Here is a 72,089-nt window from a genome sequence, read left to right as displayed (position 1 = left end):
AGATGAAAAGAGCCAAGCTGTGACAAACATAAACAATAGGAGAGGCAGAAGTTAATGCCTTGATGTACAGGTTGGTTTGACATACCCCTGTTTAACCAAAGTCAACGACCCTCATTCAAGATATACACAGTTCACAACAGTTTAAACAAAATCTTTGAAAAGTTAGGGCAATATTTCAAGGCCTTACACGCCACTGACTTTAAACAGATCATTCTGGTTACCTCCAAATCCGTATAGCTGATTAGAAAAGATCATCTATACGGTGCCATATAGCTCAAGGCTGTTTATGTTGTTGTTTGAGTAACGCGCATACAGCAAAAAACTAGAAAGATTTTCTTTAGCCAAAACAATTACAAATTACTTTAAACCCCCCCCCCCCGTTTAGTCTAGAATTAGTCTGAAACACTCAAATCAAAAACATCTTACAGTAGTGAATGCATATATCATACTGGATATGTACACGAAACAGTCACTCAAAAGCTCCCTAAAATTACCCCAAATAAAATACCCAGATACAATGCCAACTGACCTCCACACTGACTTTTTCATTTGCTGTTTGACATCAGGCCTACCACGTGTTGTCAGCAAACCTGAGAATCAGGTTGGTTTTGTGCAGCCACACAACCTTTCTTTTTATTTGTCAAAGTTTATTAAAACAATATGTCTTGCATTTTCCTTGTGAAACCTGACAATTTAACTTTTTTATTGGATAATGCACCTGGTGATGAAATGACATTCTGATGACAATTTGAGAAGAGGAAACATGGTTTGCACAATCCAAATGATATACAAATATGCATTTAAAGGAGCTCTGTGTAAAATTCTTCCTCTAATACAAGACTGAATTTCAACAATAACACATCTCCTCTTCATCATCCCTTACAGAACAAGACCAGAATAGCTTTACCTTGTCCACAGTGTTTTAGGGTGGGAAGGACAGTGGCGCGAGTGTCCAAAGCGAGTATCAGGACATTTTAATGGGGAATATCTTAGCTAGGGACGTCATTAGAAAATAATTTATGGGGGGGTCTGGGCATACTCCACAAAACATATTTTCATCACATATTGTTAGAGTAACAACGGGTGTAAAATCTATCAAAATAAGGTTATTTTTGGTCAAGGTTGGCTAAAAGTATATCTGTCTCATTGTTTGTGTTAGACACTTATTGAATATATCTTAAATTCTATTCTAAATAAAGAAATGAAAGTCCAGCTCTTTCTTCATCCATCCAACACCAACAAAAGTCACAGAAAATACTTTCGTCAGCAGTAGTTTATAGTAAATTAACATCTAGGCCTACATACTGAATATTCAGTTTCTAAGCGAGATTTCTCTGAATAATTCTGAATAAATTAAAAAACAGATTTAGTCATTATTCCATTCATCTTCTGAATAAAGTCATAAAAATATATAATAATTAAAAAAAGAAACATTTAACAAATGGATCTCCTTTCCTCTGAACAGAACACCAATACTTTAATTTCAAACCCAAACAAACATTACAAACATTGTATTACAAATTTAGTCTTCTCTTCTCTGAAGTGTCTACTAAAAAGTTATCGCTAGCTTTCTTGCCTTCTGGTAAAGAAAAAAAAGACCACTGATCACGGATATTTAATGACGTCTGGTCAGTCACACCAATCGAATTTCACAATCGGCAACTTGTCTAAACAATTTCCATACATGACATTTTTACTATCTCAAAAACATGTTTTAATATATTTCTATAAAAAATTGTGGTGGGCTAGCTGAAAAGGTATATTGATTAGCAAAACGTATTGTTGGTTAAATTGTTTTACTTCTCCGACTACAAGCGTTAGCTATTTACAGCTAGCTTCAGATGAGCAATTTACGTTCAAAGCATCAAACTCAACCGAACATGCTGCCAAACGAACAAGATTCTACAAAATTTCTGTACAATATGTAAGAAGTATAGATGTGATGGAAAGGTTGACAAAAAAGGTATACGAAAATATTCTGACTGATATATAGATTTATTTGGAGGGGGGGCGGCTAATTAATATTTGAGGGGGGCTAAAGCCCTAAAATAGGCCTAGCGACGTCCCTGATCTTAGGCACTCACAGGAAAGTTATGCCGAAAAATTATATTTCTAACATTAACTTAAAACATGAACTGCAGATGCCTACAGGTAATTCTTCCTTGTATGTACGCTAGTGAAACAGTAAAACAATTACACGTGGCCCTTTTAAGTGTATATTGGACTCTTCTTTACCTTAAGGCAACAAAGTAAACTAAGGCAGGTTCATTCTGATTCCAGATCTTTTTTTTTTTTACATTATATACCATACGCAAGTAGAGCATATGAAAGACAATGGTATCTGATTTTTATTTTTATTGGTAATTGTGTTTTTTTCCTCAAGTTCTGTGTGTTTTTATTGTTGCAGTACAAGGCTCAACTGTAAAAGAGACCTTGTTTTCTCTGTACGAATAAAGTAAATAAATAATAAATAAATAGTTAGTGGTTGTTTGATTGTGGAATGGGGGTCGTTTTGGGGTTGTTTGTTGTTATTTTGGGGTGTTTAATAGAAACCATACATCCTCTACTGTGGCATCACCCAAGGGCTTACATATCCCGGATAGGCTATTACAGAGCAAGTGTGTTTCTAAGAGCATATGTATGTTATTTTATCTCTCTCCACATGCAGTCACAATCACCTAACTAGTTGTCTGGGTGCATGGAGCTCCTTTAGCCTCACAATGAATGTCCACCCAGAGTGCAGATGACCAATTACTGTCTGGGGGCCTCTTTAAGGTATGGAGTTCTCCTGAGTGAGCTGTTTAGTTCTCCTACCTCTACTCTGCACATAGAAATACATGCACACGCATATGCACAACTACACATTCGCAAACAAACACATATGCACGCGCCCACACACACAGACACACACACACACGTATAAGTACAAACATACACATGCCCACGCATAAACGCAGTGTCCAGTTGGATCTCTTTTGCTTCCAGAATAGCCTGAATTCTTTTGGTCATGGGTTCTACAGTGCCTGAAACATTCCACAGGGATTGATCCCTGCTGCCATTATAGCATCCCAGCAGATTGGATCATGGTACATCTCAAAAGATTAGTGATGGGAAGTTCGACTCTTTCTACTGACTCGCATTCAGTAAGAATCTTTTGTTCATTTGAGGCAGTAATGCCTACAGACTCCTAGAACTCAGCTGGCAGCCATTCAAATGAACAAAACAATTGTTCAACTGAACAATTAAACTGAAGGAGTCAGTCGCTCATGAGTATTTTGTCCTCTTGCAAAAGCTTGGTGTATGATTTCATGTGTTTTACATTACAATCAAAAATCAAATGCTAAAAACAGAAATAAAAGGGGGAAAAATTTACTTCTACATTAACAGAATTATTTAGGACATAGCTTGTGTCTAATTATCTGTTACAAAAATGTCTTTATAATGCTACTATCTTGATCAGACCTGGGCAAGATAAGACCCCGGGCCGGATCCTGCCCACAGCGTAATTCTATCCAGCCTGCGATATATTCAAAACTTTGAAATTAATACAAAATAGAAATACTTTACGAGGTCTGCAGATTGTTACTTTTTTTACTGCTGCATATTTATTTTTTTTCAAATTAAAAGTCCTGTGGCAATCCAAGTACTTTGTACAGCAGTATCATACTGTCTGTTTAAAATACTTTTAAGTTGAAACAAGCTATTTGCGTTGCTATGATACGTAGGGACCAGCACGCACGGAAGTTATCATTTGTTCATGCTATAAGCCATTAATGGCTAGCGATCTCTGGAAATGTGCCTGTCTAAGAAAAGTTGATAACGAAAGCAGGGTATTTAAAAATGGACAGGGAAATATTTATTTGAAGATGTCGCAGGTAAAACAACTTGCTTAATTGTAAAGCTAACGTCGCTGTTTTTAAAGAGTACAATTTGCAGAGGCACTTCCAGAGCAAGCATGCAGCCAAATACAAAAAACTGTCACCCGATGCTAAAATTCAAGAAGCCCAAGCACAGATCCAGCCTCCCTGACGAACATCTTGCAGCAGTACCGCACACTGCTTCAACAGAAATTACTCCTGACTTCCCCTCACTTGTCAACGCCCATACGACGCTCTCCTGTTCATATTGAGTGAGTGGCCCTAAAAGTGGATTTATTGGGTCTGGGCTGCTGGAATAGCTGTCGTTAAAGTAGTACAAAAGATATACTGTATGAAGTTGGATAATGGCAATCCCTTGAAAAGGGATTTCTTAGGCCTTTGCCTGCCATAATAACAGTTGTAAACAGAGCATAATTCAAAACACATTGTTAAATTAAATTAAGCTAGGTTATGAAAATGGGGTTGCATGGAAAAGAAATATGCATAAACATAATATGCAAGTTCACAGAGTTAACTATGTTTTGAGTCTTTAAGCGTGTTGTTTAAAAAAGTAAACTGGCCTACGATGCTCTCAGGCATTTTTAGTGTGGCCCCCCAGTGAAAAATATTGCCCACCCGTGGTCTTGATCTACTTTTCTATGCCAACGTAAAAATAGGTTGGGTAGAACTCCACTGCAAGTCGTTCAACTAAACAAAACAACTCTTCAATTGAACAATAAAACTGAATGAGTCAGTCATTCACAGGTCTTTTTTACTTAGGCAAAGGCTCAGTGTATGATTTAGTCTGTGTTTGTAATTATAATAAAAACCCAGCTCCACTACTAATATTAATTAGACCCACCATGTGTCCAATTACCTGTTACAAACATGTCTATAATGCTGTCTTTATGGAATTTTCTCTGCGAACGCAAACCTAACAGCGTATTCCGTGGTTGGGTAAAACTCCTCTGCCAGTCATTCAATTGAACGAAACAACTGTTCACTTGAACGATTAAACTGAACTAGTCAGTCGTTCACAAATATTTTTTACTTAGGGCAAGGCTCCGTGTTTGTTTTCATCTGAGTTTCATGACATTAGTTATAAACTAACTACAGTGGGGAGAACAAGTATTTGATACTACACGGCAGGACCTGGTCAATGACCTGAAGAGAGCTGGGACCACAGCCTCAAAGAAAACCATTAGTAACACACTACGCCGTCATGGATTAAAATCCTGCAGCGCACGCAAGGTCCCCCTGCTCAAGCCAGCGCATGTCGAGGCCCGTCTGGTGTTTGCCAATGACCATCTGGAGGATCCAAAGGAGGAATGGGAGAAGGTCATGTGGTCTGATGAGACAAAAATAGAGCTTTTTGGTCTAAACTCTACTCGCCGTTTTTGGAGGAAGAAGAAGGATGAGTACAACCCCAAGAACACCATCCCAACCGTGAAGTATGGAGGTGGAAACATCATTCTTTGGGGATGCTTTTCTGCAAAGGGGACAGGACCACTGCACCGTATTGAGGGGAGGATGGATGGGACCATGTACCGCGAGATCTTGGCCAACAACCTCCTTCCCTCAGTAATAGCATTGAAGATGGCTGGGTCTTCCAGCATGACAACGACCCGAAACACATAGCCAGGTCAACTAAGGAGTGGCTCCGTAAGAAGCATCTCAAGGTCCTGGAGTGGCCTAGCCAATCTCCATACCTGAACCCAATAGAAAATCTTTGGAGGAAGCTGAAAGTCCGTATTGCCCAGCGACAGCTCCAAAACCTGAAGGATCAGGAGAAGGTCTGTATGGAGGAGTGGGCCAAAATCCCTGCTGCAGTGTGTACAAACCTGGTCAAGAACGACAGGAAACGTATGATCGATGCAATAAAATGCAAATTAATTTCTTAAGAGTCATATAATGTGATTTTCTGGATTTCTGTTTTAGATTCCGTCACTCCCAGTTGAAGAGTACCTATGATAAAAATTACAGACTTTTGCATGCTTTGTAAGTGGGAAAACCTGCAAAATTGGCAGTGTATCAAATACTTGTTCTCCCCACTGTATATTATTATAGGCTGCGTTCAATTGTCAGTAATAAACATTTATTTGTCTTTATGTTCCTGCCTTGATTTATTTTTCTCTACGAATGTACATAGACATTGATCTGAGAACTGAGCTGGAGGACCGGGTATGAAGCAAGCGATAATACTGTAGAAATCCTCTGTCAAACATTTGAATGAACGATACAATTGAACAAATCACTAGAAAAAAAGACTTGTGAGTCATGAGTCAAAATAAAATATTCATTCAAAACTAACGAATGATGGCGAATTGTACATCACTACAAAAGTTGCTCTGTTGGGTTTAATATAGGGGACTGTGCAGGCCACACAAGTGAGCTAATCTGACATTGATTGAACCAGACCATTCATTAGAACTTTCATAGGTTGTTGATTCTGTGTCCATTGGAGGCACTGCTACCTATGACAAGGACCAATTTGTTTTGTGTTCCTAGATGTGGTTCTGTATACCCCAGTTGTTATTTGCCTGTGTTTTTCTATCTGTTGGATTGCCCAATCAACAACTGGACTGTCACTGATGTTTCTTGTTTCTTGCACCATTGTGGATAAGCCATAGACTTTGTAAAGCTTTTAAAACCCTGGAGTGCAGCACTTTCCAAGATACAGATATCGGCTTGCCTGGCACACACGATAGTACTATGCTCAAATGTTCATAGGTCTCTCGTTTTGCCCATCCTAACATTCAATCAAACAGTAACTGAATGCATCAATGTCTGCCTCCTGTATATAGGAGTCTGTAGAAGCAAAACATTTCCATGAACGAGGAGTATAGCCCTGAACATAAACATACATGCTGTACACACCCACATTTGTGAAAACACACACACGTGTGAAAAATGTGGGTCTGTTGACCTGGAGTGTTTCGATGGGATAAAGGGGTGTGAGAGGTCTGAGATAAGAGTGGCTCTGCTTTGCTGTGTCAGGAACAGAATAAAGATGATGAAAACATGTGCAAATTAGTTACTGACATTTATGAAGTAAATGTAGCCTGCTTGCAAGCTCGTTATCAAGAATGTATGGTTTTATAATAACAGTTAAAGAGTCCAGGTATGTGGATGTGTTAATGCAACTATACACGTGTTTAGAACTTAATTTTTAAGATATGTGCTATATGTACTTTGCAAAAGCACACCTGCTCGTCAAGTGCTGCTTTTGCCTGAATCAACACCTTGTCTTTTTTAGTGTAGGAATGGTTGCATGCTACAGCTTTGGAAATATGAAGTGTTGTTAACATGAGATCAAACCGTTGGTTGGTGGTGTGGTTATATTACAGAGACAGGCAACCCAGGGGGACAGTTCCATCTCTTTGCCATACAGTCTGCCTCTGAAATGCCCCAGACATAACGCAGAAAGACAGCAGCATGTTGGTCAGCAGAATCCCACATGTTCCCTTGCAGCTTTTCTCTCCTCTGGCTTGCTGCCCTCCCTAATCCATTTTAACAGGAGCCACAACTTATTTTTCTTCTTAAGCTTTTTGCCTTTCCCTCTCTTCTCTCTAATCTTGCACATCCATTTTACGGCCACCAAGAGAAGTTGGTCCAAGAGAAGAAGTGAATCCTTCCAGGTATAGTATACCTCTTTTATCAATTCTACCAGGGATGCATGGATCTCTCTCTCTCTAGTTCTCTCTGTCACCAGAGCCCTGTAGTTTAGAGGGGAAAACCTTCCTCCCCTCTACCCCTCCTCCAAAGAATTTCTCCTCTCAATAACATGTTGCTGGAGGAGACATCAGTCGTTTTAATCTGAATAGATGGGAGCCAGGGATCTATGAGAGAGAGATCAAATGATGCAGATTTCAGTGCGAAGGACAGAGATAAAATGACAATACAGGCTCTTTCCCATCGACCTTGGGCTCTGAAACCAGACGATAAAGTGTGAGGAACAAACGTGTCGTATGGCAAACGATAAGGCTATCTGCTGTTGTAATCCAACCCAGGGATGAGAACATGTCTTCACCTTTCAGAATAGACAGCAGAGATTTGCTTTTGCGGGCAAGTTTAAGGAATTATAAATTTGGACTGGTTGACAGGAAGCTCATGATTTAGATGTTATATTATATAGATATTACTTGAAGCACTGAGCACAGAAATACCACACTGGAGTGTATCTTGTGAGAATCATCAATATTAATATCTCTATTTGTCTGTCTCCCTATGCACAATGTATCCCACCCACACGTAAGCAGAATTTTGACTAACTGCTTTCAAAAATGTTTTTTTAGCTATAGTCTTCCTGGACAAACTGTACGTTGGTACAATAAGTTAGTCTGCATGGTTAAGGGGGGGCTTAGGCTAGAGCTATGTTTGTGAGACAAAGGCTGATTCTGAAGGGACCCGGTATATAAACATGTCTGACTGAATGGTATGAGCTAAAAGATATTAAAAGGAGTAATCCACTCTAAACCACCAAAGATTTAAACATAACATGGGAAAAACATTACATAGATGGGATATTTAAATTTTTTACTGGACATCTAAAATTTCAGGAAATGTTTCTTATTAACTGCAATTAAATCACTTTTTTTTAACAGATGTGCTTAAAAGTTTGCATACCCTTGGAGAATTGGTAATATATCACCACTGACAATCACATGTGACAATATGAAATTTGTTGCCTGGACAACAATCTCTCCCTCAACATCAGCAAGGCTGGAAAAGTAACCCTTTGTGGACTATGCATATAGTAGAGTGTACAGAGCTTTGACTTCCTTGACACCAAAAAGCTAATTATGTCCATGCGCCTACACACACGCTAAGTTGTGAAGAGAGTACATCAGAGATTCTTCCCCCTTAGGAGGCTAATAAGATATGTAATGGGCTTTCAGATCCTCAACCAGTTCTAGAGTTGCACAGTCCTCGTTCACAAGGTGCATCAGAGGTTGGTGTGAGTTCATCACTATGACCAAGCTCCCTGTCATGCAAAAATATATTTAGATTTTCAGAAACGGGAGACTGTTTTGTGATTCTGTGTGTCTGCACATAGACATAAAACATTTTAACAGAAAGAGACACAGGGAACAGACACAGAACAAGTGTTCAGGTCCCTGGAGGGCATTTTATTAGCAAAAAAAGATATAGGAGAAAGTAAGAAAAAACAAGCGTGGCAGGGAGGTGTTGTTGTCTGTGGGGCATTCCTCTGAAGGCAGAACTCAGGCAGCCTTGGCTCCGATCCTCTCCAGGCTGTCTTCCTTACTCATCACTGGAGCAGACCAATATCAATAATTATCTGTCAGCTATTGCTGCTTCTCTGTCTACCCAGGCTGCTTTCCTGGGGCCTTTTTATCTCCCCCTAAACTTTACCTGATTGGGAGCCAATATGCCTCGTTAAAGGGAAGCCTGTCCCGTGTTGCAGCTCTAAGCTGGTTGTTTCCCATGGGGGTGCTGGCCCCACACTTATGCTTGAGAGGGCCCACTAATTCCACACTACATAAAAACATGCAAGTCATAGATTTTTCTGTATAAAATCAATGGAAATAGTTCAACAAACCTAATACTTATAATACAGGATTAAAAGGATTACATACATTTTTCTATCTAGAACCCTTTCATTAACCATAATTGAACAGAGTTGGCTAGAAAAGCACAAGAAGATTGTTAAATGATTATAAATGAGTGTGAATGTCCATTCTGTCAGTAGGAGAGTGAGTAGCCAGTATGTATAGGGGATATCTACACATCCCTGTTAAAATGCCAGGTTTTTGTGATGTAAAAGAATGAGACAAAGATAAATCATGTCAGAACTATTTCCACTCTTAATGTGACCTATAATGTGAACAATTAAATTGAAAAACAAACTGAAATCTTCATGGGGAAAAAATGAAAAATATGGCATTTTAACAGGGGTGTGTAGACTTTATATATCCACTGTATATAAGAATATACACACTTACTAAATGTGAAAGATAATTATCTGTTAATGCGGTTTGATTATGCCATGACTTACAGATGCATACATGAAAGGACATCCATTGGAGAAAAAAATATTGTTATTAGAAATATAACGATGCTATTATTGCTGTAAAAATTATTAGACTTGGAAATAATATGGAGACATCACAGTTGTCTGGGTTTGAATTTTGCATAGCAGTAACTTATCATTTTTACAGACAATAGAATCTCCTCTCTTTCTTTTCATCATGGTTTATTGCAGGATCTGATGGGCATGTGTCTTCAACTGCATAATAACATGCCAAACCTGAATGGATTGAATATACATTATACAGCTCCGGAAACAATAAAGAGACCACTGCACCTTTTTATTTCCTTTCCAAAAAAGTCGAAAAGGAAGGTTTTGAGTGAGGAACAGAAGGGTTAAAATTAAGAGACCACTGCAAATTGAATGGTTCTGTTCCTCACTCAAAAATTTCCATTTGATAATCATTTTTGGAAAGTACAGAAATAGGTGCAGTGGTCTCTTATTTTTTTCCAGAGCTATATGTTCAATCCATGCAGGTTTGTAATCGAGTTCAAACTAGATTACATGTTTCATTTCACTGAACAAAAAACAGAAAAAAGTATTTTCTCTGTATACTCTCAAAATGTTTTGCAACTTAATATGGACTGCTTTTCTGCCACTCTTCAACTATATCCAAGCATTTTTGGGATGAGATGGAACAAGCAGTTGGAAGCATATGTGTAACGCTGTCCAATTGGCATCAACTGTGTGATGCCATCACATAAGTATGGAGTGATATCCTCGTGGAACATTTCTGACAGTTTGTAGAATCCGTGCCCTGAAAACTTCCTGCTGTTCTGAAATCAAAAGCGTCCAACCCAGTAGTAGATGAGTGCACCTTATATATTTTGTCATTTGTAACTAAAATGCTGCCACGACAAAGTGACACAAATGTGTCCCTAGTGTTACATTCTTAAACAGGAGCTACTCTCGAAATCACAGGCAGGAAAGGACAAAAATAAACTGAATTCAGGACTTCTCCCAAGATCCATCTGAAGACGTGCTCAACTTTTAAAAGCATTATTGCTTCCTACTGAAATGGTCTGCTATAAATAAACAAGTTAGAAAGTAACTTTACATAAATGTGGTATGCTGTATTAAACAAAGACAGAGGAGGGAGTCTGCTGTTCTAGCAGCTGGTCAGAATCACACTCATGTCTATGTGAACTGGAGGCAGTGATTTAGACCATTACTCCACCAAAGGCCACCAATATAACATATATTGGTCTAATCACTTTCATGTAGAACTGCTGAAAGAATATGTTCACCTTGTTTATTTGTTAGTTGTTTCTCTCATTGTACTGCAAATGTATTCCATTGTTATTCGTAAGGTTAATGTACATATTCCGAGAGGTCTGCTGTATAAAAAAGTATTTACATCATGACAGCCTCTCTACATCAGGGGTTATCAAACCTCTAATGGGGACCCCAGACTCACGGTTTTGGCTTGTGGAATCTGAGCATTAATACTTACATAGTGAATCTACGTTTCATTGGAAGTGAATGTGCCTAGATAATGTCTGAGCATTAATACTTACATAGTGAATCTACGTTTCATTGGAAGTGAATGTGCCTAGATAATGTCTGAGCATTAATACTTACATAGTGAATCTACGTTTCATTGGATGTGAATGTGCCTAGATAATGTGAAGAACAGAAACCTATCTGTTTAGATTCTCTCTGTAGGTTACACTCTGATAACCACAGGAATGTTTACATTCACCATTTGGCATGGGGGTTACTGTCTTGGAAACCTGATCTTTGCTAGGTAGACACATCCTTCAATGTATATATCAGCTTGTAACCAACATTACAGTGAGAAGAGATTGAGTAAGATGAGATTGAGGTTGTGTAAGGAAGGCCCAGTCCTTAACCTCATGAACAAGACTATCTAATGCTGCAATAAATAATTGAATTACTCTCTCCCTTGTCAACCAGGTATGCAATAATTATTTCAACCACTATACGAAACAGCTGATTTCTAACAGGTTGTATCCCTGAATTAGCCAACCTGATTCAAGTTGTTAAGGGCTAGATAATAAGTTGACAAGTTGATTCAGATGTGCTAGCTCTGGAAAACATGGAATACATTGATAAGCTGGTTTGGGAACCACTGCTCTACCTGGATGCAGGATGGTGCCATGGATCCATAAGAAATATTGAAAAGAACAAGAAACCAGGCAAGCCTAGTTCAGCCGGCCCAGAATAGAAAATGTTCCAAACTCGAGTTTCAAACCCGGTTTGCCCAAATGAAAAGGTGTGTCGTTAATCACTACACCACAGAGCTGTACATTTGCCAGGTGTCAGTATAGCCTCATGTCTAGTGACTTGTTCAATTGTATCGTTCACTCGAACGTTTGACAGCTGCTTACTACAACATGATCACTTGCTTCATATCCGGTCCTCCAGCTCAGTTCTCCAATCAACTTCTATGTGCATTCTCAGAGAAAAATAGATCAAGGCAGGAACATCATGAAGACAAGTTTATAACTGATAATTGAACGTAGACTATAATAATTAATATAGTTAGTTGATTACTGATGCCATGAAAAGAATATGAAAAGATTTGTGAATGACTGACTCGGTCAGTTTTATCGTTCAATTGAACGGTTGTTTCGTTCATTTGAACGCAGAGTTCTACCCAACCACGGCATATGCTGTTAGTTTTACATTCGCAAAGGAAAATAGACCAAGACAATAGCATAATAGAGACATGTTTGTAACAGATATTTGGACACATGTTAGGTCTAAAATAATTAATGTGGTAGTTGATTTTTTATTGTAATGATAAACACAGATAAAATCATACAATCAGCCTTTGCCTAAGTAAAAGACTAATGAACGAGTGACTCGGTCAGTTTTATCGTTCAATTGAACGGTCGCTTCGTTCATTTGAACGACAGGCAGCAGAGTTCTACCCATCCTCGGCATACTCTGTTAGTTTTACATTCGCAAAAAAAATAGACCAAGACAATAGCATAACAAAGACATGTCTGTAACAGATATTTGGACACATGGTAGATCTATATACTATTAGTAGTGGAGCAGGGTTTGGATTTTAAGACAGTGAGCAGGTAATGCATTCTTCTTGTCTTTCTTACCTTATGTAAAATCAACATATTTTGAAAAAGCATGAAGTTGAGATTCATAAACAGATGAAGATGCGGGTAAACTCAAATGCTAAAAAAACGAAGCCCAGGCACACGGACAACCGACAGGTCAGTCAGTCCCACCATTGTGACTAGAGTGTAAGAATTCAACTTAATCATCGCAAGACAACCGCCATACAGTATGTAGGATCACAGCACACGACTCATCTTAATTGGGGAGCTGTAGGCTGAACCGTAGAACAGCGATCAGCACTGCTTTCCTCAAGTCTTTCTTAATCAACCACGACGTCTGGTCTCATCTGAATGCTGAAAAAGGCTTCTGAATACCATCGCTCTGGCTAATCTGCACAGAATTGCACCAGGTCTTGTATCAGGGGCACCCGGCTGTGGCTGAAGCTTTAGGAATCCTATTGTAAATGCCCAGCTGGGTGAGAGGTAGCGTCTGGGAGGGAGTGGGCTGTGGTCTGAAGCCGTGAGCTAGGATCTCATAATGGTTAGGGCTGGTTGGAAAATCCCCCCAGGTATAACCTGTGTGCTTATTAGCTTAGCTTTCCAATATCAAATAATGGTCACTCCTTTTCATATTGTTTCATGGTAGATTGTGGCCCTAGAGAGTAGATCACAGCAATGCAATCTCCACCTTGGGAGCTTGATCTAATTAAATGAAATATGGGATAAAAAAAAAAAAGGTGAATACACCCATGACTCAAGGTTTAGTAGCTCCCTATGTGAAGATATACAGCGTCATGATACAGAAGTACATATACATTTATTACACTTGAAGTCCAATAATAACACCATGACATTTATTCAGTCTCCACAAAAAGATAATAGCTCAAAAAAAAGGTGTTGAGATTTAAATTAACTTTGAAAACTATGATATTACTTCACAGATACATCAGATATTTTTTAAAAGGGGGATGAAATATGGGCTGGGCGTTTTCTTTTACAGGATCTGCATCGTTAATCACAACCCCAGCTGGAACATGTTTGTAAAAGCAGCACAGCAGTGAAATAAAGATTAGTATATTGTATGTATATTTATTTTTATTGTCTAAAAAATGTCTAAACCGCTGGCAACAAAAGTGAGTACACCCCTAAGTGAAAATGTCCAAATTGGGCCCAAAGTGTCAATATTTTGTGTGGCCACCATCATTTTCCAGCACTGGCTTTGGAGTTCACTAGAGCTTCACAGTTTGCCACTGGAGTCCTCTTCCACTCCTCCGTGACGACATCGGAGAGCTGGTGAATGTTTGAGACCTTGCGCAATAGGGCTGTACTCTGCTGGCAATACTAGGCCCTCATTCAGGGTGGTTGCGGTTAGTGGGTGTCCCTTTGGTTGATGCTTGGCAATGTGGGTGGATTGATTTCCTTCCTGTTGGGACCTGTCCGGGGACTCCCCCAGATAGGGCCACAGTGTCGCCGGATCCCCCTGTCTCAGTACCAAGGTCTTACGCTGCTATATTATTGTGTTGGGGGAGTAGGGTCAGTTCTCCTTCTCCACTAAGTTCTCCTTCTCCACTATAAATCCTTGTTGATATGAGGAATGCATTTTCTGAATTTTCCCAGTCTCCTCCCGTTTTTAACTCCTGGTCCACACCTGCGGAGTACCTGGCTTGAAAGACCCGTTTGCTGTCCCTATCCAAAGTCCTCCTGGTTTGCGTTGCAGATCAAGAAGATACCTGACAATTTCTGCTGCAACTGTGCTGACACCTCCCCCTCCCCGTGTTGTCCCTTTCCTTGTCCACATGGTCATGCTTCCGACCTGGACTAAGTTTAAATAGACTGTAGACTCAGCACACATGCATTTATTAATTATTACAATTGTAATCTTAATGTGTTCACCCCGCACAGCCAGAAAAGGACTGGTCACCCCTCTGAGCCTGGGTTCTCTCTAGGTTTCTTCCTAAATTTCGGCCTTCTTAGGGAGTTTTTCCTAGCCACTGAAATTCAACACTACTGTTGTTTGCTCCTTGGTTTTTAAGGCCAGGTGTTTTGTAAAAGCACTTTGTGACAACTGCTGATGTAGAATATAAATACTTTATAAATCCATTTGATTGATTGATTGATCAATGGTTCCCTCAATGAACTGTAGCTCCCTCGTGCTGGCAGCACTCATGCAGCCCCAGACTATGACACTGTAGGCTGTAGGCAAGACACATTTGTCTTTGTATTTCTCACCTGGTTGCCACCAAACACGCTTGACACCATCTGAACAAAATAAGTTAATCTTGGATTCATCAGACCACAGGACATGGTTCCAGTAATCCATGTCCTTAGTATGCTTGTCTTCAGCAAACTGTTTGCAGGCTTTCTTGTGCATCATCTTTAGAAGAGGCTTCATTCTGGGATGACAGCCATGCAGACCAATTTGATGCAGTGTGCGGTGTATGGTCTGAGCACTGACAGGCTGAACCCCCACCCCTTTAACCTCTGCAGCAATGCTGGTAGCACTCAAAAGTCTATTTTCCAAAGACAACCTCTGGATATGACGCTGAGCACGTGCACTCAACTTCTTTGGTCGACCATGGCGAGGCCTGTTCTGAGTGGAACCTGTCTTGTTAAACCGCTGTATGGTCTTGTCCACCGTGCTGCAGCTCAGTTTCAGGGTCTTGGCAATCTTCTCATAGCCTATGCCATCTTTATGTAGAGCAACAATTCTTTTTTTCATATCCTCAGATAGTTCTTTGTCATGAGGTACCATGTTTAACTTCCAGTGACCAGTTTGAGGGAGTGTGAGAGCGATGACACCAAATTTAACACATCTGCTCCCCATTCACACTTGAGACCTTGTAACATTAACGAGTCACATGACACAGAAAATTGTAAATTGGGTCCAATTTAGACATTTTCACTTAGGGGTGTACTCACTTTTGTGGCCAGCGGTTTAGACATTAATGGCTGTGTGTTGAGTTATTTTGAGTCTGTTATACAAGCTGTATTTAGTATGTTATACAAGCTGTACACTCACTACTTTACATTATAGCAAAGCTTCATTTCTTCAGTGTTGTCACATGAAAAGATATACTCAAATATTTACAAAAATGTGAAGGGTGTACTCACTTTTGTGAGATTCTGTTTACACTCACTTAAAGGATTATTAGGAACACCATACTAATACTGTGTTTGACCCCCTTTCGCCTTCAGAACTGCCTTAATTCTATGTGGCATTGATTCAACAAGGTGCTGAAAGCATTCTTTAGAAATGTTGGCCCATATTGATAGGATAGCATCTTGCAGTTGATGGAGATTTGTGGGATGCACATTCCGTTCCACCACATCCCAAATATGCTCTATTGGGTTGAGATCTGGTGACTGTGGGGGCCATTTCAGTACAGTGAACTCATTGTCATGTTCAAGAAACCAATTTGAAATGATTCGAGCTTTGTGACATGGTGCATTATCCTGCTGGAAGTAGCCATCAGAGGATGGGTACATGGTGGTCATAAAGGGATGGACATGGTCAGAAACAATCCTCAGGTAGGCCGTGACATTTAAACAATGCCCAATTGGCACTAAGGGGCCTAAAGTGTGCCAAGAAAACATCCCCCACACCATTACACCACCACCACCAGCCTGCACAGTGGTAACAAGGCATGATGGATCCATGTTCTCGTTCTGTTTACGCCAAATTCTGACTCTACCATCTGCATGTCTCAACAGAAATCGAGACTCATCAGACCAGGCAACATTCTGCCAGTCTTCAACTGTCCAATTTTGGTGAGCACGTGCAAATTGTAGCCTCTTTTTCCTATTTGGTGGGGTCTTCTGCTGTTGTAGCCCATCCGTCTCAAGGTTGTGCGTGTTGTGGCTTCACAAATGCTTTGCTGCATACCTCGGTTGTAACGAGTGGTTATTTCAGGCTAGTTGCTCTTCTATCAGCTTGAATCAGTCGGCCCATTCTCCTCTGACCTCTAGCATCAACAAGGCATTTTCGCCCACAGGACTGCCGCATACTGGATGTTTTTCCCTTTTCACACCATTCTTTGTAAAGCCTAGAAATGGTTGTGCGTGAAAATCCCAGTAACTGAGCAGATTGTGAAATACTCAGACCGGCCCGTCTGGCACCAACAACCATGCCACGCTCAAAATTGCTTAAATCACCTTTTTTTCCAATTCTGACATTCAGTTTGGAGTTCAGGAGATTGTCTTGACCAGGACCACACCCCTAAATGCATTGAAGCAACTGTCATGTGATTGGTTGATTAGATAATTGCATTAATGAGAAATTGAACAGGTGTTCCTAATAATCCTTTAGGTGAGTATATGTGTGTGTGAGTGTGTTTGTATGTATATAAATGTATATACTTTTTATGCTTTACATTTTGTAAATATTTTGATAGTGTATATAATGTAAATGTCATGAGTGTTATAAGGATTATAATGAAAAAAATGCCTTGAGTCAAAGATTGCATTGGTGGGTTGCAAAGAGTTGCCATCTTTAGAGAACAATCCCATCTCAATCTCTATGCTAAAGTTTTTCCATCTCAAAGCAATTTGAAGTTCTGACTTTATGTCTTCAATTAGGAAAAAACTTTGCAGTAACAATTATGGCTGTGTATCTGCCAACTTTTGCCAAGAGAGGTCTACTCAATGAATTGCTGACTTAATATCATCCTTTACGATATTCGAGGTGACATTCGTGGAAGATTGTAATTTGGATCGGAAAATAGGACAGTCCGTATGAAGGATTACTGCCTTGATTATAACTTGACCCAGTTGATTACCAAGCACACTCGGCCAAATTTAAAAGATCAGAGAAAATCAACATTGATTGATTTTATACCAACTAAAATTAGAATCTTAACAGGATTTCTGTACATTCAGGATCAATGCAAATTTCAATATATTATGGGCTTTCGGTTATCTGACCTTCATAACAGCATATGGTGTGATGTGATGAGGTCGGAGGACCAAAACCTCATAACTAATGGGACTAGTTAAGTGAAGTGTATTATTCAATGATTTGTACTTAAAAACTTTGAATATGTGGTTCTATTCAAACTTTACGGAAAAGTGTCTAAATCACCGTATTTTTGTTACTAAAGTTAATTGTAAAACGTACAACTACGTTTCCAAAAAAGTTGGGATTCTTCGTAAAAACGCAAATAAATGCAGAACGCAATGATGTGCAAATCATGTATCCCTACATTTAATTCAAAATAGTACATAGATAGGTGGATAGTCAGGTGATAGTCAGGTGGATGTATCAGTTTTAGTTATTTGTCTTCATCTACTCTATGACATAAAAAGGGGACAAATAGGTTGTATTTTCTTTGTGCGTATAAAATAACAGAAACAACAAAAGTGTAATACATAAGCTATATAATACCTCCTAAGATTGGGTTGCGCTGGAGGCACGACGCTGGCATAATTCGCGGAGGATTTCACTGCCGCCAGCACTCTCAGCATCGCGTAAAACTGCAGTAATCCAGGGGTATTTCCCTACCCAGTCCTCCCGGTATCTGCAGAGGCGTTTTTGCTTTTTAGCTACGTGTTGATCTTGATCGGGTCCCGGGACACCAGCCTGAGCCTCCATTTCAAAAATGAATGAATGAAAATTCGCGCCTATAGCCGCCTATACATACTATTGCAACTTGCAACCAATGAGCAGCCGACGGGAGCTGGCTGCAGGACGCCTCAATGCATGGACAGTTTTTAATGTTCTATCATACTACAACTAATCGAGAGTCAAAAAAATAATTATTACTCGAGAGTCTGCTTTTTTCGGGACGTCTGGTCACCCTATACATAGACAACATAACAAATGTTGAAACTGAGAAATGTTATTGATTTTGGAAAAATGCATGCCCATTTTGAATTTGACGCCTGCAACATGTTTAAAAATAGTTGAGATGGGAATGTTTACGGCTTTGTTTCATCACCACTTCTTTTAACAATACTCTGTAAGCATTTGGGAACTGAGGAAATGAAATGTATTATCTTATTTTCAGGTTAAAAACCCTACTATCCTTAAAATGTGGAATATTTTTCTTAACAAGCTAGATAATACTGCATGTTTTTAGAACATATGCCTTGAATATCCTGTAATTTTTTTGTTACATTACGCAGATAATTTCATATATATCAAGCAAATATCTCCTCAAATATAGTTAAATTGTCTTGTTCCATTGGCAATTTTTTTTGCAGTGCATTCTTGCTTGAAAAAGGATAGCAGCTTCTCAACAGTTCAGGGTCTCATTTGTCATATTCTTCATTTCATAAAGCACCAACTGTTTTCAAAGGGTGGCACTGCCCACTTCAGGTTGGTGGAGAGTCCCTGCCTCAAGTGGAGGAGTTTAAGTATCAAGGGGTCTTGTTCACGAGTGTGGGAAGGATGGAACGGGAGATTGACAGACGGATCGGTGCAGTAATGCAGTCGATGTATCGGTCTGTCGTGGTGAAGAAAGAGCTGAGCCGCAAGGCGACGCTCTCGATTTACCGGTCAATCTACGTTCCTACTCTCACCTATGGTCATGAGCTTTGGGTCATGACCGAAAGGACAAGATCCCGGATACAAGCTAAGGATAAGCGGAAGATGATGGATAGACCAAATGTTTTCAATGGGTGGCCGGCTGGCCTGGACTGCTTGTCGGCAGTAATGCACCCCCATACCATCACAGATGTTGGGTTTTGAACTGTGTGCTGATAACAAGCAAGAATGTCCTTCTCCTCTTTAACGCGGAGGACGCGGCATCCTTGATTCCCAAAAAGAATCTCAAATTTTGATTTGGCAGACCACAGGAGAGTTTTCCACTCGCCTCATTCCATCTTCAATGAGCTCGGGCCCAGAGAAGGGGGTGGCATTTCTGGATCTTGTTTATATATGGTTTTCTTCTTTGCATGGTAGACTTTTAACTTACATTTTGGATGCAATGGCATACTCACAGACAATGGTTTTCAGAAATTTTCCTGAGCCCACACAGTGATGTCCACTACAGAATTGTGTCTGTTTTTAATGCAGTGCCGTCTGAGGGACCGAATATAACAGCCATCCAATATTGGTTTTCAGCCTTGTCCCTTCCGTACAGAGATTTTTCTGGATTCTCTGAATCTTTTAGTTATATTATTTACCATACATGATGAGATCCCCAAACTCTTTGCAATGTTATTCTTAAATTGTTGCACTTTTTGCCTTTGCAGTCTTTCACAGAGTGGTGAACCCCTCCCCATCTTTACTTCTGAAATACTATTTTGACTACTGTACTTTCAAAACACATTCACCAGCCTGAAACATCCCCTAACACGAGAATGACCAGTTTGATTCCCAGATTTGGTGTTAATCGAATGAACTTAAAGGAGCGCTGTGTAGCATTCTGATTCTTAAGTTTAAAATACTTGAATTTAACAATAAAACCACTTGTTTCCTCCTCCTCTTCCCTTATCGAAGTACACCAAAATAGTAATAACAAGTCAAGGGTGGTTTAAGGTGTGAAGGATTGTATTGCGGGTTTCAGTTCAACTCAATGCAAACTGATAGACAGAACGGCATGAAAGTATAAATGGGAAAATCGCATTCGGAAAACAATATGTTTATAATAATAATAATTAGTGCCGTCAAACGATTACAATAATAAATCACAATTAATCATATAAATGTCTGTAGTCAATCGCAATTAACTGCAAATTTAGGACATTGCAAATTATGGACATTGCTTGATTTTAAATGAAATAGGTACAGGAGTTGTCTTTTTCCAATTTGGTCCATTAGAAATGTCTAACCCTCAAATTACCACAATGACTGTCAGAATAAATTGGTATCCCTAGTAAATCTAAATAGAGAACCATCTTCTGCTATTGTGCTCTTGATTAAGGCACCAAGTACAATAACAGTTATGTTAGAATTCTGTTTAAAACACTGAATCACACCTATACTTTTCAAGGTATTGTACCTTGATTCTTAAGCTAAAATGTGGTTGAATGGAGTTCAAGGTCAGGGCCTGCAAACAAGTCGTTTTTTGACAGGCGTTTTAGCCAATAATGTGTGCCTTTATTAAATTATTTACAAATGCCATAAGGTAGATTACTTAAATAGTCAAAGGCATAAGGTAGGCAAGGTAGCCAGAGATCTTTATCCACAAACATTAATCAGAATTAGATATGTAATTTCTTTATGCTCAGCATAGAAGTTGTTCGTTATATGTTTTAGTGGAAATGCGACTGCCATCAAAATGAATGTCTAGTTTAGGCTAGCAACAACATGAAATAACTTACCATGCCAAAAGCAAGGTAAACAGGTGGATTTGTGCACACACAGCATCTAGGGATCAGTTTCTGGAAAGGGTCGGAGAGGCACGACTGTTCTTCTAGATATTCCAATTTCCAACTTTGCAAAATGTTCTAACATATGAGTACTAACGTGCTGTTACCTCCCATTCACACATAAATGGCATGCCGTCGTAATGCTACATGCACACTGTCCACTTGCTCAACTTGTAAATCGCTCAAATCGCGGTTGCTGAGCCAAACCTAGTGTGCACACTGATAGCCCAGACAGGGCATATCTTCCTAATTTATGCCAGCGACAACCAGTCAACCAGTATAGGGGAAACATCCGGCTCTGCAAATATAAGTATTTTTATTGCGTGACTCCACTACTAACCAGAAAAGAAACCACGCAAGCGTAGTTCAGCCAGGCCGCAATTACAAGTGGGAAATGTTACCCACACTGGATTTGAACCCGGGGCTCCCACATGTGTGGATGTGTCTTGAACAGCTACACAAAAGAGCTTTGTGTTTGTAGAGTGTCGGTATGGCACCTCAACATTAGATAATTTTGTCACACGTTAACATCCCGCCAAGTTTAAATATTTTGTTTCTTATTAAGTTTACCTCCACCACAAATAGCATTTATGAAATGTATGGCTTTTGCCACAGGCCATATTAAAGCTTATTAGCCAGTAATAGGCTTACTAGTATCTAACTTACTACTTGAACTTAACACAGCCAAACCTATTTCTTTCATTCGTTAATGACATCGATACAATAACTATCAATATAGGTGACGAATTTCATGCATTTCATTAAGAGCATGTGCCCACTCGTCTGGTGGCCCTTTGCTTCCTTCGTAGCATCTAAGAACACTGCCATGAATAGCCATTAGCTCAAACAAAAAATGTAAACCATTACACTCTTCCACATGTCTATCTCATACACCTATATATGGCTGTTGGATTTTGTTTAAAAAAACATTGGACATTTCAGAAGATACTTTTGATACAGCCTCTCGCAAATGGACAAAATGCTCAAAGTAACAGCTATGAAGGATACACAATAGTTTTGAGCAAGCTTGTCCCCAAATTCCTTGATCGCACCTCAGTAACTTGGTTGTATGTATGGAGCTATAATGACTTTAAATAAAGACTAATTGCTGTTTTGTCTCAATTACATTAGGGCTTGGAAATATGCTGACATTGCTAAGGTGGGTAAATAATGTGTGTGTGTGTGTGTGTGTGTGTGGGGGGGGGGGGGGGGGGTGCGCTCTGGGGTGCTCGCTACCATCACAATTTTAACAACGTGCGTGCCTTGAGAACAAAGCACTTGAAATTGAGTTCAGCTCTGAGAGACACACGGGTGAAAGTGAATTCAGGTGCATTTATGTGTGTGTGTGAGTGTGTGCGTTATGTCGTAGAGCTTCTCTGGGAATCCAGTCGTAGTACCAGGCTCAACAAACACTCCCACCCGTCTTTACTGAGAGCAGAATCACCCAATTAAGCGCTTAGCCTTCCGCGCCATGTGAGTGACGTGAGAATATTTGGTTTTCACTACCTTTATCCAATTACTGATAATGGAAATAAATACATGGATCATATCAATATCCATCAAATTGCTTAGATCCATTTTGAAACTTTTGTTTGAGTACTTGGTATACCCCTATTTCATACAGTCGCTGTTTCAGAGGCCTGGACTCAATAAAGTTGAATCACTTTGTCATTCATTACATCATATAACTTAAGCCTCCCAGTGAATTATTCAGTGATTAAAACTACAGCATCAAACAGCACACTGTTACTTGATGATGGTGCACATCATGATCAACTGCTTTCTTATTTATCATACTTTCTGCAAGGATAAGGGCAGCAGGCAAAATGGGCTCTTCAGCCATAGTGGATTGGCTTTTTTTTTTTACGTTGCTCCAAGTAATTACAAAGCAGATGATGCCTCTAGTGCTTTGGTTGACACTGCTGTGGCTGTCTTTATTTTCTTTTGATTCTTCTTATACTCTGACAGCTTTCTATGGAAAATATCAGCTTCTCTTACCCACACAGGAAAGATGCTTGGTATTGAGACATAAATGGGTTGGTTGCATGATTACTTGAAACCCCTTTGCTAAAGAAACACAAAGGCTGAGGCAGATGTGTAGGTGTTGTGGTAAAACCGAAGACATGGTGTTCATGAAATTGACAGTACATGGACTCGCAAATGAAAATGCATTGCCAGCACTAACCAAGTGAATCTCAACAGTTTTAGCTTCATCAGTAGACAGTCTCATATTTGAGTGTTTTGCACTGTTTCAGAACTGTTGAGTGCTTGAGCCAACAGCTTAAACAAATGTTGTAGTATTTTCTCTCCAGCCAATAGTGCTAGTTTGAGCACTGTATATAGTTGGTTAAATACAGACGGTGCACCTGCCACCAGAAATGGCGCAGCCCTCTATAGGCTTTGCTCTCACGAAAGGGTTAATTTGCTAAGATGTGCCCTCTATTCGTGTTTGTTTACGGAAGTTATGGCATTTTTACACTCTATTAATGAATACAAATTTGAAAGAATTATTGGGCTAAGGAAATAAAGTGCTGGATGAGGAAGTATTTTCTGAAAGCACCTCTTTTAAAGCAATATTATTCCATAGTGCATTTACAGTATGTATGCCTCAAAACTGCATATCACATGTTGTCACTTGTATGGCAAGCATATTTCTGAAGTTAAGGTGTATGGTCACCTGATGTCATAGATAAAGGTGTATGGCCTACAGATGTTATAGATAAAGGTGTATGGCCACCTGATGTCATAGATAAAGGTGTATGGCCTACAGATGTTATAGATAAAGGTGTATGGCCTATAGATGTTATAGATAAAGGTGTATGGCCTATAGTGGTTATAGATAAAGGTGTATGGCCACCTGATGTCATAGATAAAGGTGTATGGCCTACAGATGTTATAGATAAAGGTGTATGGACTACAGATGTTATAGATAAAGGTGTATGGCCTACAGATGTTATAGATAAAGGTGTATGGCCTATAGATGTTATAGATAAAGGTGTATGGCCAATAGATATCAGAGATGAAGGTATATGGCCTACAGGTGTTAGAGACAAAGGTGTACGGCCAAAAGATATCAGAGCAGAAGGTGTATGCCCAATAGATATCTGAGATGGTGTATGGTCAATAGATATCAGAGCTGAGAGTGTATTGCTCATGATGTCAGATGTGAAAATGTATGGCAAACGTTGTCATTGATGAAGATCTACAGCCATGAGATGTCAGAGGTAAAGGTACAATCCAGTTATGCTTGTAGAAATGTTTCTTTGATGCTTTTGCCTTTATAAATTGAATTGTTTTTATATATTTGCCAATGGTCTTGAGTTACAACCCTGAAGCAATGACAAACAGCATCATCTGCAATAGTGGCAGAACATCAGGGACGGAAGCTCCCTATTGGCTAAAAAATACCATTGACATTACTGTGATTGGTCCCCTGATGAGAATATGATGCTGGATAGCCTGTAGCCTCAATTTATTACTTTTAAAATCACCGCTCAATGTTTTCTTTCAAAGACTGTCATAAATCAAGTTTCTTTCTGCTGTTAAAGTTGCACTTCTGGAAAAACAACCGAATGTCAAGCGGTGACAGTTTCTCCTATTATTTTCCTTCTCTGCCCTGATCTGCATATCGACTGATGGGCTGTGCTTGCAGGTTAATTAAATGTGAAAAGCCAGGAACACAGTATTGAGCTGCTCCAGGGTGGACAAACAGTGAGATAGAGAGGGAGAGAGAAAGAAGGAGAGAGAGAGATGTCGCTGTCTAAGATGTTGGCGATGCGCAAGGCGATCAATGGTGCATAGCAAGGGAATATCTGTCAACACGTTGCCCAGTGGACGGATTAAAGAGCGGCACTCGGACATGTAGCAGGTCAATGGAAAATTTTCTCCCTGCATCTCTAATGAGGCTCACAGACTCATGTGTCCAGGTTTGTAGAGAGAGAGAGAAGGTTGAAGAGAGAGAGATGAGGGGGTGATCCTATTTTCTGTTGTTTGGCTCCCAAGCTGTCCTGCCAGGGAGCTTTATATGCTGGGAGACATTAATTAACTCAAGTGTACTTGACCTTAGAGCTGGGGTTGAGAGGAGTTGTGTAGTTGTGTATATTTTTGCAATATAAGAAAACACGTAGCTGGTTAAAAAGTGCCAGACCTCTCATACATACATGTGCATGGATAGTGATCTCGTTCCTGTTAAGCAATCTGCTTGTGCAGGGAAGTTTACTTTGAAAGGGGGATGTTGCGCATATAGTGAACCTGGTTTATAAGGGTAGAAAACATCTCTGCACCAACATAGGCATTCTTATAACTACATAACACTAATCAAGATCTGTTCCCTATGCCTAATAGTCCTGTAGTCTATTATTTTCACTTGCTATTATTAGGCCAATTCCAAATGGAAGATTATCACTAACAAAGGGGCTCATTTAATAACGGTTGGGTATTTGCCCTTGAGAGCCAGGGTGTATGCATATGAGTTTTCCACCAAGCTTAATTTTTCAGCCCTAGACTAGACTTAATCTGTGTCTGCGAAACCAGCCCTGTGTGTTTAGTCACATTCAACTCAAGCTGTTTCTGTGTGTGCTGTGCCCACCCAGCCTGCAATCCTCAAGTAATTAGCCAGCACATTAAATAAATAAGTAATGCAGAGCAGAATGATAGAAGATACACAAGCAGTCATGGAGAAAGGCCATATACACCACAGCCGTCCACATTCACAATAATGCATAATTATAATGCCACCGTGTTCTTCTGCTGTAGCTTCTCATGGACTATCAGAAAAAAGCAACAAGCATAGTCAAATGAAGTTCGCCCCATTCAACGGTACACACTTGGTATTTGTGACAATTCAAGTAGGAAAAAAAACAGTGGGGTGGGATTTATGTACCACTTTGATGGGAAAAGAGGTAAGACATAAATACCCAAAAGCCTAGATGACCCCAAAAAACTCAGTCATTAGCCTGAATGTGACAAGAACGCAGGCTTCCCTTCACTAGTATGTCATCTTGGGGAGGTGGTCATTGTCATGGTGCCATTAAAGGCAGGAATGCTGGTTTGACAAAATTGACCCTTCAGTTATTTTTAGCAGGACACGAGATCGCTAGAACACACGCACGGCATAGCATGAGATAATACAGAACAGGGATGCATGCAGAACACAGCTATCGCATATAGACATCTCATATATAGAAAAAAAGACATCAGGCCATTTCCTTTCTTGTACACAATGGAGCTATCAGAATATTATATGCTTGATTGAATATCAGTACAATCTTCACTTATTTTCCTTTGTACTGTAATATCGACCTGTGACCCAGACCACAATACAATTCAACAACATGTCGATAACTCCTAAGAAAAGACACCAACGCATGTCAAGAATGCACAGCATGAAATACAGTCAATATTTATCCACTCATCTAGTCCATTTTCAATGCCCATCATGAATATGAATAGTAATTCTTCAATCATTAAATGTTCACGTAGTTGGTTAGTCATTTCATAAATATATTGGACTATTCTGACTATTTGTGGAAAAATACACCTTTTTTTTTTTAACACAATGAGTTGCAATTGTTGTGAGGACATCAGTCAAATCAAATAAATGAAACATGTCCTAATCTATGGATTTCAAATTTCTGGATATATACAAACAACTTCCCTTGTAAAGCACAATTGTCAACATGTTGTCATGTAGAAAACACTGCTATTCAATAACAAAACTCAAATCATCTAAATATTAACACTTATCAGGCAGTTCTTGAGGTGTAAACACTAACAACCATTATTTGTCAACAAGCAATCAAGATTATGACAAAAATTGCATCAGTTATCCGGACTTTGAGAAATGAAATAGGTTACTTACGATAGACTTATAGGACTAGCGTGTTGATCAATGTGTTTTCTGTAGACAAATTGGGCCCAAAGGTGGAAGACTTAAAAAAAACGTAGTATCTTATTCAAACAAGATAATAAGTCATTCAAACAAGATACTAAGTCGTTCAAATGAGATAAACTTCTCTGGGCCCAAAAACATCTCTCGGCCCAAAACAATGTTTACTGCCTTGGGCTTCAGGGCTTCCATACTAGATTGACGTGTCTGATGATGTACTACTGAGATGGTACTCATGGTAGAACTATTAAAACAGTAGTCTCCTAACTTTCCTAATGTTACATCTGTTTTGGTAAACAAAAGACAGTTTCTCACAAGGGTCTTCAATAACGGTCCCACTCTAATAATGTAGAAAAGCATTGTTAAAATGTTTGTGATGTGTATACAGTATTCATCAAGCGTGGGGACAGCCATGAGGCCAGATGGATGCTGTCCACACTTGAACTGCTATGTGTTTGCTCCCTTGGGACTGCTAGGGCACCTGTCCACCTGCCTGCATGTAGCAATTCCAAATGGTAGTAGATATGGTATAGTAACTATACTGAGCTGGACATTGGTTTCAGTTATGGTCAAATGCTTCCACCTACTGGTTAGTTATAGTAAAGTGTATTATGCCAGGATCCAGCCCTGATTGCTGAAGTTAACAAAAAAAACAAGAATGCACACGTCTGTCAAATAATCTTCCCTATGAAGTGAAAGTTCTGAGTATTACTTACTCGTACATGTCTTGAAGGCAGATCTGCCTTGAAGGAAGAAGTAAGCTGCTTTGCAAGACTGTAGTGACACATGTGATTTGTTGATTCAATGGAAAGAGTAGAGCATATATTCCAATTCTCAAATAACTCCTTTATTCCTAAAACATTTGGGATAAGGGTTAAGGATGGGTTAAAGTTTTACATTCTGTCCTTTTCATTTACATTGCAACCATGTTAGTTTCTGCTTTCAGAGCAGATCTGCCTGGAAGACATTTTTCAAAAAGTGAAAATAAAATGAGCTATAAAGTGAACTACATGACCAGAGCCAAAGTAGGACACTATATAGGGAATGTAGGGTGCAATTTCAGGTCTTCAGGCTCATCTTATCTGGACTGGGACTTCAAGTTACGCAGCTTTGTAGGTGTAAGCAAATACATGTTCTCTATGTTCTGAATCCCACTTTTCATGAAGCATCAACCGTATGCCTTCTATGTCATATTCATTAGTTTTAGCATCATAGCATTTGTATTTGAAGAGAAGAGAGTGGAGTGTGTTTGTTTGGTTTTTAATCCACAGATGTCTGATGTAAGGTGTTAGTGTGTATGGAGACAAAAAAGCTTAACCCTGATTACAATGTGTGTGGATACAGTAGCACATCTCCTCAGATTAAATGATGCAGTATTTGTTTATTTGTTTATTTGGATGCACATTAGCTTTTGCCAAAGCAGCCAGTGTATTTATGGTGTAAACAAAAACTAAAAACCTTGAATAAAAGCACAAAATATACTTAAAATACAACTATCAAAGTTTTGCAATGACCAACTCGTACCACCACGCTGGCCGCCACAGTTGGAGGCCTCAGTACCGCCCGCACAGTGGGAGGCATCAACTCTTTGCAAAACTAACTGATATTGTCAGGTGAGTGAAAGTGCCATCACACACTTTCACCCATGTGACTTCCATTTCGAAAGAGCACTGTGGCTTGACGAGAACGCCAATGAGGGGAGATTACTACGATCGTCAATTCTCATGAATGGGCCATAGAGGGAAAAAAAGAATGGCAAGAATCCTGTTAAGCCAACAACTGGGACAGATGAAATCATGGGCACAGTGCATATTATAAGCATGATATTGTATAATGCCTGAAGATGGTTAAATAGCAGAGAGTTCATTCATTTTAAGTAATAACTCTGACCAGGATGTAATTCGCAGGGACCACTGATGCTGTTCTATTTCAAATCTGAGAATTGTGGTCTTTTAGTGGAATGTGGTCTACAAATTCCCCTAGCTTGGGAGGAATGGTTTAGGCTGAACAGATAATTATTGTTTCCTGAAAAATGTCCAATTTGATTGAACTGATTAAAATATTGTTCTTGGGGCCTTTTCTGTTTTAATTCGTTTTATTGCCAAGCGGTTTAAGTGATTTCATTTCCACATCAGCAACACTGTTGTGAATAGTAATACTATGAGACACCCGACCCCATAATGTATTTCAACAGGGATTTTTTTTCATTGATTTGGCTTTATACTCTATGTATTTTCCGTTTATTGTTTTCATATGTGTTTTATTGGTAAGAAATTATATACACTGCTCAAAAAACTTAAGGGAACACTTAAATCACACATCGGATCTAAAATGTGGGCATGCTCCTGATGAGACGGTGGAGGGGTGTCCTGGGGGATCTCCTCCCAGACCTGGATCATCAGCGAGCCCCTGGACAGTCTGTTGCGCTACTTAGCGGCTTTGGATGCACTAATACATAACGTCTCAGAGGTTCTCAATTGGATTCAGGTCCGGGGAACATGATGGCCAGTCAATGGCATCAATGCCTTCGTCATCCAGGAACTGCCTACACACTCATGCCACATGAGGCTAGGCATTGTCCTGCACCAGGAGGAACCCAGGGCCCACTGCACCAGCGTAAGGTGATGCATAAGGTCTGACGATGGGTCTGAGGATTTCATCCCGGTACTTAAAAGCAGCAGGGTACCGTTGGCTAGCACGTGGAGGTCTGTGCGACCCTCCAAGGATATTATATACAGTACTAATAACATAACCCCCCCCCCCACACACACACACAAACACAAGTAGTTTGTGGCCGATTTTGGGGACTTCAAATTGCACAGTGGCCACAGTGACCTGCTGCCACTCATGATCAGAGAGTGAAGCCAACTGTGGCTAAGTGAGGGAGGGTTAGTGCTGACGGAGTGTATGTGTCTGAGAGTGCGCATCAGGCAGCTGAGTGAAAGGAGATCAAGAAGTGATAAATACAGCTAAAAAACAGATTACTTCTTCTTGTCAGCCTCATTGGTTAAAAGTATCCCACTGCAGCCACTGTACACAGGAGTGATTACACACCGAATGATTGATAAATGACTCATAATAGCACTCAAAATTAATTAACTATTAATGAGGTTTCTCATAATGTATGCTAAATGAAAGGAACGCTATCACTGCCGCCAGCACAGGAAAGAAGGCACAAATGTCCCTTCAGTTCTGCCAGCATGCCCACAAGTGAGCTGCTTCGCAAGACTGTAGTGACACAGGGAAAATTGATAATGCTTTTTGGTAATAATAGACAGGTCCTTTCAAATGAGAGCATATTTGTTAGTGCACCTGTCTGTGACAGCTTCACACCTGTTTCTGAAGGTATGCCTGATAACAACCTGTCCGTCAATGCAGCCTCCAACATCCCTGCTTTCACCTCCTCCCCATTGCCCTGTGTTGTCATGACAACCCAGGTGGCTTCCTCCATATGCTGGACTGAAGAACACGTGCCACAACCAATCATTTAACTCTTTTCGCAAAATGACCAGCTGATTACTAAGTGAGGTGATGTCTTCCGCAGATAGATGATATGTGCCAAGTTATTCAGGGGTCTGAATTCTTCATCAGGAAACGGACACTAGCAAACTGATTTGCGCCAAATTTGGATTCTGCCCTTAGCCATGGTAAATTGGCCACAAAACCCCAACAATAACCCTGGTATTGGTTATAAACGTATTACCAAAATAATAATAGTAAAAAGTGATTTTTGGCATCCAGTCTGATATATCAAAGCTTTAAGACTATCATCATTCAAACTAGCGGTTTACCTTTAAACAATTAGACATAATAAATGGGCATAAGGAATTGGTGGGCAATATTTTTCACTGGGGGGCCACAGTGAAAATGCCAGAGAGCATCGCGGGCCAGATTACTTTTTTAACCAACATGCCTAAAAGACCCACAACAAAGCTAACTCTGTGAACTTGCATAATATATTTATGCATATTTATTTTCCATGAAACACCATAATCTCTTAATTTACTTTAACAATGTTTTTTGTATGATACTCTGTTAACAACTGTTATTATGGCAGGAAAAGGCCTAGGAAATCCCTTTTCAAGGTTATTACTTGACAGAAATGTTGCAACACATATTTGCCTTAAACCTTGAACTTTCAACTTAACAGAGTAGGTTATAAGGTATATTGTTAACAACAGTTATTAGGGCAGCCATAAGTCTGTGAAATCACTTACGAAGACTTTCACTCAATGCAAATGTTGGTATAATTGCCGTTATCAAACTTCATACAGTAGGCCTATATTTGATGTACAACTGCTTTTAACGACAGCTGTTCCAGCAGCCCAGACCCAAGAAATCAACTTTAAGGGCCACTCACTCAATATGAACAGGAGAGCCTCGTATGGGCGTTGACAAGTGAGGGGAAGTCAGGAGCCATTTCTGTTGAAGCAGTGTGCGGTACTGCTGCAAGATGTTCGTCAGGGAGGCTGGATCTGTGCTTGGGCTTGTTGAATTTTAGCATCGGGTGACAGTTTTGTGTATTTGGCCGCATGCTTGCTCTGGAAATGCCTCTGCAAATTGTACTCTTTTAAAACTACGACGTTAGCTTTACATATTAAGCAAGTTGCTTTACCTGCGACATCTGCAAATAAATATTTTCCTGTCCATTCCCTGCTTTCGTTATCAACCTTTCTTAGACAGGCTCATTTCGAGAGATCGCTAGCCATCAATTGCTTATAGCACAGGTGTCAAACCGGTTCCACAAAGGGCAGAGTGTCTGCAGGTTTTTGGTTTTTCCTATAAATTGGTTCCTAGTTCATACCTACACAACCAGGTGAGGATAGAAACTAACCAATCAGTGACCTAATTAACCAATCAAGTACAAGGAGAGAGCAAAAACCTGCAGACACACGGCCCTCCGTGGAACCGGTTTGACACCTCTGGCTTATAGCATGAATAAATGATAACTTCCGCGTGTGGATAGTGGTGCTGGTCCCTACGTATCATAGCAACGCAAATAGCTTGTTTCAACTTAAAAGTATTTTAGACAGTATGCTACTGCTGTACTTATTGCTGGGAGCGCCACGGGACTTTTAATTTGAAATAAAATAAATATGCAGCAGTAAATAAAGTAACATAATCTGCAGACCTCGTAAAGTATATATTTTTTAATTTAGTCTCTTAAGTTTGTTTTGGCTTAGTGCGGAATCCGAGCGCTTGGCTTTGGTGATCATGTCTCAAGGATAAGTCATAAACCGCATCTCCCAGTGCATTTAAAAACGTTTGAAGGGATGGCGTAGTGACGACGCTTAAAGGAACCGCGTGACGCTTTATGACAATCAACAGGAATTAGTTGACGTTCTGCTGCATAGACATAATAAAGACCGGTCAAACATGGCGGCCGTATTTCTCGCGCCCCAGCAGCCAATGCGGCGTCTACTCTTTATTAAGTCTATGTTCTGCTGGATATTGAACTGTCTCCATTGATTGTTCAACGTGTTTAAATCTCCACTTCAGTTTATCTGGTTTCTCCAAACGTTATGCCATTTTCCCGCGATGTTTGCTGGGCGCTGACAAATCACGTTTTTTTTAGGGTGGCCTATTAGAATGTCTTCCGTTTCGTCAAATCAACTCATAATGTTTTTCTAGAAATTGGGAAAAACCTAGATCAGTTCATGAGCCTCGCGCATTCCCGTGCTTTACAACGTAAAGCAACGTATATATATACACACATGTTGTTCTATGTTTTAAATCATGTTCACATGTTGACATATTGAATCTTGACCTGTTTTACAATCATATACACATAATTGTTAGCCGTTTGGAGATTTATAAAAACACAGGCGTGCTACATTCAAGACTTAAAGAAATGCTGCAAAATCATTCTGGCACTGGCTTTCCGGATTTTCGCATGTAATCTAAACGCTAAAAGCAAGTCATTCACTCACACAAACTTTACACACACGCGCGCACACACACCCACACAAATACTGAGCTGCCTGCCTAGAGGTGTGGCCAATGAACACCACCGCACTTTACTACTGAACGATAGGTTCACTCTTCCCAAACACGCAATTAGCCTACACATTCAAAACAAAGCTCAGTGCAATATTATGTGATGAAACACTCTTGGCTGATGTCTTGTCTTTTTTGTAGGCCTCAATGTAGATTATGCATCTTGTGAACTGAATCGAGCTGGAGAAAACTAAACTTTTAAAGTCACCAAAAATGCAAGCAATTAATTTAGATATCTACAGCCTATCTTTGCTGACTGCGAAAGAGGACGTCCTGAACCCAAGATCATCAATAAATTGGTATGATTATTCATTACCTATCCAAGTGGTGTTACTCAGACTTGATTTGCTTGTTTTCTAATCTGTTTTTAAACTCAATTGAAATGTATGCGTCATAGCATACTGTTCACGTCACCACAGTGCCAGTGGGCTATTCTTGTTCTAGAAAATGTTCAGTGGGTATTCTGTGATCGCAGCTATAAGCAAAACATATTTGTTATGATTACGTGTCTTAAGAAAGGACTCTCACAAACTGTTTTAGTTATTAGTGTAAATTTTATACCTGAATTATCGTACAGGAGGCAAAACCAAGCTAGCAGAGGATGGTTTCGATCCATCGACCTCTGGGTTATGGGCCCAGCACGCTTCCGCTGCGCCACTCTGCTAATGGAATATAATGTGCATGTAAATGATATACACTAGTTTTCTACATTTTAGATACGATTATTTTCTGGTTCTGTATGAGCAGAAAATACACTGAGTGGGGCATCTTGCCGTTTGACAGCGCATGAATGCGTGCTAAAATGAATTCGTCCTCTGGTTTATAAATGTTTATTCTTTGAATTTATAATTCAAACTGGAAAATTATTACCGGAAGACCAACGCAGATAACGTCTAATTGTTCGTAGTTGGAATTGATTCAACACTTTCTCCTCTAAATTCATTATGACATATGTCAGAATAGTTATCTTAAATCTGTCTATATTTTTTCCATTATTTCGAATCCCAACAAGGTTTTTGTGACTTTCGTTGTGTTATTTTTAAACAATCAAACAAAAGTATTTTCATAGACACGAGACTATACATTTTTATATTCCAATTGTGTTTTTCCAGTAGGGTAACATCAGGAAGAAAAATAAGGAAATCTAATTATTTGGATGGGTAATGTAACCTATGTGTCAGGGTTCAGAGGTAGGCCACCGAGGCGCAGAGCTATAGGGAATCCTCCTTATAATTTTAAAAACAGAAAAATACAAAAGTAGAGGTGCAACCCGGAACTGAAGAGGCGCAGCACCACAGACAAACTCAAAACAATGACCAACAAACTAAAAGGCAAACAGAACAACTTAAATAGGGTCCCCAATTAGAGACAACTAGACGCAGCTGTCTTTAATTGGGGAGAACAGAAAACAGTACCACAGAGGTGCCTCTAGGCATCTCTGCGGTCAGGTCCTGACTATGGCCACCAGGAGCATAAAGATTGCTTAGAGGCCCCCAGCCAGGACCTGACAGTACCCCCCACCCCAAGGTGCAAGCTCCCGACCGCAAGACAGGAACAACCAAGCGGGGGAGGGTTGGACACCAGATGCCCCTGGAAAGCAGGTGGCGCCGGGACAGTGCGGGCAGGCTCCGCCCCCGACCAGGAGGGATACCGGAGCAGCAGGTGGCATCAGAACAGCAGGTGGCGTCAGAACAGCAGGTGGAGGCTCCGCCCCTGGACCAGGGAGGGACGCCGGGACTGGTGAAGTCTCCGCCCATGAGGCAGGAAGGGACGCCGGGACTGGTGGAGACTCAGCCCGCGGAGCAGGAAGGGATGCCGGGAGAGGTGAAGGCTCTGCCCCTGAGGCAGGAAAGGACGCCGGGACAGGCGGAGGCTCCGCCCCAGGAGGAGGACACAGCACCAGGACAGGTGGAGGTTCCGCCCCCGGAGCAGGACAGGGTGAAGGGATGGAGGGAGGAAGCTCTGCCCCCGAATCAAGACGGGGCGCCGGAGCAGGAGGACACTCCGCCCCGAATCTATATGGGGCACCAGAGCGAGAGGAAGCTCCGCCCCCATATCCGTATGAGCAGGAGTCCCCCGAAAGATAGTTAAACCTTTAAACTGAGGTACCGATAATGTTTTTAGCTAGTATAGAAGGAAAAAGGTTATTATAGGCGTTTTATTTAGAGTAGAATTTACACTAGCTTTTAGGTTTTGAGTTTGGTGTTATTGGTTAGGTTGTGTAGACATAAATGTTAGGTTAGGGTTAGGTTAGGATAATATAAGAATTAACGTTAGGGAAAAAATAGGGAATCATTTCTCTGGTCCTTACAGGGATAGAAAATAAAAACTGTGTGTGTGTGTGTGTGTGGGTCTGTGTCAGTCAGCAATCTGTAGGGTAAAGTATACTTTCATAGCAACCTATAAATTGTGAATGGACCTGTGTTCATCCTTCCAGAGCTCTTGATGGCTATCAGTTCTCAGTTCATGTAGCTGGTTGAGCATCAAGCTAAAAACCTAGATAATTCAGCCTGGTCCCTTGGTTTGACCTATGATCCCTCTCTCATCCAGGGGCTCTCGTAAAGAATGTATGTGGCTGTTTTCCAAACCAATACACAGAAAAGGCCCCCATTGTATTAGGCTTGATCTGGATTACAGGTGACCCAAGTGATGCCTGTAATTATGGTTTTTCAAATAGAAAAGAAGGGCAGTTATGCATGCTAGTTCCAAGTTGTGCCATTGTGCATGTTGCCAGCTTTGTGATACAATGGATTCACTGTTCTATAATCACTCACATTTCAGGATACTGAATCATTTGTCCCCAATATTTTAAACACTGTGGAGTTGACATCATTACTGTGTCAAATAATGTAATAGATTAAATTTTTTCTCTTCCGTATGTTTTGCAGGGCAATTTTTGCGTATGATGGTATCACAAACAACCTCAAGCTGTTTGATTCTGGAGGTAAACAAACAACTTACAATCCATGACCTACCCTCTGATGACTAATATGAAATCAGCAAAACGACATTGTATTATTCAGATTTGAACTGCCTTTTGCATGTAACTGTGTGTTACCCTCTGAAGACACACGTTCAAATGCTTGAATAACAGCTCCAAACAGCCATGCCATGATGCCCAGTCCATGGAGTGACTGACAAAAAAGACTGCACACATTGCCCTAAAATAACCTAATTCTACTTCTGTACATCTGTAGATAATGCAGTTTGCTATTGATTGTATTTTGGACCATTTAACTAACTGATTACTTTAAAAGCTGCAAAAATTTGTACATAACAACAAAAGTATTTGCATATGTCGTTAAACATGTAATTTCCCAGCAGTCTACACTAGCCAATTAACTCGCATTAATGTTTTTTCGTTTTTTTTCTTCTGTCGAACAGCTCCTGCATGCTGCCAAACTAAACCACACTTTACAGGATAGCTAAACATATCCCTTGGCAAATGTTGAGTGTTGACAGTGTTTTAAAGATGTATAACATTTTTGGGTTCTATATGAGTTCTGTAAGAGTTATGCTGTATGCGTTTGTGCTAAGCCCACCCTGAGAGGTCGGTAAGCCAATACGGCACTGCTGTTATGTGTGTCTTGGTGTGTCACTTCCACTAGTGAGCTAAATGATGCATTACTTTCTATTATGTCATAGAGATACCTATATACATGACATATAATGATGCAAATGATGACATTCTTAATAACATTACCTTGCTCTTGTATTAAATAATGAGTATGTAAAACACATAAATGAGTATGTAAAACCGCATAAATTAAATCGTGTCCAATTTCATGATGTTGACCTTTCGTCACAGGAAAGCTGAAGCATATCTTGCCAAGCTATTCTGGTTCCTATCAAACTGCTTGCTCAACCAGGAAGTATTCTGGAATAACCCATCCAAGCGGAGAATAAAATGTTTTAATGTTATAACCACATTTGAGCTTGCAGTTGTCCAGCCTGTCACAAATAGTCAGAAGAGTGGCAATGCAACCCTGTTCTACATTTCTGCCACGAATTCGGCTGGGCTGAGACAATTTGTATCATCCTTTCCAAGGATATGAATCTGGGTCACAAGCCCATGTGAATGTTTAACTGATGAAATAAGACATGTTGTTTGATGTAAAAGTGTTATGTTGCACTAAGAGACCTTTACACAAAATGGCAGAAAATTCATTAAGGTGAACACATTTGTTTGTTGTGAGGATTGGCACCAATGTACAGAAATGTCACAATTCTTCATCGTAGAGGGTGAGTGGCATGACCTTTCTGAGGGTGTATTTTTAATTGCTCATTATAGCACCACCATGTGACCAGTTGGCTTAGCATTGCAATAGAGAATGTGGCTTTGGCCTTTCTATGTCATTCCTTGTTGAGCAAGCAGTGATAGGAACCAGAATGGTTTTGCGGAATATGCCTCAGCTTTGCTGTGAATAAACAAGGTCACAATCACAAAATCTGACATTTAATTTATGTGGGCATGTTTTGTTAAACGTAATATTCAATTCAGGAGCAAAGTAATGTTCGTAAGAATGTCTCCAATACATCCTCCTAAGTCTTATTATATTGCTTTTGTTTTTTGCCAAATTGTTAGATGTGGTATAATAGTGGATAGAAAAAGTATAATTGGTGGAACCCCTAATAAAATATCTATGGAACCCCTAATAAATCTTTCACGGCCCGCCTTCAGCTGGCGGTCTGTCTGACCTGGTCGGAAGATTCCCCCTCAATTGTCCTCTCTACGGACTCTGCAGGGTGGTCACAGAGGACACAGGACAGTCCTGCATTGTCCTTATCGCCTGGGTGAGCTATTGACTTCAATCCAACCATATCTAGTTCATTATTGAATCAATACATTAGTCACACACACAAAATAAGTACACAGAGCTGGTGTTTTATGAGTAAACCTTGTATACTAAGATAATAATAATATAAGCAACATTTGAACCTGGGTGGTTTGTATCCTGAATGCTTGTTGATGATAGCCGTGGTATGACACCTGTAGCATTTTGGATGTTTGTTTTGTTGCAATTAATGTCTAGATAAGCTAGATAAGCTAAGAACAAAAGTACATCTGGTTAGATTCTGTCTCTTCACGCTCTGCCAACCTCAGGTGTGTGTGATGCTTACATTGACCATTTGGCTTTGGGGTAGAAGTGGGAGAGTGGCTTGTGGGCCATAGAATTGAAATGCATTGTTCTAGGTAGACACGCCTAGAGTCTACTATCTAGAACAATCATGCAATTTTCAATAAATAATTTATCTTCTCTCCCTTGACTCAACCTGGTGCAATATACATTTTTTAACCACTATACGAAAAGGCTAATATCTAGCACACCTTATAAACGGAGTGGTTTAAATCCTGAATGCTGATTGGCTGAGAGCTGTGGTATACAAGACTGTTTACCATGGGTATGACATCACATCACTTTTTACTACTCGCGTTCATAAATGGTTTATAAAGAGCAATAAGGCATCTTGTGGCTTTGTGATATAGGGGTTATTCCACGGCCAAGTGCTATGTCCAGGCACCCTGTAATGCGCCTAGCCTATAAACAGTTCTTAACCATGCTATATTGGCCATAAACCACACCCCCTCATGCCTTATTGCTTAAATATTTCATGATGATAATGCAAATGAATGTGCTTTTGCCTGGTCTTTGTAGGTTGGGGAGGAGGTTGATGATCTTCGACGGGCAGAGTGTACAAGCCACGTTCCTGCCATCAGAGGTTTCTTCAAGGTGAAAAATAGGATATTACAGACCCAAAATACAACTGACACTGGAACATTTTCCAGTGTCAACTGGCAAGTGGTCCATTGGGATTTACTGTAATAAGCTTATCATGGATGATGTAATACATTGCCGAAGCTTTCTCATTATGTAATAGAAAGGGCTCAGTAGCCCAGTTGATATTTTACAGTTGTATTGTATAAAACATCTCAGAGAAAACAAGTCAATTTATTATGCAAACCTTTTGGTACTTTTGTGTATTTGTTATCATATCTGTTTAGTTAGATAACATATTTCTCTTTGTGTATCCTTTTATTATCTTCTATCAACTCCCTTTCTCAGGAGGCTCATGTGTTTCTCAGGGCAGGTTCTACAGAGGAGATAACAGAGGAGAGGGTACTGGACATGTTCAGTAAAGAGAAAGAGGAGACTGTGGTGAGACCGTGGTGTCGGTGCATTACTTAACTCGTCCACTTGAGGGCCATGTTGCCCGTCTAACTTACATTGCTCTTAGGTTCCCAACCTTTTTGTTATTCTACCACAGACAGAATTTTGCACTGCTTGGAATACCCCTGAAGTACCCCCTCATGTTAATTTTACTAGTAAGCCTATGGAGTATTATCAAGTACCCCCTGTGGAGAGGCCAAGTACCCCCGGGGGCCCTACTACCCCTGGTTGGGGGCCACTGTATAAGATACAGTGCACTTGCCTTAAGATCATGTAAGCACCTTAGAATTAATGAAGAAAAACGTAGTTATTTTCTGTCTACTTTAACAGGGCTCAGAGTGCATGAGTATGATAGCTGGTGCCGATATTTGGAAGTTGAACAGGGATTCTTTCTGGGCACATGCAGAAGTAAGTAGGGCCCTGTCTTAAATCAACTTCTAACCAAACCTGCTGCTCATTGCACTTAGGTTAAATATCTAATGGAATAAAGCAATAAGTAATACAAGACTATACATGGTTCAAATGATATCTATATCTATACTATTCTGAGGTAAAGGGGTTGGAAATGTCAATTTTTTTAAGCCAGACTGACTCTTTCACAAACCACCTCTTACGCAGAGAGAGGAGCAGGAGAGGAGAGAGGAGGAGCGCCGGAGGGCAGCAGAGGAGAAGAGGCGCAGGGAGAGAGAGCGGATACAGCAGGAAAGGTGGAATGCAGAAGAAAGGGAGAGGAGGATGAACGAGGAAACGGTACAGAAACAGAGGTCAGTAAAGTCATTCAAATGAGTCCACGCATGAGATCTCAAATTCATAATAATGAAGGTAATAATAATAAAGATTCCTCAAAAGTGGTCTCGCCAATCTCAGGAATCTGCAAGACCAGATTGAAGCAGGGAATTGCAAACAAGAATGGCTAAGATGGGTAAGAGAGGGAGTGGGGAGTGTGGGGGGGGGGGGGGGGGGGGCATACAGTATACAGTATGTCTGCATCTCTTACATGTGGTACACCTCCACCATGTGCAGGAGCAACGGCAGAGGGAGCAAGAGACAAGACATGGTCCGGCTCACACAGACTCTATACAGAGAGTAGCTGTGAGTGCTGCCTCCATATTTTATAACTTAGCACACAGTTCAAATACAGGCCTTGTTCCTACCTCTCATTAGACTCTAGACTAATTATATGAAAGTATCTTTATTATCTCTAGAAATCTTTTTGGATTCAATGTTCGACTTATGGTTGAATTTCGATAATGGTATTACCTGAAGGTTTAATGACAGCCGATAAGCCATTACATTCACTGAAATAGTAGCATGTGTGGTGCAATACACTTTCTATCCTACAGGAGGCAGCAGCACTATTGTCTCAACGCTCTGCAAATCCACGGGAATTTTTCAAGCAATTGACCACTTCGTTTTCCTCTAGCTCTTCATCCCCCACATCGGGATCCCCACACAAAGGTGTGTGCATGTGTGAGTGTGTGTGAGTGATAAGGGTTTTTAATAAGATATTACCACCTTCAGAAAGACCTCTTCCCTCCACATGCTGTTGTGTTATAGACTCTTTCTTTCCATCAATCTATACAAATTGAAAGCAAGTTTTAGAAATATGTGCAACAACTGGAAGAAATGTACATAATCAATCATGAATTAAGTCTGTAACACATCAAAATGTGGAGAAAGTAAATGGGTCTGAAGAGCCACTTTCAAAGCCACTGTGCCTTCATTGATAATCATGTCTTCTACTTAACCTGTCAGTTTTTGTGTTCTCCATTCTTTCCATAGCGAGGCCTAAATTCAGACCACACCAACCGAGCCTGACAGACAGCTGTTTTGGAAGGATAGAACCCTCTACTCCAGCAATGGTCTCTCCCCGCATTAGTTCCAAATCCTCTGATCTCATCTGCCCCCAACAAGTCTCTCTTGAGCATAACGCTCCCCTCTCCATGCCTCCTCAGGTCTCTTCCCTAACCCCCTTCCCCCTTCCATGGACCCCTTTGGTCCCATCCCAGACCCTCTCTCTCCCACAGGTCCGCCATTCATCTCTAAACCCCTCCAGACCACTGTCGGCGCTGCCTCAGATCCCCTGCAAACTGAGAGAGCTGGAGGCAGAGTTTACAGAGGGACAGGGAGAAAGCGTTGGAATTGAAGTGGATATTGAGGAGAGAAAGATGGAAGAGATAAAAGCCACCCCTTCTGCGGGGGATAAAAGAGAGGAGGAAGACAAGGTTCAAGAGGAGGGAATAGAAGAGAGAGGAGGGATGGGCAGAATGAAAGCAATGATATATGAAGATGAGGGGATGGAAGGAATAGAAGAAATTGAGGGAAAAGTGATTGAAAAGGACAAAATGGCTAGGAAGACTGATAAGGAAGAAGCAGAGGAGAGAATAGGAGAAGAGGATACATTAGATGGAAAAGAGGGAACAGATACTATAACCTCACCCATCGAGTTAGACACATCCCTGGAAGGTCCCTGCTATAGCCCTGAAACTCCACCCATCAACCCAGCTACAGAGGAGCAGCACTACTTTACCCAGAACTTCTCAGATCTTCACCCAACCTTCGCTGTGTTTGGTCCAGCCTTAGAAGAGAGTCTCTCTGGTCTGGGACTCTCAGCGTCCACTATGGAGTCCACATCTACCAGTAATAATCCAATGAGTCAATGCACAGCAAATCAGTCAGTTCAACCCATTCCAGTCCCCATTGTAGCACTGGAAGAAAAACAACCTGGGCTTAACATTAACCTGGAAATGGAGTCATTTGATGAGGAAGGACAGGAAGTGCTGGTAGAGGAGGAGGAAGAGGAGCCATCCATTAAGATCACAGATGAGGAAGGGCTTGATCCTGAATTTCATCCATTGAACGGGTTGAGTAGGAGTAAAGTATGTGTGAAGCTGAATGGCTCAGGAACAGGAACCATCACAAACAGTTAAACAAGAAATGTACAGTGGGGAGAACAAGTATTTGATACACTGCCAATTTTGCAGGTTTTCCCACTTACAAAGCATGTAGAAGTCTATAATTTTTATCATAGGTACACTTCAACTGTGAGAGACGGAATCTTGTATGATTTTTAAGTAATTAATTTGCATTTTATTGCATGACATAAGTATTTGATCAGAAAAGCAGAACTTAATATTTGGTACAGAAACCTTTGTTTGCAATTACAGAGATCATAAGTTTCCTTGTAGTTCTTGACCAGGTTTGCACACACTGTAGAAGGGATTTTGGCCCAATCCTCCATACAGACCATCTCCAGATCCTTCAGGTTTCAGGGCTGTCGCTGGGCGATACAGACTTTCAGATCCCTCCAAAGATTTTATAATGGGTTCAGGTCTGGAGACTGGCTAGGCCACTCCAGGACCTTGAGATGCTTCTTACGGAGCCACTCCTTAGTTGCCCTGGCTATGTGTTTCGGGTCGTTGTCATGCTGGAAGACCCAGCCACAGCCCATCTTCAATGCCCTTACTGAGGGAAGGAGGTTGTTGGCCAAGATCTCGCGATACATGGCCCCATCCATCCTGCCCTCAATACGGTGCAGTGGTCCTGTCCCCTTTGCAGAAAAGCATCCCCAAAGAAAGATTTTTCCACCTCCATGCTTCACGGTTGGGATGGTGTTCTTGGGGTTGTACTTATCCTTCTTCTTCCTCCAAACAAGTCGAGTGGAGTTTAGACCAAAAAGCTCTATTTTTGTCTCATCAGACCAAATGACATTCTCCCATTCCTCCTCTGGATCATCCAGATGGTCATTGGCAAACTTCATACATGCCTGGACATGCGCTGGCTTGAGCAGGGGGACCTTGCGTGCACTGCAGGATTTTAATCCATGACGGTGTAATGTGTTACTAATGGTTTTCTTTGAGACTGTGGTCCCAGTTCTCTTCAGGTCATTGACCAGGTCATGCCGTGTAGTTCTGGGCTGATCCCTCACCTTCCTCATGATCATTGATACCCCACGAGGTGCGATCTTGCATGGAGACCCAGACCGAGGGAGATTGACCGTCATCTTGAACTTAGAAAACTTGCATTTTCTAATAATTGCACCAACAGTTTTTGCCTTCTAACCAAGCTGCTTGCCTGTTGTCCTGTAGCCCATCCCAGCCTTGTGCAGGTCTACAATTGTATCCCTGATGTCCTTACACAGCTCTCTGGTCTTGGCCATTGTGGAGAGGTTGGAGTCTGTTTGATTGAGTGTGTGGACAGGTGTCTTTTATACAGGTAACGAGTTCAAACAGGTGCAGTTAATACAGGTAATGAGTGGGGAACAGGATGGCTTCTTAAAGAAAAACTAACAGGTCTGTGAGAGCCGGAATTCTTACTGGTTGGTAGGTGATCAAATACTCATGTCATGCAATAAAATGCTAATTGATTATTTAAAAATCATACAATGTGATTTTCTGGATTTTTGTTTTAGATTCCGTCTCTCACAGTTGAAGTTTACCTATGATAAAAATGACAGACCTCTACATGCTTTGTAAGTAGGAAAACCTGCAAAATCGGCAGTGTATCAAATACTTGTTCTCCCCACTGTATTTTTTAACTAAAAGTATGGTTTAGTATGTTAATGACTAAAATAATTGAATTGACTACTTTAATAAATCCATAAAGTATGTGTGCTATTCTTTTCCTCATCTTCAGTGAAATGAGGGTAGGGTTGAGACACACAGGGCCGGTTTGATAAACGACGCAGAAAAACCTGACACTATCAATGAGTATTTCACAGCATGACAAATATGTCCCGTACTTAAAATGTTCTAAGATAACACCATTGTTTATGCTGTTGTTTCAGAATTCTCACCGCCATATTTCTGTCACCTCAGAGCCACCCTCCTGCCATCTGTCAGTACCGTGTAAGATATACCTTTTGGAACTATGGCCAAAAAGTTCCATCTTGGTTTCATCAGACCATAACACATTTTCAAACGTGCTTATGTAGCACACAGCCAGTACTCACCAGAAATTCCTGCAGTTCCAATAATATTGCTGTAGGCCTCTTAGAAGCCTCCCTGACCAGTTTTCTTCTCGTCTTCAGTTCTTGGTAATATCTCTGTTGTGATATTTTCTCCACTCGATGATGACTGTGTTCCATGGTATATCTAATGCTTTGGAAATGATTTTGTACCCTTCTCCTGACTGATATCTTTCAACAATGAGATCCCTCTAATGCTTTGGAAGCTCTCTGCGGACCATGGCTTTTGCTCTGAGATGCAACCAAGAAAATGTCAGGAAAATCCTACTAGAACAGCTGAACATTATTTGTGATTAATCAGAGTCACTTTAAATGATGGCAGGTGTGTAATGACTTCTATTTAACATAAGTTTGAATGTGATTGGTTAATTCTGAACACAGCCACATCCCCAGTTATAAGAGGGTGTGCACACTTATGCAACCAGGTTATTTTATATAATTTATATATATATATATATATTATATGAGAGAGAGAAAGAACGAGGGATAGTGAGCAAGAAAGACAGAATGGGAGAGAAACTTAATATTTGTTGAAGGGGCATTGTTACCTCCTTGATTTTACTTCCTTTCTAGGCTTTCATTGTTTGGCAATCACCTACGTACTCTCTGCTGTCATCTTTCCAAGTTTTGATTTTTATCTTTATTATTTTGTTGTGATCTTTTTGTTGGTTCCTTGCTATACTGTTTGTAGATCTGCACTGCTGTACTCATTCAATCTTGTATTTGGATGGTTGTAAATTTGGCTGTTAGTACTCCTGTATTGCTTTGCTATTTGCCACTCATCAAGCATGAACATATGAAAATTAAATGAAATCGATACAAAAACAACATTCTCAGCGCATCTAGTCTTATCTATGTTTTCCTTCAGAAGGTGTTAATGAGTAGCAACTGTGTTCAGAATGTGAAACTTCCTGTCTTTCTGGCGTTTATAACAGGATTAAGTTGCATCTGAGCCTTTATTACATTGAGGGTCAACTGAGTCAGGCAGTGGTCTGAGTCACTGTCATACAGTACTGCTGCATCATGGGTGCCATCAGTTTGAGTCCTGATTGCAGCATACCAACAATATCCAGGGGTTCAACATAGGGTGGTCGTGGTGCCAATTAGATGAGCGCTGCCCAAGGTACAGATGTCAAGACAGGGTTGTGGTATGTTAGGTGCCTGTGAGCTCAGTCCTGGCCATTGAGGTTTGTGTTCTATTTAGCACATGTAAACTAGCAAATACATCCCAGCTGAGGGCAAGATATGCTGTGGAGGAAAGACATTGTGATCATCAAATATCCTGCAGCTGCTTTGATTGTTGCAAGTCAAGGCCATAATCATGAATTGGACATCACAACAATTGTTGTAGTGAACAAATGGGTAAAATGATAGGTTGAGAAAATGTAAGTATTGCATTTCAATTCAAGACTTGCAATGTCTAAAAAGTTGAACTTTGAGATTTAATGATTGTTTAGCTTTAGGAAGAAAGACAGACAACAAGTACTATAAATAAAATATAAAATTTATAGCTGCATTTTGACTAAGTATAAACATTATTAAAATAGCCTATAATTTTGTGCAGACTGGACCCTATTAACCCATTTCCTGAAAGCCCATTAAATATGTACTGTAGGTGCATTCAATAAAACATCTGTCAGTTTACGCCATACATCATATTTTAAAACAACATATGATAATGATGAACTTCACTGGGCAAAGGGCAATGTCACATTTAACAGTAAATCTTTTCTCTGAACGATTCCTTCCTTATTTTCAGACTTATTATGTGAAATATTTTGATGCCAAGCCACTGAGGGACAGGTTGGACAGGTCTGACTTCCAACTCCCAGCACAAATAACATACCTGGGTATTCACCTCCGTGAGAGCATTGGACTGTGATGTCATTCAACATGTTTTAGCGTCTGTGTGATAGGGTAAGATGACAATACTGTCTCGGCAGTTGAACACGGGAGTAGACATAACAGGAGCTCAGTCTTTATTGTATAGAGATATATGTACTGATCTATAGAGGCTTTGAATGTGCTTCAGCCTGGTGTGGAGGCCTGAGACCAGTCCGACTCCATTTGTCACTAAAATCACAGGTGAGCACAACCACTAATATTCTTATATTGCTTTCTTACAGTTTGTTTGGTTTATTCCTAATTTCCAAGTCTCTTTAGCCAGGAGCCGGCATTGAGACCAAATGTTGAAACATATACAATTAAATACATTTTTAATATTCTTGGCTGATTTATGGTCAGATTTTCATTAGATATCAATCAACTATTTAATCAAAGTTATAGAGAGAATATGCAATTCCCCCTAAAGGCTATTCCAATCACAAATAGGATATGTGTGCTTATTTTAAGGGTTTAAAAATGTTTGGTGAATTACTGAGATTTTACAGACATTGAATTGCCTGTAGCTTGAAGTCTTGGAAATCTCAGACCTAGGGCAATAACACTTTGTAAAAGAACTATCAGTGTATGCCAGAACATTGTTCACATTGTTGCAGGCTGCCTGTCTGCCTAGGGAGACTAATATTGAAGTAGCTGGTGTTTCAAAACAACTGTAATAGAAATGTGCATTCTGCATTCTATTTTCTGATTACATTAGATTTGTGTCTCAGATCAAATTTGCTACCTCTGGTTCTGGTAGTAAATACGTAATGGGTTGACTATATTTAGCGTGAGACACAGAACTCACAGATTGATGAACTGTTTTGCATCTTTGGCGGTTGAGCTTTATAGCAAAATGCCAATATGTGAATGAAACATTCATAAAATAGTAAATACAACAGTATTTAAACTGCACCTCACTGAGGTGCACCCCCGAGTCCGTCATTGTTCGGCGCAGAAAACAGAACAGTTATGTGAAAGTATTAGAAAACAGTGCCTGCAGTGATCATGATTCTGATCAATGCAGTGATCACAGTCCGCTTGGTGGCATGTTTGCTGATTTATGACCAGCCTGGGTGGTGACATTGGTGCCAGTGTGACACAGACAAACATATGGTTGATTCAGATCATTGAAAACACATAGGCATGTTTTACTTTGATTAGTCGAATATTAGGTTGAGAATTTAATACCGGTTAAAATACAATAAACAGAGAAACATGTTGAAGTTCTTTATTTCTCAAACTCATTGTTTAATCTGCAGCCAATCATATTATGAAAAATTATAATTATGAATGCCAGTGCATGAACAGCATGATTCTGTTGTCTTTTGTATTTGGTGTTAACTCTGTGATAATATTGTGAGTACATTGGGTGTGTTTTTTTGTTCTCAGGCAGACAATGTCTCATGAGGAGAAACAGGACAATAGACCCTCAGAACAGGAGGAAGAGTTGGGAGAGACCTTCCTCAAAGAACTATACACATACATGAAGAAGAGAAATACACCTATAGAGAGAATACCACACCTGGGCTTCAAACAGAGTGAGTACTATATTCACAGAAATATGCACATTCATACCAAATGCACAAGAAAACATACACTGCATTCACAGAATTCTTGATTGTAGCTGAAATGTGTCTGTTGTTCCTATATTTCTAGTCGATCTTTTCATGATGTACAAAACTGTGAAAAGCTTCGGCGGCTACCACCAGGTAAAATAACTTAATTACTTTCCAATATGAATTACGTTTTGTAATGTTTTTTAATTAACAGGAAACAGCCATCATTCCATCACTTAAAAATATCTGAGCAGGAAATGAAGTGTACAGTATGTTTCCTTGGTGAACTGCGGTTTGAAAGATGATCCCAACGGTCTTGTGTCTGTGTCAACAATCTATATACATTTCAGATACATTTCTTTCTCACGGAAGTTACTGCTGATGTACGCAAACAAATCTCAAATTACTGTACTAGAGGGAGATATTCTTACTGGTATTGATAATAATTTGTTAAGTTCTATAACTGGCTTTCATACCAAGGTTTGAATACAACATGGGAATGAAAACATTTAACTGCTCTCAAATCTATAAACATCATAGATTCATGGATATAACAGTTTTATTATAAACTATGATTTTAGGCAATAGTGTTTTTTTTACAAACATTAAATAAAAAGGCTTATATTTTTTGTTCTGATAAGGTTAAAAGTTCACAAGATAGGGTTCCAGATGTCTTTTTTTTTACAGTTATATTCAATGTAGAATATAACTATGTTACGTACCATACATACTGCACAGTGTTGCGACAAATAATTCTGAATCTTTACCAGGTGACAGCCCAGCAGATGTGGAAACAAGTATACAACATCCTGGGAGGAAACCCTAGAAGTACCAGTGCAGCCACTTGCACACGTAGACACTACGAGAAGTATGTCAAAGAAAAGTTATCACACATCTAACACAGTGGCGTCGCCATAGTATTTAAAGCCCTTTGCTTCCTCCACATTTTGATGTGTAACAGGCATATTCTAATTGATTACACTTTACAATTGTTGTCATCAATCTACATAAAATACCTCATTATGACTAAGCGTTTATATTTATTTGTGCAAATTTATTGATAAATAAATAAAACGCTGTAATACCTAATGTACATAGCTACGTAATTATTCAAATGTTTTGTCACGACATTGAGCTGTGTTTTTGGAAAATCTTTTGCTAGGCCTCTAGAAATGTATTGAACCTGTGGCATATTCAAGTCTTCGAACATGATTTAGAAAGTAATTTTGCCTCTGCATAAGCTCTCACACTTTGCGTCTGCATAAGCTCTCACACCTCACAGTGCATATATTGGAGCAAAACCCAAGCCATGAAGTCCACAGAACCCTCTGTAGACCTTAAGATAGAAATGCGTTGAGGCATAAATCTGGAAGAAGTTATACAAATATCCTATAGCATTGCAAGTTGCCTGCTGAAAAGTGGATTACATCATTGTGAAATGGAGGAATTTAGTACCCCCAAACTATGTCACCCGGCCAGAAGGGCCTCAGTCAGGGAAGTAACTAAGAACCCACTGTGTAACAGTAAAAACATATTACCAGGGTTATTTTCTTACCTTTGGTTTTCTTCAGTCTCTATAAACGTATATTATGGTTTCTCAGGCTGCTACTGCCATACGAGTGTCACATAAGAGGAGGAGACTACACGGATGCTCTGCCGCCACGCCAGCAGAAGCGTTTACATTCCAGTGAGGAGGATGAGTGCTCCAGGACAGCCAAGTGTAGCATGACATCCCTACACCAGGTATGATACACAAGAGGAAAACCTAAACATGCAGGCATGTCTACCTACACAGACAATGAAACGAAGATCCACACATATTTTGAAATGAACTGACAGCTCATTATTGGTATTTTCTCCTTTCAGAGCCATCACACCTTCCTGACCGACTCCAGATTGCGGATCATCCCTATTCCCTACCATCACTACTACCACCACCTTGGTCACCCCATGGAGACATCTCAGTCCCAGTACGTCCACCCAGAGCTTACTTCCAGCAGCCAACCTGGCCCCCAGTCCTCCTATCTCACCTCCACTCAAGGGCAGGCACAGAGTGCCAAGCAGCCTCTGGAGCGCCTGCGCTTCCTGGCCGACCGGTACAAGTGCACCTCAGGCTGGACTGAGCCACTCAACCTCAGTCGCAAGAGATCTGGTCTGGAGTCAGGAATTCACCCCGCTTCATCCTTTACCCCTCCTCCCTCCAATAAATCTCCAAAGTTCTTAAACACGCCATCCCCCCTGTACCCTGTCAAGGGGCTGGCTAAAGATGAGGGTTGTGAGCCAGGTGAGGGAGAGTCACCTCCAGGGAGGTCTTATCACTACCCTGTGGCAGTCAGAGATGATTATATCATTGACCTCACTTCCTCCTCTTCTGGGGGTTCCTCCAGCAGCCCAACCCCGGCCTACAGCACACGCATGAAGACAGTGTCCCCAGTCCGAAATCTTCTGCAGAATCGTAGGGCCAGCACTCCCTCCATGGCCAACGTCCCCAAACAGCCAAAGAGAGAGTACCCAGATTGGTCTACAGGGGTGATGAGAGGGGAAAGTCCCAAGAACAGTCTGGAGCCTCTCAATCTCAGCTCCAATCTTCTTTGTCCTCCTACAGAGACAGAGGGAAGGATGGAAATTCAAATCCCACTGGCACTGCTCCAAGACTTGATTAAAGGAGGCCTGCTGTGTGGGCCTTCTGGCTCCCGGCATGGGGCTCTATCCTTGAAGTGTCCAACACTACCAGACCCAACACTGGGTCAGACCACAGGCTTAGAGACCACAGAAAGGGATCTGGCCTGGTCTGACAACTCTCCCGCCATGGCTACCCATGCTGACCAAGTCTCCCACAGCCATCACAGAAACTTGGACAGGGATTCTGGGAAGAGTCTGGAAAAGCACAAGAACTTGCCTAGGCTCCTTTCCAGTCCCTGTCTCCCTATGGAGCCTTACCAGTTCTCCAGCCACAAGCCTCAGCCATCAGACAGCATCCTCTGTAACACAGACAGCCAAGACTTGTGTCCTTGGAAGGAACAGGATGCCTCCAGGAGGCCTTACCGCCCAAAACCCATACACCCCCAAGATCTACAGGACAGGGCCAAGCCAGTCCCCTTGAATAGACACCCCAACAGCCAAACTATGAGGCAAGATGGTGTAGGCTCCACGTCCCTGGGATATGGTCTAGACGTATCTCAGGGAAGGGCAGAAAATCCTGGTATAGCTCTGATGGTGAACCCCACAATTCCCTCTCTAGGACCACTGACAACTGAGGAGTTCATCAAGTTAAAGAGGCTCATCTCAAGCTCCCTGTGAATAGATTGGAAAAGCAAGACAAAATCCTGCTAATTACCGAAATCATGATCCAATCTGGATGAGTTACACTGTTACAAGTTACTCAGTGTAAAACTTGAAAAGCATAGTTGACTGCACATACATGTATAATCTTGTATAGTTAAATGCCCTGACACATAACAGAGACACATCTACAGTACAGTCTCAGTATTATATACAGTTCAGGAGACATTGTAGCATTACTGTTGACTAATTGTAGCATTACTGTTGACTTACTGTTAACATACTTCATTGACTAATGTCTTAAGTAGCTGTGTTTTGTTATTGAAGCAAATACAACGTACTGGAGTTAAAAGGTTATTTGTTATTAATTGTGCTATCATCTCAGGGGTTTGTTTTGAAATGTAATTAACATTGAAATTGCATTTTTGTATGCTTGATACAAAATTAAACAGGTTTACCACCCAGACAGCAATAGGACTTTTTTGAGAATTATTGAGAATGTCCAATCCTATGGCTGTTTTACCAACCATACTATTTTGTGGATTAACAAACAAATGCAAATATTAATGAGACATTTTATTATAAACATGTTGTTTGTAAATACATATTTTATTTTCTATTTGCTTTTTTATTATAATTTTTTATATAAAGTGTTTATTATATTAATCATTTTCATGTTATAAATATTTCACAATAAAGGTCTTAATGATTCCAGAATGTTATTATTAATGGGGAGGCTTGAAAAGCTACTCTTCGTCATACTAATTATTAATGGGGCTTGCAAAGCAAGAGCTCACAATTTCATTTTTTTTCTTTTCTTAATATAATTTACTTTACCTTTTAAAGACACATGGCAACAATCTGGCATTACTGTACCGTTACAGACATTCATTTCAACAAACGTAGACAAGTACAATACTCCAAATTAACAATGCACTTACAAACATCTGAACAACTATTCAACATACAAGTACAACACTCCAAATAATGATGTACCTTACATACAGGTAAAGTAAAACAACAACCGAATACAATTTGTAAAATAGTACAGATCCCCCATACAGATCAGCAAACATTGACAAATGCAAGATTCATAATAGACATACCCTACAAAAATTCGAAATAACAAATTCCACTCACTATAACAATTAACAAAAGCAAATAACAAAAAACTAAACTCTATACAAAAACCAAACATACTTTACAACAAACCCTTATGCCCCAGCTCATGCTCATACCTTACTAGTTTACTTAGTTTTGAAGGGTTTTATTAATATTTCTCATACTAAATTAAATTGTTTTATTTTATTTCTCTTCATTGCAAGATTTTTCTCTATATTTAAATAATACAATGTGAGGCTTTTCCACTCTCTTTGAGATGGTACATCATTTGATTTCCAATACTGTGAAGTCCTCTTCTGGGGGTAGCGAGTGCGTAAAAAGGAGAGTCACTACTCTTTTAATGGCAACATGGAAAAACACACCACAGGGTCTCAAAATGAATGACACAATAAGGTGAGGCGCAGGTGAAGACAAGGAACTCAAACAGACAACATAATGACTAACAAGAAACAGGTGTGTGTGAGGGTCTTCTGACACTCCAGGGACCATCCCAGGATCTTCCGCTTGCTCCAGGCGATGTCAAGGTTGTGTTTCTGGAGCAACGGGAAGACCCAGGATGATAGGGTGTATGGACGACGTCAGCACCATTAATTCCAGTCTCTCTCGATGGTAGCCATTGTTGGTGAGGGTGAGCGGGCAGGTCACGTGGATAATGGAAGCAGACCCCACGGGATGCCCGTCGAGAGCCTGGATGGGCAATGAGAACCTCAGGACATCTAAACCATCCCTGGTATGCGAGAGCAGATACCAGGGACTGGTCAATGAAGCTCCCCGCAGCCCCGGAGTCACTCAGAGCTGTGGATGTATGAGAGGCAAAGCCACCAGACAACACCACCAAGCAACAGAAAGGGCTAGCCTTTGCTGTCTGGCTACTTGACTCTTTCCTGCTCTGCGTCTGGGCCGAGGCACAGCCCTTCCGGAAGTGCCCCTTCTCACCGCAGAACAGGCACAGACCCTGTTGACTCTATTTTTCTCTTTGCGTTGTCCATCCTCCTCTGCCTAGACGTCCAGCGGCATAGAAGCGCTTACGCATGCCAGTTCCATCTGGACGTCAGTCCGCAGTCCCATGCCATCTGTAGTCCCCTGCCATCTGTAGTCACCTGCCATCTGTAGTCCCCTTCCATCTGTAGATACTGACACCGTCCGGAATTACAGTGCATACTCCAAGGCCATGCTCGTTCCCTGCCTAAGGTGCAAAAGCCGCTCGCACCCACCCCCCCCCTCTGTAAGATGGACAAACACAGCTCGGAACTGTGCGATGAAGTGAATAACACTGATAATCTCGTTATCATGGCATCTGTCAGTGGGAGGGATATATAAGGGCAGCATGTGAAAATGCTGTCCTCAAAGTTGATGTGTTAGAAGCAGGTAAAATGGGCAAGCGTAATGACCTGAGCGACTTTGACAAGCCGAATTGTGATAGCTGGACAATTGGGTCATCTCCAAAACTGCAGCCCTTGTGGAGTGTTTCCGGTCTGCAGTAGTAAGTACCTATCAAAAGTGGTCCAAGGAAGGAAAAGCGGTGAATCAGCGGCAGGGTCATGGGTAGACAAAGCTCATTGTTGAAGCTCAAATTGTTGAAAAAGTTAATGCTGGTACTGATCCGGGGCGAAAATTAAGTTTGGAGGAGACCATTACATAACATTTTGTCAAGAGCAATTTTTAAGGGGGACACCAAAAGTAGTGCCGTTATACTGTTTTAGTTTGCATCATCGGTTTGCTTGCTACTGTGGCTTTGCAAATTCAGGGATTGTGTGTAAACCCTATCAACATAAAACAAATTTACTGGATTAGCCTCACATTAGCTATGTGCATTGAGTGCCTTTCAGACGGTAGACATGAACACTGTCACTGCAAACTTCTCTCATAGACTTGAATTCAAACAGCTGCAAAAGCTGGTTGATGTTGATGGTTTGCTTGCTAACAAAAGCTGGTTGATGGTTTGCTTGCTAGCAAACATCGCCTAACCGCTAGGTAACATAACAAGTGACCATATAGCAGGTGATGGTTAGAAATGTTTTTTATTTTATTAAGTGGTAGAAGTAAAGAAATGTCTAACATATCCTTTGTTTGAACTACTTACTACTTACTAGTAGATCAGAATCAGATTCCCACCCATGCACTGTACCTGCACGATGTGCCACTGCTGAGGGCTGGGGGGCAGTGGATCAAACCACTGTGAGGCAAAGGGCGGGTGTTGCAATTTTATAATCAGCACAAGTGCTTTCATTGCGTCTTATTACTATTATTGAAATTACATAGTTATGTTTACATTTATACAATGGGGGGGACAAACAATATTTTACACCAGGATAGGGGGGTAAATATTTTTACCCATCCCCCACAGCATCAGAACCAAGGAGCAAAGAAGGTGGCATGGTCTGATGAATCACCTTTTCTTTTACATCACGTGGATGGCCACATGGCACCAGGATGCACTATGGGAAGTAGATTATTCTTTTACATGTATCATTTATAAGCATATTACATTCACATGTATCTATAATACTCAATACTTGTACTATACTGTTCATACTCCCCATCCTAATTCATGCAAGTGATTTTTTTTAATGTAATGCCATATCTACAATATTCAATGACTGACTGTTTGACTGTCCCTTGTTTAATAGCTTAGTGGATAGCGACACAAGCTACAGATCACCAGGTTCTGTGTTTGACTCCCGTCACAGTCAAAACACATTATGCCTTAGGATTTTTTCAGGGCAGATAAAAACTTTGCTGGTTAAAACCTTCAGAAACTACATTATAGAAATCCTAAAATAAAACAGATGGATATTAGGATTTGTTCCTGATAGACAAACACTTCGCTGGCTACACGATTCTCTCATCTTTTCACTTGACGAAAAAGTCAGTTATCGTCATCTATATTGATAGATACTGTATCAATGTCATTCACAAATGGCAAATAAGCTTTTTTTTGCCAGTAGCAAAAGTCATACAGTTCATAGATGCTATTTGTGGTGGAGGTAAACTTAAAAAGGAATGTTACTCAGTTTAACACAATGCTTAATGGTGTCTAGCGACATATTCAAACTCGGTTAAAGGCCCTCTTACGTGGGAGACACCGGTTCGAATCCACGGAGGGCAACAACGAGTAGTTGTCGGGTGCCATGTCAAGAATTTCATTGTGCAGGATGATGCTGTTTTGTTTGGTGCATTTGACAGTTAAACCTTGAAACCTTGAAATGTCAATGGGTAATTGCTACACAACAGATTTGAATCAAACAAACCAAATAAGGTGATGTAGAGTTGCATATGCTATTTGATGGTTTGGTGTAGGGAAATTATGGGACTTTAGAAACAGAAGGTATGTTTAAATTAGGGGCGGTTATGCATCACATTCCTAAATTGGTAATAGGTCTTTCGTGGTAACAAATTGGGCAATGACAGGCAGGACATTAACAGATATTTATTTTCCTCCAACCACTAAAGGTTTACTTCAGAGATTGCATAAACATAAAGGAGACAACTAAACATTGGAAAAGTTTCTGCCAGTCTGTTGGCCTTACAGTGTAAGAGAATAAGTTTGATCATAGCCAAGGCTAGGAAAACATTTCTGTTGCTCAGCTTGAGCTTACATTAAAATATGAGTGAAATCTAACCTATACAAGACACATTCTTAATCAAGAAAGACATTCCTTTCATACATATATGACAGTTATGGGTACCTCATATTTTCTCTCAAATAAAGATCATTGTCATTTTTGTCTTAATTTCTCTCTCCAAGATATTTGGGACCCTTTGTAAAGATACACCAATTTTTGTTTTTACTAGACCGCGTATGCGGAGCTGGCCAAGAAGAGCAAATGTCTCTTACTGAGTGCGTGAGTGACTGACTGACTGATTACCCCTTGTTAAATAGTGTAGTGGTTAGAGAAGCATATTTGTGAACTATAGGTCCCAAGTTCATATCTCCTCGCCAGCGAAGCAAAGTATGTGTTGTGAATATTTCCGTAAAGAAAAAAAATTCTGTATCTGCATTATAGTAAGCTTGAAATAAAAGAGTTTACGATGATATTGTGACTGTTTCATGTGGATTTTTCAAGTAGTAGATACTAGTAAGCCTATTACTGGCTAATAAGCTGTTAAAACGGCCAGTGCTCCGTAGGCAAGCACCATGGCTTTGTTGGGTATACGAGATTCAATTGGAAGCCAATGGAGTGAGCAAAGAAGAGTGGTGACATGAGAGGTTGTCAACTATGAACGGGTTGGTATGTAGGGATGTAGGGTCTCACAGCTGTCACTGTATATCCAAAAATGTGCGATTCCACACCTATACAAATGCATACAATTTGGCAGAACAAACTAGTTACACACACCCACACATTGAGGACTCTGTCCTTAAACATTTGCTAAGATTATATTGTGTATGAAAATGCCAGGGTAGATTGTTGGGGACTTCCACAAAATGTATTTCCTTGAAGTATTTAAATTCCAGGCATGAAGGGAGTCACACCTTTGTTGTGAGATTCTTCAAGCATATTTGTAAGACTCCAGTAAATGGAATGACACAAAAAATTGTGCATTAAGTCAAACAGTAAAATATCTGCTTCATACTGTGAGCATAATCCAATCTTAAAACACCATTTGCAAATAAGTGGTATCTTAAAAAAACTGATGGACAATAGTATTCAATTATTGTAAAAAAGTAGGGCAGAAAGATGTTAAAGGAAGCAAATAACAAAGTGTCATGTTTCCATCATTTTCTTGAAAACATACTTCCTTGTGCATCAGTTAATATTTCTTATAACCACAGCCTGAGTGTAGAGTTTCAATAAACCAGAAGACCACATTTGTAAATACTGTCATAAGACCTGAAATGCAAAAGCAACTATAGCCACAGGAAAGATTAAAAGGCCCTTCTATCTCAACCTTAAGAGGACACTCCCATGATAATCTCAATGTTTATTTTGACAAATATTTTATTAATTTCAGAACCAACGACAGGCAAATAGAATTACCTTTCATTCTATGATGACCTTGCATTCTATGAGTCAGAGAAAGTAACTTTCCCTTTAAGCTTACAAATATATTGGAACCAATTTGACAATCCTTACTTGTAATATATGTAGCATTGTCTGTGTTGATAGCTTACAGAATCTGTCAGTATAAATCATTATAGGATCATTTTTAAAGAATATTCAGTACAAAACATGTATGCATTGCATTGCCGGGGGACCCATATTGCATGTTTGCTCAGAATTAGATGTTCAGAAGACAATCTTTACGAAATGGTTCATGCCAGACCATATCGACATGCGGATTAATCTAATAGCATACATATTGTAGCTGGGTAAAGCACTGGACACAGAGACAGGATGTGCATAAAGAACGGAAGGAGTTTTAGTCACTGAGCTCTTCAGTATGAGCCATTGTACTGCCAATGTTTGTCTATGGAGATTTCGTGGCTATCTGTTAAATTTCATGCACCTGTGAGCAACAGGTTTGGCTGAAACACCTGAACACAATAATTTGTAGGGATGTCCATATACTTTAGGCCAGTGGCTCCCAACCTTTTTCAGTTACTGTACCCCCAAAAAGAATTTGCACTGCTTGGAGTACCCCTGAAGTACCCCCTCAAGTTCATTTCACTAGTAAGTCTATGGTGTCATGAGTGTTTTCAAGTACCCCCTGTGGAAAGGCCAAGTACCTCCAGGGGTCCTAGTACCCCTGGTTGGGAACCACTGCTTTAGGCCATATAGCCCTACAACTCCACATCAAACTAAAAAAACAATCTATGCAAAATTCATTTTAAAACAATTTCATATTTTAACTTGGCACTCATAGAACTTAGTGCCTTGGACCTGTATGTATTAAATGCGGCACTGTCATAGGATGCCACCTTTGCCACAAGTCAGTTTGTAAAATGTCTGCCCTAATAGATTTCTGCCCTGTTAAATTTTATGTGCTATAATTGTGAAGTACAAGCATCTAGGAGCAACAACAGCTCAGCCACGAAGAGGTAGAACAAGCCAACTCACAGAGTGTGGCCGCTGAGTGCTGAAGCGTATAGCAGGTAAAAAATATTCATCTGTTGCATCATTCACCACAGAGTACAAAACTGCCTCTGGAAGCAACAAGATCTGTAAAAAGTAATGGAAAATGATTCAATATGACAATGAGAGTACTTCAGTGCAAATTCTTCAAAATTGACCATGATTTTCATAAAATGTGAAAATATTCATTGTTTTGGTAACATAATTAGCCTAGCTAGTCCAGCCAGGAAATCACAGGGGTAATTGGTCAGCGATGCATCAGCTGACATCGGATCGCTCCTATTATCATGTCAGATTTTATACCTGTCTATTAAATCATCCAACCATGTTGATTGCTATCAATAATATTATGGTGATGCTATTGTTGGTAGTATGGTTAAACTAATTTGTGGTGTTAACTGCTTGAACTTACTGCTTTGCCTTTTTTTTATCCAAAAGAGTACCCAAAAGGGAAACATTTTATTTCAATTTATTGTATGGGCACAACATTTTTATGCCCTCATTTTCTCACAGCGTACAATGCTTACCTTTACCATTGTAGATCAACCTGTGGGTGTCCTAGAGAAAAAACAAAAAACCCTCTTTGTTTCAGAGCCTATAGAACATCTTTTTTTAAAGAACTTCTTCGTCGGTGCACCTGATGAGGTGATTTTCCACTGACACCTTGCTTTGCTTTCTCCTGGGTCTAGTTTAGTCCTGTTGCTTGTGTCTCATTCAACCCTGATCAAGTTCCTATTTAATTTCCCCAGTTCCCTGTGTTTCTTGTCGATCATTGTTTTATGTAATGTTCCTGTTTATGTGACGGCCAAATTACTAGAGCCTAGATTTTAAGTGTTTGATTAAATTACTCGGCGCCTGTGTCCTGCTACTACCATACGTTACAGGAAGGAACAACTTTAGAGAGCCACCATATCTTTAAGTACTTTTAAAAACAGTGTTGCCTTGATTTATGCCTTGGTTTATTTGATTTAAGAAAAAAATTAATTAATAATTACATTGAGGCACATAATTACAACACTACTTTAGAGTTTGCTTATGTCTTTGCAGTAGTTGCAAAATGCGTTTAGAGTATTTCTATTGAGAATTACAGTTTGAATGCAAAAGTACTGTCTCAACTGTCATTTTGTTCCCTATCAGATAGCCACTGCATTAAAGGCTTAGTTGTCTCTTAACGTTGGCATCCTGTTCTCTAATGTAAACAAGTCAGTCTGAGTTGCTGCCTTTTGTGAATAAATCAAAATGTGAGGTGTTGCATAATGGGCTGGTCTGTCTGACTGTCTAGAGGTTAATTGGTGCGGCTTTGTAGACGATACAATACTGTTTTAGTAGACCAATTTGCATGACTGTAGTCAAAACCCAACCCTCAAGTCATGTTGACTACAATTATGCACTGACTTTATGGTCACTTTCTGGTCTATTTTGACACTAGACTACATTCTGAGAGGAAGATTTTTTGCATTGACATGGCTTTTAAACGGTCATCTTAATGATGCAGTCTGATTTCTGTCCACTGGGTGTGAAAGTGGTGCTGTCAAATGGACGTGTGTATTAAATAATGTATGTACCTATTTGTGCCCAATGTCATCAAACCACTCACTTTCAAACCTAGAATTGAATGGCTAATTGAGGTAACATAGAAAAACATATTACACAGCCCAACTTAAAGCAGGGGTCACAAACTGTCTTGTAATCTGTATTAGAAGTTTTTCTTCATTGCACAGGTAGAATTTGAGCCCAAGCTAACACCTCACATATATGCATTCCTTATGTGCTCAGTTGGTTACAGACGCTTGGGTGGAGTCAGATTTTGTACTGAGATATTCACGTTCCACATTCCAGCCTCAACTGCAAGTCTGATATACAAATACTGCTCACCGGCATCAAAGATCTGCTTATTCTCAGTTCATAGTCTCTCTGAAATATACATTTGTTTCAGTGTGCATCTGTTACCCACACTATGCATGGAAAGCACTAAAGCAATCCGCAACTCAAGAAGATATATGCTATGTCCATGACTATGAAAAACCCACCCCTGACCTCAAAGAGCCTTCTAAGTAACACATACAGAGTTTAAAACCATGAGTCAAAGTGAACTTTTTCCCTGTCAAAACTCATCTGGGAATTAAAAGAAAAGACCATTCAAAACATTGCACCTTTGCCTATATGACACTCTATGGGATATTGTGAACCTTCAGGTGAGATTAGCAAGCCTTTACCATTTTATCAGGAAAAACAGGTTAACCTGCTTCCTATAACTGCCATATTACATGAACATACTCCCAAACACCTGACTTACAAGACTGGGGGAGTCACACTATACACATTTTTGCATGTCTCAGAATCAGTAAAATCCTATTCCAACCTGGAGTTATAAGCCAGATAATACACTGTCCAATTTTCATAACCAGTACCACCAGTATCGGCTGTCACTCAGTATGGGTGTGATTGTCAAAGTGGTATTATTTAGCCTTAAATGTGTCAGGCAAGTTGGTTGTACCTTATGTCGACCCATACGTCTGCCCTGGCCCTGTTCCCAACCTGGAAGAGAGGCTTTTCAACATGTTGGCCATTTTACATTATACAGATTCATAGGAGCTTACTAACTACCTTGTATGTTTCAATTTGCATTACAAATGCTTCTGTGGATGACTCCTCCTTACAAGAGTAGACGACCCGTTTCGAGCGCAGGAACACTCGTATTTACATTGCATCAGGAAATTCACATTTTTGGTGGCATATACAGTACGATACAGTAGGGAGAACAAGTATTTGATACACTGCCGATTTTGCAGGTTTTCTACTTACAAAGCATGTAGTGGTCTGTAATTTTTATCATAGGTACACATCAACTGTGAGAGACAGAATCTAAAACAAAAATCCAGAAAATCACATTGTATGATTTTTAAATAATCAATTAGCATTTTATTGCATGACATGGGTATTTGATCACCTACCAACCAGTAAGAATTCCGGCTCTCACAGACCTGTTCGTTTTTCTGTAAGAAGGCCTCCTGTTCTCCACTCATTACCTGTATAAACTGCACCTGTTTGAACTCATTACCTGTATAAAAGACACCTATCCCCACACTCAATCAAACAGACTCCAACCTCTCCACAATGGCCAAGACCAGAGAGCTGTGTAAGGACATAAGGGATAATTGTAGACCTGCACAAGGCTGGGATGGGCTACAGGACAATGGGCAAGCAGCTTAGTCAGAAGGCAACAACTGTTGGCGCAATTATTAGAAAATGGAAGAAGTTCAAGATGACAGTCAATCTCCCTCGGTCCGGGGCTCCATGCAAGATCTCACCTCGTGGGGCATCATAAGGAAGGTGAGGGATCAGCCCAGAACTACACGGCAGGACCTGGTCAATGACCTGTAGAGAGCTAGGACCACAGTCTCAAAGAATGGATTAAAATCCTGCAGCGCACACAAGGTTCCCCTGCTCAAGCCAGCGCATGTCCAGGCATGTATGAAGTTTGCCAATGACCATCTGGACGATGCAGAGGAGGAATGGGAGAAGGTCATGTGGTCTGATGAGACAAAAATAGAGCTTTTTAGTCTAAACTCCACTCAACTTGTTTGGAGGAAGAAGAAGGATGAGTACAACCCCAAGAACACCATCCCAACCGTGAAGCATTGAGGTGGAAACATCATTCTTTGGGGATGCTTTTCTGCAAAGGGGACAGGACCACTGCACCGTATTGAGGGCAGGATGGATGGGGCCATGTATTGCGAGATCTTGGCCAACAACCGCCTTCCTTCAGTAAGAGCATTGAAGATGGGCTGTGACTGGGTCTTCCAGCATGACAACGACCCAAAACACACAGCCAGGGCAACTAAGGAGGGGCTCCGTAAGAAGCATCTCAAGGTCCTAGAGTGGCCTAGCCAGTCTCCAGACCTGAACCCAATAGAAAATCTTTGGAGGGATCTGAAAGTCTGTATCGCCCAGCGACAGCCCTGAAACCTGAAGGATCTGGAGAAGGTCTGTATGGAGGAGTGGGCCAAAATCCCCTCTCCAGTGTGTGCCAACCTGGTCAAGAACTACAAGGAAACTTATGATCTCTGTAATTGCAAACAAAGGTTTCTGTACCAAATATTAAGTTCTGCTTTTCTGATTAAATTCTTATGTCATGCAATAAAATGCAAATTAATTACTTAAAAATCATACAATGTGATTTTCTGGATTCCGTCACTCACAGTTGAAGAGTACCTATGATAAAAATGACATACTTCTACATGCTTTGTAAGTTGGAAAACCTGCAAAATCGGCAGTGTATCAAATACTTGTTTTCCCCACTGAATGTTAATAACATATTAACAATAATTTATAGGTAAATAGAGCAATGGTCAAAATTCCCTTTTAGGAGTCTCTATGCCTCCAAGTCGTAAGATATTTTAAGTACCAAACTTAAAATAAATGTATCTCTCCCTCAACTCGGTAGCCTTTGACAAAACCTGGCACCCGTTTTTATCTTATCTATCAAGAATGTCTTAAAATGCTTGGTTTTCACTTGGTGACTGTGTCAACTGGTTTTACTATCTCTCAGAAGGGCATGATTTCTTTTTTTTTTTACCCGTTTCCCTTTTTTACTTTATCTCTTTTATCTGATTCTGTGTTTGTGCACGTCTGATGCATACTTTGTTACAATATTTTCTTTTTCATTTAGCTACCTAATCGTTAGTCTATTATTGTTGTCTGTTTTTTGCTTGTCTATGGATGGGTTAATTTGTTATGTTCTCCTGTGCTTTTTCTTGTATGTTAAACAGAAAAGCTATAAATAAAATAAATAAATAAAAAATAAAAATGTATCTCTTTCACACCATGTGGTTTTGATATTTAAGCTTGTTTCATTCTCTCATACAGTAAAACTGCTTGTGGCACTTAAATATCACACCCACATTTGGCACACCTCCTGACTAAAGAGCAGGCTACACACATTACCATGATGAAACTGTGTGAAATGATATCACATTTTACATGCTAGTTGGATAGAAAACTGATTATTGTCACCCTACGTGTATTAGCACAGCAAGAAAATAGGCTAACAAAGATAAGTGTTATACTAGCCTATTTGATTATGTATAATATTATACTCAGAAAGAGATGACATAGCTGTAAACCTTCATGTTTCCCTAAACTGGGGACATGATGGCTTAGACCTTTTCTTCCTTTTCTTATCCATTTGTGTTGATTTGGCACGCGAGCATCAATACAAACCCATCCACCCAACACTGTCAACCAACAGTCAAGACTTAACCAATTCACCTTGGTGGTGTGCAGACTGGTTTTATATTATTCTTTACGAAAAAAACAATATGTCTGTGAAACTATATATTCACTGTAATATGAATGAATTGACCATGAGGCCATAGTTCTCAGCAGGAAACTGATGGAGTGCCTCCTCCGGGTAGGGAATGAGGCGTTACCCCAAGTAAAGGAGTTCAAGTATCTCGGGGTCTTGTTCGTGAGTGAGGGGACAATGGAGATTGGCCGGAGAATCGGAGCAGCAGGGGAGGTATTGCATTAGCTTTACCGCACCGTTGTGATGAAAAGAGAGCTGAGCTGGATGGCAAAGCTCTCAATATACCGGTACATTTTTGTTCCTACCCTCACCAATGGTCATGAAGGCTGGGTCATGACCGAAAGAACTAGATCGCGAGTACAAGCGGCTGAAATGGGCTTTCTCAGAAGGGTGGCTGGCTTCTCCCTTAGAGATAGGGTGAGAAGCTCAGTCATCCGTGAGGAACTCGGAGTAGAGCCGCTGCTCCTTTGCATCGAAAGTTGACAGTTAAGGTGGTTTGGCCATCTGGTAAAGATGCCCCCAGGACGTCTCCCTAAGGAGGTGTTCCAGGCACGTCCAGCTGGGAAGAGACCTCGGGGTAGGCCCAGGACTAGGTGGAGAGATTATATTTCCTTGCCTGGGAACGTCTCGGGATCCCCCAGTCAGAGCTGACAAATGTGGCTGGGGAAAGGGAAGTTTGGGGTCCCCTGTTGGAGCTGCCGCCCCCGCGACCCGATACCGGATAAGTGGATGAAGATGAGAGGATGAGATGGATGAATTGTGGTTTATTTGGTAGCATTTCGTAGTGTGACAGATTTTACAAATAGCATTAGTACTGTACAAAGTTAGAGGTGTGCTATTTGATCGATTACCCCGCTCCCCCTACCTCGGGCTTCGAGTAGGTAGACCTGAGGTCAACCTTCCCCCATCCCTCTCCCCATTTCATACTTCTGAGTGGAAGACAAACTGGAATCAGGGCGCCCACTCCAACAAGATTAATTGACCTCATACGGTGACCCCATACGGTGACATTATAGAATTTACATGTCATGCAAATGAGAGATTGAAAACCAAATCTGAGTGTACCACGTCCTGCCCCCGGCAAGATGCCGCCCCGGGGTAGCTGCCCATGTCACCCATACCTAAATCCATCGCTGTACATAGTTAGCAAATCTTATATACAACCCATAACACACTTCTTGACCATTAACAATACAATACTTTTATTTCAACTGTAGCTACCCCAACTTCACTGTTGGGGTGTTATTTTGACATTCACCCATCAAGTGGTGTGGGCTCATGTAAGCACTACCCTTCGAATGTGCATAGTGCACTATGTGCTTGTACAAAAAAAATTTTGGTCATAGATGTTTGCTTAGACAACCATTGCTGCATAGAGAATACGCATACGAATTAGCAAAATACAAGACATGAATAACTATTTTCAAGCATTTATTTATTCGGGGTGTCTATTTGCACCCGGGTGAGAATAGCCACACTGCAGCTAATCGTCTATTTACACCCACCCAAATCAATGACGCAATATGTGACGGATGGCTACGTGCAACAATGGCAGCAGACACCAAAGGATACTGTGCACTTCGCATACAGCGTCAGTCTCATAATCTCTAGGTTGTGAGTTCAATTGTTACAGGGGATGTTTGGCTCTTACTGCATTTCATTGTACTGTAATTGTTCAATGGGAAAGTTGAAAAAATACCAAAGATGTAGTGCAAAAGGAGGATTCAATTAAAAAAGGTAGGCTACCTTAAACACAAAATATAACCTTTTCAATAACGTTCTGTTTTCTCACTGTTTGTATAATTAAACTAAAATGATCCAATGTGCAAACTTCTATGGTTAGCTATGCCCAGCTAATTTAGCAAATGTTAGATGTTGACTTTATACATTGGTTCTTGTGACATATGATTAATCATTCCAAGGCTCAGCACAGATATGCATGTTTTGTACTAGCCGGCCAAGGCCATAGTGTGTATAGTGCTCGTGTGCATCATGCAAAAAATTACTCACAACAGGTAGAACTAATACTAGGTATTCTGGGTGTTTTTTGTATTAGTGACATCCATACACATGCTGTAGTAATAAACCTGAAACAGATGAATGAAGACATTATCTCACCAAATCATAGGGTGTTTACCATGTAATACTCAATGTAAATCGAGGCAAATAGTATTGGGGTGTGATTCGTTGGAGTATTTGCCAACAGGTAGTTGGCTACGGACACATGGGTACAAATTGTCTTCCATTATATACACCTGGGTGTAAATAGATGCATGGGCATGGGTGCAAATAGCATTGTTGGCTACGGACACCTGGGTGCCAACAGCATTGTTGGCTATGGACTCCTGGGTGCAAATAGACTTTGCTTTATTTATTTAGCTTGGTCAGAAAATAACAGATCACACAAGTGCAGTGTAGATCATTAAAATGTCCACAATTGCAGAAAACTAATCGCCTTCTGGAAATAAGGTATTTTTATTAAATTGATGGACTTATCCAACTAATGGTATTGATTGTAGGAATGCAAATGTTACTAACTGGTCAGGGGTGGAAGACCCACCCCAATTTTCACTTACGAAGCTCAAAATACAGAACTTCTCCACATTGTAAATGTGAAAATTCAGAGAGAATGCAAAGAATGATCCGTGTATGCATTTTAGCCTCACAGCAAGAAATATTTTTTATAAATCTGAAAATAAAAAATGCTTGTTGTTCGGGTAAAATTTACACAAATGTTTGGTTACACAACTGTGAGTTTGTAAAATGTGATCAAACTTTATTGTACAAGATGGTCAAATATTGTTTGCAAGCACAAGCTAAATGTACAAAAATGCAAAGCAAGTATCTCAAGGTACAAGCTTGCAAAATGTAATTACAGATTTGAGTATCAGACTTACGATCACGGCCCTTATTATACGACCACAAATTTTGTGACAAAAGTGCACAGACTTTTGACATGTTTAATAATCCATAGATTTCAGCCTTTTTAGAAATAAAGGCTGCAATTTCAAGATGAGATGTGCAACACTCGAGTCTAAACTGCAGTATGCAGGTGATCAGTGGCCCTGCCATTAACCTATCCCCATCTTAGCATCTTAGCTTCCCCAGCAGAGCAGATGTGTCCAATGTGTTCATCACTCTAGCAGTGTGGGACTTGCGAGCTGAAGGAAATGTCAAATGGTGTAAAAACCTCCACAATAGACATTATTGCAAAATATTTATCCAAAGAAACGTTACGCAGTGCTGCTTTTCAATGTAATATTTACTTTGTCATTTATTCTCCTACTCTACTGACATTTTCATGCAAATTATTAATTAAACAAACAGCAGTATTTATGTGATATTTGGATTTAAATGTAATATTTTTATGAAGTGAACAAAGTATAAGTGTAAGCTGAAACAAGAAAGACTTGTGCATGTGTGTATTTGTGTGTGCTTGTGTGTTTGAATATTGATGACTCCCAGTTGGAATTTTATGAGTCATTATTTTGACTGGCATGTTTAGATCAATATCTCAGCTATAACATAGGTGGGGTAACACTTCATACTAAAGGTCCCTTAATAATAAATATATAAAAACATTTTTTTTAAGTATTTCAAAACATTTAATGTTCACAGTCCAAAATTACATTCATGTAAGACAACAAGGAACACAAACTGAGACCGCAATCTCTTTTACAGCTAAACAAAGGTGTTATTCCCTTAGAGGCCCCAGGTTTTAGTGGATATTGGGCCTGGCAATGACAGTGGGGTCCCTTAGGTGTAATCCAGCTTTCTAACGGACGCCTGAAGGTTTTGTGCCAAAACAGCCCCAAAGCATGATGCTACCACCACCATGCTTCATTATGGGTATGGAGTTCTTTGGGTGATGTGCAGTGTTGTTTTTGTGCCAAACATACCTTTTGGGATTATGGCCAAAAAGATCAACCTTGGTTTCATCAGACCATAACACATTTTCCCACATGCTTTTGGGGGACTTGATATTTGTTTTTGCAAACATCAGCCGGGCTTGGATGTTTTTCTTTGCAAGAAATGGCTTCAGTCTTTCAAATATTCCTTACCGACCCCCCCAGCGTGAGTTTTTTTGCGCGTGACTTCAGTACTCTCTCCAGCATTTGAACTCACGCCAGCATTTGAACAGTCACCTTGCTAGGTAAGGAACACGACATGCATTGCATTGCAAGCTTCTCTCGTTGACTCAAATTCTAAGAGCTGCAAAAGTTGGTTGATTTATAACTGTAGCTAGCTAGAAAACATCAGCTAACCACTAGCAAACGTCAGCTGCCCGCTAGCTAACAAATCGTGAACAGTAATTCAGTGCAGTGAAAATGAATAAACTATATAAAATGCATACAACAGGTAACGTAACTTCTAGAAAGTTTTTGCAATGGTTTTGATCGGTAGTAGTCGCTAATATAATTCGTTTTGTGTACGTAAGTAAAACTTCTTGTCCCGATTTGAATGCTTTCTACCTGGTTAATATCATAGTATGGTCTTGAAACAATTACAATCAGGAAATAAAGTTATAAACACTGTTTGAGCTAAATGTGAGTAAATAAGAGCGCGGTCTGACCAGCCATTGTTACGTTACTTGTAGCTAGGCATGCTAATGGTGCGTTCTAAACATAACATTCTAATCACACCTGTGTGATCGTACGATTCAGGGACCACTCTAGCCTGATCACACTAGTGTGACCGTACGCGTCAAACGGTTAATGTTGCTGTAGGCCTTTTGGAAGCCTCCCTGACCAGTTTTCTTCTCATCTTTTCATACATTTTGGAGGGACGTCCAGTTCTTGGTAATGTCTCTGACATATTTTCTCCATTTGATGATGACTGTCTTCATTGTGTTCCATGGAATATCTAATGCTTTGGAAATTATTTTGCACCATTCTCCTGACTGATTTCTTTCAACAATGAGATCCCTCTGATGCTTTGGAAGCACTGTATTTTTCAAGAAACAATTAAATGTCTCAGTTTCAACATTTGATATGTTGTCTTTGTCCTATTTTCTATTGAATACAGGGTTTAAATGATTTGCACATCATTGCATTCTGTTTTTATTTACCATTTTACGCAGCGTCCCAACTTATTTGGAAACTGGGTTGGAGTTGGAGTGGGTGGCTACAGCAAGAGAACAACCACTGAAATTTGAGCAGTGAGGTTAATTCCTCTCCCCATGTTTCTGCTGATTGCAGGTTGAAGCTGTAGTTTTAATTAGGATGAAGAAGCCATCTAACTCAGTTCAATTGAATCATAACCTTTCAGTATGACTTATCAATTACATTTTATTTAAAATAATTTTAGGTTACACTTTATTTTGAGAGTTACAAAATAAAGTGTTTGTGTTGTGAGGTCTCTAGCAAAATACAGCCCTAATGTTTGCCAATATTCTTTTCTGTTTTTAATTTGTTTATTGAACTGCCTAATGAGTCACATCTCTAATCTTGCAGGTTGTAACTTGCCACCAGCATTGGTCTTGGCTGGGGCAATTAGTATCATATCTCACCATTGGCAGGATTTGCAGTTATAGTGAATGTTTAATAAATGCACTCCTAACAAACAATTTGTGGAGAACAGGGGAACATAGCAAACATACCTGGATCATGATTCCACTTGTTCTCGCAAAGGTTTTGGTAATTAGAACTCAATTCTAATTACTAAACGTTGATCAATGCTGGGAAAAACAAATAAAGAGTATCTACTCCTAGCATTGACTTGTATGAGTGAGTATTGTATTATTTCTGGGTTGTGTTATTGTCCCACCTAGCCATTGCACAATTAATTTAATAAATATAAGTTGCTCCCGATAAGAACATCTGCAAAATGTCTCAAATGTAAGTTATAATGAAAGGTGAGTAAATGCAAGGCAGAGGCATGGAGATTGTAAAAGACTGCATTTTCCCCACCACACATAATATGTGAACCATTTGTTTTGTATTTGACTTTGCATTAATTACAATTAGATTTATACATCCACTTTCTTTTGTCCCACAAAATATGAAACACCTGAACCAAGACCTATTTAATTTCCCTCACACACGCACACACACTAACTCACTCACTGATACACACTCAAACAAAGCTCCACCCCACACATAACTTGCCAAACTAATGTTCATTCCTCCAAACGAAGTGCAACCATCCATTCCTTCTGAGCAGAGTCATACATTTTTCATTGGGTTTGATGTTGAGTTGATGTCAGCCTGCCATCAACCAACCATCAAAGCAGGGGTGGAAAACAGGCGTCAAGGTTTGTGTGAGATCATCATTGATCCAATGGCACACAAGAGAACCTAAGTCCTGTAGACATTATGATTTGATCAGGGTAAAGAAAGTAAGACGTGTTCGCTCCAGTACATGTTTAATTGAATACATTCATCCTAATCAATCATAACTGATACAATAAAGAATGCACAGTCTAGACAAAGGAATCCGTTGTCCATGTTAACGCATGACATCACCTAGCTGATTTATGACATTCTAACCAATGCAAATAACATAACTCGTCTTATTTCTGACTTGAACACACCTTTTGTCCCATCTCTGGCCTTAAACTCATTCTGGCCTGTGTTTACTGAGACTCAGTCAAACATTGTGCCAACCTGAAGAGTGGAAGTTTGATGTACATTGTTTCATCACATTTTATTCAATGGAGAGCTGTTCGTCATGGTCCTTTTCAGATGACTCAAGAAACCAAGCCACTAGTCTTGCTCTACAGTCTGGTCTCCGGCTTGTCACGGTCAGACATGGATTGCGGGGCTGTAGTGGAATATTCCTTTATTCCTTCTTCACAAGCAAAAACCAAAGGGAGAATCGTACCGAGAACTGTTGTGCAGCATCATACAACAAACACAAACAATGATACCCAAAATGTGGAGAAACAATAGAACTTAAATAGGGTCCCCAATTAGAGGCAATTTTTCCAGAACAGTACCTGGCTACCATATCATATTTAGCTAATCATCTTATCACCAAGAATGGTCTTAAATAAAACCCTACAAACACTACTATGGCCACTCAGACCAAAATACCTTCCATGGCCTATATTAATCTCCCAGTACAGTAGCGATGTCTACAGATAAGTGCAAGTGTACTAGGCTGACAGATCAGTCAGTTGGAAGGCAAGTTCATATTAACATTATTGTGAGTGTCGCAGAGGGAATTAACTTGTAAAGATGTGGCCCTGTCTTGGCAAGTTTACCCTACCTTAATGCAGTGTTGCCAGTGGCAGTCCGCCCTTTAGGACCTTAGGGGCGGAGGCCCACATTTGATTAAAAAAATGTGGGTTAGGCTTATAATATCTATACATATGTTTTCTTATATTATGGATCATATAAAAAATCTGATACAATTTTAATAAATGTGTTAAAATGTTTCTGGTTTTTTTGGGGTGGTAAAAACAAGTTTTTCGCTCAATTACTACTGTGGCTCACAGAAGCTCTGAGCGTTGGGCAGAACACTTGCCTATGGGGGAAGGCTGTGCCAATGAGATACTAGGGAGTTTAACCACATTAATTTTACAGCACAGTGTTAAAGGGATAGTTCGTCCAAAAATCATATTTCCATGACAGTCTCCTTACCCCAAGTAGGTCTTTCAGGCACATAGTCATATTTTACTCTAAAACACTCCAAACTCCAAAGAAAAGGTGTTTTTTACCTCCAAGAACATGACATTCTTTGACATAAAGTTAAAATCTTTGCAGTATAATTCTCATTTCAAATAAACAGGTACTTCCTGTTTTTACTGGTTAGTGTGATCGATCGATACTTAGAGTAAGAACAGAGACAAAATTATCTTGGCACAATTTTAACCATTTATTATTATTTGCAAATAAGAGAGACGCGTCAAACGCTTAGAAACATAATCGTCCGAGGAGTCTCTGTCTTAATACATGAACAGTCCGTATTTATTACAGTTAAAAGGGGTGTGGTAAGTTGCAGTCCTAACTCAACAGAACACATTCCCTTTGTTCAATTACTACCTAGGCTTCACGCAAGGTGCAAGCTATCCTCCCCCACATGGGTAACCTCTTCAACTCAAGGAGAAGACTCACAGCATCTGGACAAACAACAGAAAGACACTGCTGACTGTCATCTTGAACTTCTTCCATTTTTTAATAATTGCGCCAACAGTTGTTGCCTTCTCACTAAGCTGCTTGCCCATTGTCCTGTAGCCCATCCCAGCCTTGTGCAGGTCTACAATTTTATCCCTGATGTCCTTACACAGCTCTCTGGTCTTGGCCATTGTGGATAGGTTGGTGTCTATTTGATTGAGTGTGTGGACAGGTGTCTTTTATACAGGTAACGAGTTCAAACAGGTGCAGTTAATACAGGTAATGAGTAGAGAACAGGAGGGCTTCTTAAAGAAAAACTAACAGGTCTGTGAGAGACGGAATTCTTACTGGTTGGTAGGTGATCAAATACTTATGTCATGCAACAAAATGCAAATTATTTATTTAAAAATCATACATGTGATTTCCTGGATCTTTGTTTTAGATTCCACAAATGGAACCAGACAATTTAACTATTTTTGAAGAGATATTTGCTTGAAATAAGTGAAATAATCTGACAAATAATAAAAGACAATTTACATGATATTCAAGGCATATTTTAAAAACAAGTGGTATATTCTAGCTTAAT

At 40.2% G+C, this 72,089-nt stretch overlaps 2 protein-coding genes across 2 annotated transcripts; both read left to right on the top strand.

The window, feature by feature from the left end:
- Window positions 1-33,165: 33,165 nt before the first annotated feature.
- On the top strand, window positions 33,166-45,273 carry LOC105014935 (drebrin-like protein A). The gene is made up of 14 exons (XM_034297053.1): window positions 33,166-33,440; window positions 36,030-36,085; window positions 37,823-37,935; window positions 38,799-38,873; window positions 39,207-39,299; window positions 39,642-39,719; window positions 39,930-40,075; window positions 40,161-40,233; window positions 40,335-40,403; window positions 40,655-40,769; window positions 41,094-41,173; window positions 41,267-42,190; window positions 44,098-44,234; window positions 45,213-45,273. The coding sequence occupies exons 1-14, from the start codon at window positions 33,355-33,357 to the stop codon at window positions 45,271-45,273; spliced, it is 2,106 nt and encodes a 701-aa protein (XP_034152944.1). The 5' UTR covers window positions 33,166-33,354.
- Window positions 45,274-46,174: 901 nt separating this feature from the next.
- On the top strand, window positions 46,175-51,592 carry arid6 (AT-rich interaction domain 6). The gene is made up of 6 exons (XM_010877637.5): window positions 46,175-46,362; window positions 47,551-47,699; window positions 47,818-47,870; window positions 48,488-48,585; window positions 49,319-49,460; window positions 49,584-51,592. Exons 2-6 carry the CDS (start codon window positions 47,558-47,560, stop codon window positions 51,015-51,017), a joined length of 1,869 nt encoding a protein of 622 aa, XP_010875939.2. The 5' UTR covers window positions 46,175-46,362; window positions 47,551-47,557; the 3' UTR covers window positions 51,018-51,592.
- The last annotated feature ends 20,497 nt before the right edge of the window (window positions 51,593-72,089 follow it).

The sequence above is a fragment of the Esox lucius genome, chromosome 14 (genome assembly GCF_011004845.1).
Source record: "Esox lucius isolate fEsoLuc1 chromosome 14, fEsoLuc1.pri, whole genome shotgun sequence".
NCBI lineage: Eukaryota > Metazoa > Chordata > Actinopteri > Esociformes > Esocidae > Esox > Esox lucius.
Note: the sequence above shows the minus strand (reverse complement) of the source record. Positions and strands in the feature narration are given on the sequence as shown.

What these genes read in the sequence shown, in the direction of transcription:
- LOC105014935 (XM_034297053.1), top strand. Translation starts at nt 33,355, where the DNA reads ATGCAAGCAATTAATTTAGATATCTACAGCCTATCTTTGCTGACTGCG. An exon ending in CCAAGATCATCAATAAATTG is followed by an intron (nt 33,441 to 36,029) that starts GTATGATTATTC and finishes TATGTTTTGCAG; the next exon opens with GGCAATTTTTGCGTATGATG. An exon ending in ACGGGTTGAGTAGGAGTAAA is followed by an intron (nt 42,191 to 44,097) that starts GTATGTGTGAAG and finishes CTGTTGTTTCAG; the next exon opens with AATTCTCACCGCCATATTTC.
- arid6 (XM_010877637.5), top strand. Translation starts at nt 47,558, where the DNA reads ATGTCTCATGAGGAGAAACAGGACAATAGACCCTCAGAACAGGAGGAA. An exon ending in GCTTCGGCGGCTACCACCAG is followed by an intron (nt 47,871 to 48,487) that starts GTAAAATAACTT and finishes AATCTTTACCAG; the next exon opens with GTGACAGCCCAGCAGATGTG. An exon ending in ACACGTAGACACTACGAGAA is followed by an intron (nt 48,586 to 49,318) that starts GTATGTCAAAGA and finishes ATGGTTTCTCAG; the next exon opens with GCTGCTACTGCCATACGAGT.